The following is a 67,605-nucleotide window of genomic DNA, read 5'->3' on the forward strand; positions in this document are numbered from 1 at the left end:
AAATAAAAAAGCAACAGACACCTATAACAAGCATGCAGAAAACCATTGAGGCAGAAGGAAGACAGAAATTACCTGGATTAGTGGGGAAGTTTGGCAAGAAGCGAAACACGCGAGAATGCTAAAAAGAGCCCTTGGATGATGGGGAATGCCAGAAAAAAGAGGGGCGAAAATGGATAGGAGAAACAAGAATGGAAGAAGAATATACGAAACTGTTTAAAACTGCCTTAGAGAGAGCGCGAAAGGTCTGGGGGCAAAATGGTCTTTGCCTAGGGGGTTTTCAATCCATTATGAGCATTCAATGCCCCGCGCGAGAAACGAGGCGACGAATGAGCGCCCCAAATAATGAACGGGCACGCACGCGAGTGGCGCGTCCCCACACGAACGGCCGACCTAGCGACCAGGAATAAAGGGAACCCGCCATCAACAGCCCATGCGGCTGATTGCCGGCGCGTTGGGGGCACTGTTACGGCCTGGCCCAAAATATATACGGGCCGACCCGACCCCTTGAGACTCCGACCCGAGCAGTCGGGTACTCCGCACCCGCCATGATGTCCAGACACGCGTCCTCACCAACCCCCCAACACAGCTGTGAGGAAGCTTCGAGGAAAGTGGGCGCATCCCCTCAGGGCCCACTTCTGACACAGTATAAATAGGGAAGGACCTGCCCTTCCCCCAAGGTACGTCACACACTCCATCTAACCCACTTTCTCACCTGCACACTAACTGACTAGAGCGTCGGAGTGTCTTTGCAGGTGACACCCCCTCCTTCCACGACGAGAGCTCGGCTACCCGGTAGACCAGACCCAAGCACGACCGTGACCGAAGCGTTCCCAATTCCACCTATTCCACCCGAACCGTCCGGTACCCGAACCACCGACCACTTTTATAAAACATTTTCTTTTATATAATATGTTTAACCTATGCCTTTAGGACACAAGTTAGCAAAACCCATATTTTATTTATGAATTCGCAAATAATGCGAATTGAGATTGGTCCAATAATAATAGGAAAAGTATATGTAGACAATGAAAATACTAAACAATGTGAACAATGGATATATCGAATGTTCAATTCACTAGCTGCGTTTGTTTACAGAGACAGGACACTGACAGGGACAAGACACAAAATCGTATTTGACAGAGAAGACATTGACAGAGACAATGTGTGTTCAGAAACACTGAATTAGTGTATTTTGTGTCTATCCTGACAGAAAAAACACAGAGACATTAACAATGGACACAACTTATTTTTCATTTTTTTCTTTCATTATTCTTGTTAATTTTTTGTAATTATATTTTTCGTCTCAAATTTTTTGAATGAAAAAAAATGAAAATAAATTATATTTTCATAATTTGTTCTAGTTTACACCAAATAGAATACAAGAACACAAAATTTTGTGTCTCTGTTTTTTATGTCTTGTTCTCAGTGTCTTATCTTGTCCTGTTCTCAGAAATAAACACAACCTAGGTGTGCGGATAGTTATACTAATATTAAGATTTAGATGAGTAATTTGGAGATGTAGTGTATTTTTACTTTATTAGGCAAATTTTAGAATCCATTGTTTATATTGTTCATAAAAGTTATTGTTTACCTAGTAAAGTCCATAATAATATCATCTCTCTCACACAATAAGAAGAATTCAACTGCATCATATTTGTAGCATTGATCACTTGGAATAATAAACATTAATATAAGAGATAGAAAGTGCAAAGGATCATACACTTCTTACATTTCTTTTATGACACAAAATGAAATAATAAGAATTGAGGTAAGTTTTACAAATTGAACACATTGGAAGGTTGAGATGAGTTTTTATCTGAGTTCTTCAAAGGATTTATTATTATGATTACCACTTTTCTATTTTCCATTTCCATGGCCATGTTCTGATTTATTACTCCTTACCTTTCTCATGCTTTTCTTTGAAACCAATTCCAACTTACACCCTGATGTACATTCTTCTTTTGTTCCTCCTCCTATAACCATCTTCTTTTCAATCTCCAATGCCAATTTACCATCTGATATTTTACTTCTGTTTTGAACCTTTTCTCTGCTCTCGGCATGAGACATTCTTCTCATGAGTTCCTCTTTGTTTATGCCTAAAGATTGTGTGTCGTGCGCGACTCTAGCAGCCGGCCGCTTCGCTGCTGCTCCTTGAAGTAAATCATGATGTGATTTTTGCAGCTTGTGATGATTGATGGTTGTGGTTGTTGTTGCCTTATTGTTAGAGCCTTTCTCTTGTTCAAAGTAGACAAGCTGAACCACTGTTCTTAGTGGCAGAAGCTCGTTCTTAACTGCGTGCGCTCGCGCCTCTGGGGACAGTCTTTGGCATTGTAGAATCCGGCACAAGCGCCTCTTCTCTGCCTTGCCAAGATCAGGATGCACCTGTTTATGTATTCAATTTAAAACCATTATCATGAATGTACCATAAAACTAAATTGCATATAATGAAGTAGCTTAATGCCTAAGGAATTTAGTTTTGGAGTGAATGTGAAATTGTGAATAGTGTTCTCTTCTCTTCCATGAGGAATTCTTAGATATGCCGCATCTACATATTATAGTATTCTATCACAGATTCTATTTATGCTTCAACCATTAAAATATATAGTGTTCTATCACAAATTCATTAGCCTTGATTCCTTGAACATGTGTTTATATTGAATGAAGTGTCTACAACTACAATAGGCAATGCCAACCAAAACAAGAATTATGCCTTTTCATATGCATTTGTCCAACAATCCCAAGAAAGAAATCAGGAAAATTCAACAAGCTCACACAAATTCACAAGAATGTATATATAATTCACCTTAAGATAGATGTTGATTGCCTGGTAAAGATCATCATGCTCTGATCGGCCAATAGCCGGCACGGCTTCAGCAAGAGCTACAAACTTTGATACTGGCATGTTATTATCCCTTGCAACCACTTGAAGATAGGAATCAATGAGCTTCCCAACATTTCTGACCGATTTCAAGAATTGTCTGTTATCAACTACACTAGGGGGCTTGCTCTTCCAAAACTTGAAGAAACTCTCAAGAACCGCTAGGACTAATTCTGTGTCATAGAAATTCTGGTCCGAAGAAGAGGTCGAATGATAGAGCAAGTCGCTCACCGTTGCTTCCTCAAACTGTATGCTGGCTCTTTTTATCAGTTCTGTTTTTGTCGTTGGCGAGATGCCAAGATGACTCGAAATGCTGAGAAGTTTCAACAAGAAGCCAACTGAAACCGATCCTTTATCTGCAGGAATCATGCTTACAATTGTCTCAAGAATTTTTTGGTTTTTCGCTTTTGATTCTTCGGTCTGTGCTAGTGAACTTCCTGAACTTCTAATATTTGTGAGGCCAGGTAGCCACTTGCAAGCATAGACGTGCAATGCTTCACCAATAAGCTGGTGTGGCAACACATATGTTGATCTGATTGCCATTATTATGCACCGGAAAAGATCTATACCGAGATCTGACACGTCCTCTGTCCACCAATCCTTTGGGACAGAATGATGCTGTTTTCTAGCATAACCGGGCCTCGTGTAGGTGTAGGACCATTTAACCTGCAAAGACCAATCATTATTAAGCACATAATGTCCTAACAAAAGTTTCTTGCATATGTAAAATTGAATCTAAATATGAGGTGATGAATTTGGATTTATGCATGAATCTTTCCTAAGAAGAAATATTAGAAAAAGTGAGGAAAAGATGTTATTTAGGTTCTTAACCTGTGGTGAGGGTGTGAGAATTTTCTCAATAATTGAATCAATGCACTTTCTTATTATTCCAAGATTCTCTGACCAAAGTGGTAACTTATCAGTGGCCTGAATTGCTACAATGGAATCCTTCCAACCTTCAAGAATACAAGAATTGAAGAAAGCCTCAAGCTTCCCTACAAAGTTACCCTTCTCGATTGATTCGTTCATTTGGAGGAACTTAGCTGCACAGAATGCTGGCACAATGTTATGAGCACTAATATTGATTGACATGCCATAACAGAACTTGGCACAGAGTTCAAAAGCATTTTCGCCTCCGGGTATATCATGAAGCTCTAGAGAAACAGGCTCAGGATCACTGAAGTCACTGCAAAGTTGTTGCAGAAGACCACATTTCGGAAGAAGCGGAGCCTGCAGCTAACGGAAAGCAGAATTATAATTGAACAAAGATAAAAAATTTTGATGTTATTTATTGATTTATTAACACACATCAAACTCAACCTTAATTACAATACCTTGTGTAGCAAATAAGTAATATCATTGATTTTTATCACAAGGTCTACAGCTATATTTGAAACCAAAGTCCTGCATTTATGATAAACACAAGTCAATTTATAAATGTTATATATAGCAAGTAGATACATATATACATACATAAACATAATTAATATATGGGCCTTTTGAGGAAAGATTGTTATGAAAACCTGGTAGCTTGTTCAGTGTAGAAAGTATCTGGCCTTGTCCCAAGTTTCATGAACTTCATTTTTTCTATTTGTTTTTTATCTACACACACATGCCAATGGTCAAGAAAAACTTGTAGCACAAAGCCTGCACTGGTTCAATTCTGAAAAACAGAAACTTCAGTGACAGTATGATTGTTCAGAGATCAAGGACATGAATCCACATATCATGTCATGTCCTCACTATCATGAAAGAGAAAAAGAAGATGTAGCAAATGTAGAAGCAAAACAGTGATATGCAAGAAAGCCTTACCTCAACTTTCATTTGACAAGTGCTGTGATTCTGACTCCTTCATTCATCTGAATATAACTTCACACAATGACCTTATATGTATAAAAAGATGGGTCCTCAAACTACATATTAATAATACAGGAGAAATTAAAGCAATAAAATCAGGCTTTTGCTGTCATGCACTCATAAAGGCTATTATGCAGAATATTGTGCATATTTGGAAGTAAATTTAAACTACTCATGAAATATTGTAGATGATATGTGAGTCGACACAATATTTTACACATTATACGTATATATAATGCAACCTTAATTACATGAAACTAATTAAGATTAGGTAAATGTAGAATAACATTGAGTCACTGACATGTAACAAGAAATATAGAAGCAAATGGAAATGAGTGATGATATATAAGTTATAAGGGTTTAGCTAACATGTGCCCTTAGGGCACATGATAAGCTTACTATTAGTAGAAGGTTTTAAAATTTTTCATTTAATAAATGCAAATCAAATGCATTGGAAACTTGAATTTTTTTATATTTCCAATAAAAACTTTCTCAATTTGTAATCTTAACATGTGTCCTTAGGGTACAAGATAGTAAACCCAAGTTATAATAATATTAAATAGGAAAACAAAAGTCAACAACAAAAGAAAATGGACACTGATGATGCAAAATGCTATAGAATATCTTTTTACCATGTTTGTTAGATACACCACTAAATTTGTAGTAGTGCCGACAGTGCTAATTTCACTGGACATGGTAAAAAGTGAAGCATTGCTTGTTCTTCTCTTCATCAATTTAATAACTGTTTGAATTTAATTATTAAAGTTTATATTTCCATTTAGGGAAATATTCAAATGACCATATAACTATGCTCTCTGTATGTTTTTGCTTTCTTGGAAAATAAAATAAACCATCATAAACAGGACTTGCATTATTGCATACATATAGACAATTGTCCATGCATCCAAAACCAACATTGAGACCTGCTTTGGTGGACAAATTGAGAGATTAGGTGAATGGTGCATACCAGGTGGTCCAATTATTTGTAACTGAATTAAACATGGCTACATGATTTAGTTGAGGCAAATTTTGTACTCAAATATTATTCACTAAAAACTAAAAAATATCAATTGCAAAACTTTACCACTAAAATGTTTTATATAACGGTAAAAATGGTATCCATGTATCTAACATGGACAGTGTCACGTCAGCAGTTTCCGTCAGTTGACCGTGGGCCAAATTGAACAACACTATTTGAAACATAAAAGATAAAGTTGCTACAAACAAAACTTGAAAATTAAACATTAGGTTACAACAGTTAAATAATATTGAGGCTATTACAGTAGCTTACATAGTTGGATCAGAATGTACATAAATCCAAAGTAAAATATGTACCAATACGCATGGCAGTCTTTTAAGGTACATGATTATTTGACAAAATGATGTGGAAAATCAGAGAGGAAGTGATGCACCAAGCAAACAGCTAGTGTGTGACCAAAAAAACTTCCTCAGGCAAAGATCATTCAACCTATTTTGTTGTGAGGTTACTTGGTTTAGTCACTTTCTCTTTATCAATGAACTTTGATATATAATTATAAACTGAATGTAGACTTTCTTTTCCTCAAATTGAAACCTATAATTGGCCAGGTAGTGGTCCTCTACCAAAGGATGGTCTTCTTAATTAGATATCTTACCCTTCCATTATAGTATACAGTAACCGAGAAAAGGTTGAAGCCAAACTTTTTCCCACTTTCTTTCTTTGTCTCTCTCTTTTTCTTCCAATTCTTATAATTTATACAATTACTTAAAAGAGCTCAGAATAATTTGTGACATAAAAGCAACTCCTTAGACATGACTTGTGCTCCACCATGAGATTGGTCAAGATAGTACTAAGGTTCAGACGGGTCGAGTTGAGTCGAGTTAATTGGATTTCTAGTACTAGGACTCTCAATGGTGACAGTTCGATTGGGACAGAAAGACATGGTTTGTGTTAGATTTGCTTCAAATTTTGAAATTAGGAGAAACATTATAAGGGGAAGCAACAGAACTAAAGAAGATATGATCCTAGTGCTAGGCTTCTTCCCTCCTTTTAATTGTTGATAACTGACTTCTAGTTTTGGTCTATGCTTTCACAAACAGATGTTATTGGTAAAGCAAAAAAGCCACTTTGTTTTAAGGCAAAGCACCTATTGCTTTCAAACAGAAGAAAGAAACCCCTCACACACATAATTTTCTTCCAAATAAGATGGTACATGATCAGATTCAGAGTGCTTACAAGGCACCCTTTTCTTATAAGGAATCCTCACATACCTCAATTCCATTATCATAGCCGAAAATTCAGAAGAAACAGTGTATGGCTAAATGTCAACTAGCTTTTGCTCTATCTAGAATCAATTACTTCCCTATTTTTTAATAGCATGCATTCACCAAGGCATTTAGCCAATTGAGTGGTAAATTCCCTTCTCCAATATATAAAGTTCTCTCCCAGTTTCACCTCCCTCTCACCCTCCACAAGAAGGTTTATCATTTTCCTTTTGTCCTTTTTCTCTTGGAACTTTTTACAAACACAGAATCTACTTCACTCATGCTACTTTTTTCCATAATATTTTTTATACATATATACCTGACAAAAGTGGTTTCATCTTTATATAGTATAAAGCCTTTAACTGGCTCTGAAGTAATAAGTCAACTACAATATGCTCAAATCAAATACCTATGCTAACAGAATTACAAGGACTTTCATCAAACACCAAACAAGCATGCATTGGAAATTGTTAAGAAAGAAAGAAAGAAAACATACCAGTTCAAAGCATATATACTATTAATGACATAGGAAGCAGAAGCAGTAACTTTCTACCAATTGATGAAAGTGGAAGCAGCAGAAACACCTGGAACAAGCATGCATATATGAATTAACATGTGAGGCTTGACAGTGAATAATGCTTTAGAAGTTTCATGCAAGTAATCCTAAGAGACAAAGAATTATTATAGATAGAAAGATAGAGATAAAGAGAAAGAGAGAGGAATTAATAGGCTTTGGCCAAGGAAGGCACAACTATAATGAGTACCATAATGTCTCATAAATCAGAATGTTCATTGGAATTAGTCAACATAGTAATGTATGCATCAAAAGCATGCTATCATGATTCATGATACACTCCCTTCAAATAGTATGTTATATGTATCTTCCTTCTTTAGCCATATCTTTTGTAACTCCCTATTAAAATTTGTATTTTAATAAATAATATTTAAATATACAATTAATTAATAATAATTATATTTTCATATAAATATCAAGAGTATTTGATATATAAATAATATTTTTTAATATAAAAAAATCAATCTTGTCATATGAATTGAAAGGGATAAACAATATATGAAAAAGTAGTGTTCAACTTGAAAATTGAGGGTGTATGATTAAATGAGAAAAAGCATGGAATGCAATAAGTGGATTAAGGGATTTTGGAGTGCTTCGTCTACTAATTGAAAAGAAGGTTGTGTAGGGCCAACTCTATGCATAGGTGAAAGATCCACTGTGCATTTCATCATCATGCTTTCCCCACTATGTGTATATAACAAAAATTGATATTTAAACTTGACATTTAATTTATATCAATGTTGTTACCTTTTAAATTAAATATAGTTTAGTTATATGCTTACGTGACAATTATATACTGATGTGTCGCTTATGTGTGACAATTTTAAGTTGACGTGTTCATAATATATTGGTGGAAGCTCAGCTGTAGTCGACTTTATGTAAAATTGATAACTGAGAACCGTTAGATAATTTGACTAATTTGACTAAATTTTCATCTAACGACTCTCGGCTATCAACTTCACGTGAAGTCGACTGCACCTGAGTTCAGTGGCGGAACTTGAAACAAACTTTTAGGAGGGCCAGATAGAGAATAATTGTCAAGATGCTTTTGATATAGACCCCATTTAAGATAAGTTCGTCTAACCTCATCTCTCTGGTTTAGGTGATATTGTCAAATTTAAAGCCGTTTTCCAGGGTTTCGTTCTAAAAAATTAAGGTCAAATTCATCAGATGTAACTTTTTGAACTTTTGAAAGTTGTATCTCACTTTTTTCATGATTCATTAAAGTAGATAAACTTTTACAGGTATTGATATTGTAAAAGTTATATGTTCTTCTTCTTAAATATTAGTATTTCTCTTAAAAAATGCATCAATTCTTTAATTTTTCATTATTATTTTATATAAAAATTTAAATATATATCCTCTAAAATATGTAATAAAGAAGTTAGAAGAATAAATATTAAAATTTATAATATTTATTGAATTTTTTTATCAATTTATACAAATATAATAATATTAATACTTATTGAATATTTTATTATTTTTTATTATATAAAAAATTAAATTAAATAAACAGTAAAATATAAAATAATATTAAATTAAATAAATAAAAAATATTATTTTTTATATTTAAAATTAAAAATAAAAGGAGTGTTATTTATTGAATTTATTGGATATTTTAAGTCATAATAAAATATTTAAACCAATTAAATTATTTTTTATCTTTTAAAAAGATACTACTAATTTTTTTATAAAATGTTTGGAGCCATGACCAACTAAGCTCCAGCCTGAGTTTTCACCTAATATATTATCATGTTATATGCTGACGTGTCAGTCATACTCAGCCTTATAAGAATGTGGGGCATGTGTGTTGTGATCACATGAAGTAAGCAGGTTATGATGATGATGAATGTGAAGGATTTCATGCATGGGTGGAAGGAAGCTAAGAGCTTGTTGTGTTTGTCGTTGATATGCATCTGAATTCACTGCTCACTCGTGTGCTGATCGTTTAGTCCACCATCCATTTGCATTTCATTTTCCACCATCAAACTTGATTGTGCTCTTTCAACTAACGCCCTCTTTCTTTTTCATGGAATGGAAGCACCTACATGCTGCTTACTGGATAAACAAATCAAAACTTACTTAATATTAATTTAAGAGAAAAATATTGGTCCAATAAATGAACAAAAGTATATACGAAATATTTTTAGGTGAATAAATATATACTTGAATTATTCAAAATACTCAACATACATACTAAAGATTAGTAACGATAAATAAAAATAGCATGCTATTAGTAAAGTTCTATTTTCATTAAATTTATTGCTTACTTGTTATATAGCATGATAAGGTAGACTCTTTAGTAAAACTTAGATAAAAATTAGTTAATATAAGAAATTAAAAAAAGTAAAAATTTTAAAAAATATTGAGTGTCTTATAATCCCAACATTTTCACACCAATGTACAAATCAATTATCAATGTCTTAGGTTACTAATTTTTGAATTCATTCTAATAATCAATTTCGACATCACTTTTGTATTAGTCATTTCTATCTCTCTTTTCATTGATATTACATTATCTTCTCATAATTATAACCGGTGTAATAAGCTCCCATAAAAAATGGTTTTCTCTTGACATTTATCTCCAAATTCTTCAACCTAAATAAAATAGTCACATTTCATCTCTAATTTTATTCCACACAAGATTAGATCAGAGGAAGAAATAACAAATCAACATCAACCAAGATTTTTATTAACAGTAAAGGCACAAATATTAGTATATACATATACATACCTTATGATGCCAATACCATAAAAACCATCTATCTGAATTCTCCATCGTTCATAACTTTAATCTCACAACATTTATGTCATTAGGAGTGTATATTAAAAACTAAAATATGGTTAATCAATTAAAAAATTATAATCACATTTTAGTTAACCAATTTAACAAAACAATTTTAAAATTATATTCATATTTTTTTTTAAATTGGTTAACGAAAACTAAATTTAAAAAAATCAATTTTTAACTGATTAACCAAAACCAATTTTTAAAAAATTCAGTTTTTTGGTCCAAAAACCAGTTTTTTTTCAAATATCCATTTTATTTTTCTAAAAGCCAATTTTCCTATTAAAAAATAAGTTATTTTTTCAAAATCGATTTTTATTTTTATAACTGGTTAAAAACCGACTTTTAAATTTTATAACCAGTTTTATCACATAAAATCAAATTAGTTAATTAACCAGAATTAAATTTTTAGTTAACTAAAAAATAGATTTAATTTTTGGATTAACTAAATTATGTATAGCCCTACATGTCATGGTAGCATTTGCCACCATTAAAAGCATGTTTCTTGTTTTTTTCGTCACACCTCCAACGAAAAATTTACCGGTATCACTAAAGTTGTTCTCCTAGCATGGTAGTTTTGATTGAGTGATACTACGTGTATAAGTCTTCTTGTAACCAAATTCAATCAAGTTGGTGCAAAGTCCAGTAAAAAAAAATGTGTGCATGCCATTACTCCTTTTTTCGCGCTCTCTACAACACACAATTCTTTGTTAGAGAGTACAAAATTTATTATGCACACAAATTTTCAAAACATAACATAAAAAATTTTTTACATAACATAAATTTATCGATATAGCATACAAATTTTTACTCATAGCATATATATTTTGGCACATAGCACAAATTTTTGCTGGGAATGTATTTTGTTAGTTGGGTAAGTTAATATTTTAAATATGTAATCTTCCAAAAATTATATGTGGCGCATCAAAAATTCTGTGCTATGTAACAAGATTTTTGTGTTGTTCACAAAAGTTTCTGTGTTGTGCATATTTCATTGGTTGGGTGTCAATGTTTTGGTACGTAGTCTTTAAAAATTTTTTGTGCTATATATTAAAATTTGTGTGCTCAAAATTTGTGTTGTGCATTAAAATTCCTGTGCTCTAACTTTTTGAACATTTATAAGAGTAGAAAACAATGAAGACAATGAAGCCAATGATAATAATAATAAGAAAAGATGAGAAAAAAAAAGAAAAGAAAAAATTAAATAACAACAAAAAGACAACGATAGTGACAATAACAGTGACAATGACGATGATAGTAATGACGACAATGATGTTAAAAAAAGAAGAAGGAAGAAACAACGTAAAAAGAAATGGCATGTGAATAGGTTTTTATTTTTAAACAATTTAGTTAAACTTAGTTATTCAAAAGACTTGACCCTTAACATTTTTTGTTTTGATTTACCCTCAAACTTAAATTGAACTTCACCTCGCATCCCTCAATTTTGCAAGTCCCTGCAATTGGGGTAAAAAATAGTATTCCCTCACAGTCACGGCACCCAATATTCTTTGAAATTTTTATTTTTTTTATTTTTTAAATTAACTAATTTTCACCTAAACCTCAAGAGTTAACCTTTTCAGGCTACATAGCCACAAAGGCAATCAATTTAACGAAAGTAGAACTCCACTAATAGCATGTCACTTTTGTTCAAATCTTTTGGGTGTACATTGAGTATTTTGAATAATTAGAATGTACATTTGTCTACTCAAAAATTTTTCGTATGTATTTTTATCTATTTATTCTATTTTTTACATAATTATTTTATCTCAAATATTATTTTAATATTTTTATTTAAAAAATATTACCTTACATTATGTAAATAGTATACTATCAAACACTAGTCACAAAAAAAAATAAGGAAAAAGATAAATAAGTTCCTGATTTTTTAAATTTTTGACAAATACATCTTTGACAAAATTTAAATATAAAAAAGTCTCTGACTTTAATCAACGGAGGACAATTTAGTCATTCCGTCTATTTGCCTCTCACACATCAAACGGAACTGGCTGATATGGCTGAAACGGTGTCCAGGTGTCCGTTACGGTGCCACGCTGAAAGGGAAATAAAGTTCGAAAGACAAATAGGTCCTTACTGATAAAAACGACGTCGTTTTCATAAGGTAACCCTAATGAGATTTAAAGTGGGTTTTTTGAAGTAACATACGTAGCACTTGTTCAGATTTGTTCATGGTGGTGTTGCTTAGATTGATGGCCAGTGATGGAAACTCATCAATCAAGAGACAACGCGGAGGTGGTGGCAGACGACAGGAAGGCTCGATTGTAAATGCAGCTTCATGTTCAGTTCAAGCTGGGGATGAGAAAGATTGCATCGCTCCAAAATGCTTCTGCGAGATGTATGCGATATTTTACATGTCGAAGACAAATACCAACCCAAACAGACTATTTTTCAGATGCCCATTCTTCAAGGTAAGCTCACAATTTTTTATGTATATGGATGAAGTTGAGAGTTTTTTTTTACCAACATATTTTCATACTATCTGAATTGATTTAGGTGAAACAACCATATTGTAAATTCTTTGTGTGGGTTAATGACCATATTGGAAGAATTGGGTGCATGGAGCTAACAAAGGAATTGGGTGACAATCAGAGCTTAAATATTGAAGAACATTTTGAGAAGATAGAATTGGAGAACATAATGGCTGATCTAGAATAAAGGATAATTTACCTAGAGAATAAGAAAAACAGTAACTTCTGGGTCATAGTTCTAGGCTTGATTGTTGTAGTTGTTGGTCTTTGTTTATTTAGGGTATGAAAAATATGAAAAAAATGTGGATTGTAATGAATTATATCTGTTAACTATTTTAGTTAATATAAATGAAAGAAAGAAGATTTGAATTATCCATATCTTGTTGGCTTGAAATAGATATAGAATGCGTGTAAATTAATGTTTACTTTCAAGAGATGAACCTAAACCAGAAACAAGCCATATATAATTCATTCAATCAACAATAATTCATTCATTTAACCTAAACCATAACATAGGAATATTGTCATACCACAACATAATAACATCTAGGATAAGTAACTATAGCAGGTATATCAACCCTGGGATTCCAAAATACTAATTCATAAGCAACTAAATTGGCTAAAAGAAAGTTTGCCAATATGTATTACAACCAACTATTACAGCAAAAAACTAATTTTTGTTTCCAAATTAAGTCAAGAACAAGCACGTCACTTTTTCTAGTTCTTGAAGCCTGGATTTGGTATAAACTTGAATAGTCCTGTTGTGACACAACTTGTTGCTGCCAGTGTCTCCTCTGATACTCCTCCACTCGATGTTGTTGTCACACTTGTTGAAGTTGGTGGAGCAACTTGAGTTGTAGTTGGTGCAGGTGGCGTTTGATTGGTTGTTTTGGTCTAAATTTAGCTGGTATTTTGGAATGAGTATGTTTTGTTGTCTTGTTTGGTGCTTGGCTGAATGGTGCTGCATGTACTAGAGTGTCCTGTGCTTGTTCAGTTGGAGCTACCTGTTGTGTACTCTGGCCAGCCTACAACATTTATAATGAAGACAAATAAATCCTTTAACATTTATAATGAAGACACATAAATTCTTTAACTTTTATAATGAAGACACATAAATCCTTCATCATTCATAACGAGGATAACTAAATTCTCACATGCTTTGTTACCTCAAGCTCTGGAGCAGATTGGGATAATGGAAGTTCCACTAGTGCTTTGACTACTTGAAGAATAAACACAATTAAAAAGGGAAAATACACCAACATCAACGATAGTGTAAAAGGCATATCAGCAAGTGAAAAATCATCTGAATGGTATTCATAGTCATACTCTGAATTAGTGCAGCTTGAGTGTTGGTCAGGCCCATTACTAGGCCCACCAGTTTTTAAAGAAGGCCCAGCTCGTTGGTCTACACTAGGCCCAACACCTAGTTGTACATTGGGTCTTTTTCCACCAATATTCGATCTATTCTTCCTTGGTGCATCCTGCCTCTTTAGTGGATCCTTCTTCTTCTTCTCTTTTATTTTTCTCTTTGGTACAACCACTTTTTTTCCCTTGTAAATCATACTTCTCTTCTTTTTGGTACGTTTCTCTTCTCTACTGCTATTCTCATCATCACTGTCATCATTATATCCTGGAGGTGGAGGCTTGTAAGGTTCATCCTCCGTGCTCTCGTAGCCATCATCAGAGGAGGATGTCATCAGATTATCACATATGTCATCTAGTTCTATGCACTCAACATTTTCAGTTCCTGCATTCCTGCCTCCTACTTCTTCTACATACTCAGGTTCATTGACAACATGATCAAAGTAAACATGAAACTCATTTTTTTCTTTATTCCTAATCAAATTGTCACACAATTCACGAATCCCATTATCTCCTGTTAAAGGATGAAACCCAGATTCTATATCACTAGCTGTACTATCAAACCAGTATATTGCCTTGTAGCCAGGATATTCTAAACCCTCATACAACTTCACCAAATCACCAAAGTTGATAAAATTTATGTCCATCTCTGGAAATTTTTCTACTTTTTCATTCACATAAACAAGTCCCCCATCACCATTCCTCACAAACTTTCCTCCATGGTAAAAAATAAGAATTACATATCTATCAGTCATCTGTAATTTTCAAACAAAAATAAAATCAACCCACAATGCATAGAACCCTCAGAAACTTTCAAATGAAGACACTAATTTTTTCAAATAGATTGAAACAGAGAGCAACCATAGCAGAATGCATTTGCATGCATCACACCATACACTAAAGGGAACCCTAATACGAATGTGATCATGAACGTTGTGGACTTGCTTACCTTGATTGATGATTGAACTTCTTCAGCATACGAACTAAGTCTCTCCTACTCCACCTTCTTCGATGACGCTTCAGTTTTGTTTCAGAGGGAAGGAAGCTCTGGCTTGATGAAAGGGTTAGGGCAGTATATGGTAATTTCTGTGTTGCCAAAGGGTTTTTATTAAGAATGGGCTACCTTATGAAAACGACGTCGTTTTCATTAGTAAGGACCTATTTGTTCTTCGAACTTTATTTCCCTTCTAGCGTGGCACCGTAACGGATACCTGGAGACCGTTTCAGCCACGTCAGCCAGTTCCGTTTGATATATGAGAGATAAATAGACGGAAGGACTAAATTATCCTCTGTTGGTTAAAGTTAGGAACTTTTTTGTATTTAAATTTTATCAGAGATGTATTTATCAAAAACTTAAAAAGTCAAGGATTTATTTGTCTTTTTTTCAAAAAAATATTATCAAACACTGAAACACTAGAGCACTTAAAATAATTGCTATTTTAAGGATTTTCTTTTACTCCATAAAAACAAATATGCTCTTAAAACCATGCTAAAAGATAGTGTAATAGTGCAAATATAATTCCTCTATATTGCACCATTAATAATTTCCTTTCTTAGTCAACTCGAATTTAATATATCTCTTAAAATTAGCTAAATTATCGTTTTTTGTTTTATTTTTTTATTAAAAATAAAAAATTAATTTTGATGCAACAACAGTATAAAAGTATAAAATTAATATTTAAGTTTTGGAGATCTGCTACACATACAAGTCTTTTTGGTATACAAGTTTATACAAGTTGGCCCAAATCCAACAAAAACGACCTTCAGTTTAGATTATGTGTAAACACGCGCTTCTCTAACTCTTGAATAACGCAAACGGTTCTTTTCCCTCGATAAAAATCGCAACGCTCAAAATTCAAATAAGGATTAAAATCTCTCAAATATCTCTGAAAATCGACACGAAATGTGAAAGAAGTTGCGAAGTTAAATTCGAACTGAATTATGAAAAAATGAAATAAGAAGATGAAAAAGAAGTAGAAGATGAGAAGGAGGAAGAGGAAAAGTTTTGAATTATTGCGAACTTATCAGCACATATACACCGAAATTTCTTAAACAATACACTCAAATATCTTCGTGTTACACCCAAATTTACTACAAATACCAGAAAAATATTTCCTCTAATGCTGCATTTTTTTCTTCTTCTTTTTTTCCTGATTTCTTTCTTTTCTTTTTTTTTTTGTTGAATGGATGTAAGTTCATCCTCTTCTAAGAAATTTCGCAGCATTATGTGTTTTCTTCTTCTTCTTTATTTGATTTTTTTGTTTTTATTTTTGTTAAAAGAGTAAAATAAGAAAAAACTTGAGAAGGTAAAACAAAAAAAAATGAATAAAAAAAGAAGAAGAAGATGGTGATGATGATGAAAAAGAAGAAGAAGTGTAACAGCCCAAACCACCCGCTAATACGATATTGTCCGCTTTGGCACACAAGGCCTCACGGTTTTGCCTTTGATGATAGGGATGATAGCCGAAACCCCACACACTCATTCGTCAAAACGCGTCATACTAGGGAGAGGTATCCACACCTTTATAAGGCATGCTTCGTTCCCCTCTCCAACCAATATGGGACCTTACAATCCACCCCCCCTAAGGGAGCCCAGCGCCCTTGCTGGCACATCAATCCGGGCTCTGTCTCTGATACCATCTGTAACAGTCCAGACCACCCGCTAGCACGATATTGTCCTCTTTGGCACACAAGGCCTCACGGTTTTGCCTTTGATGATAGGGATGATAGCCGAAACCCCCTACACTCACTCGTCAAAATGCGTCATGCTAGGGAGAGGTATCCACACCCTTATAAGGCATGCTTCGTTTCCCTCCCCAACCGATATGGGACCTTACAAGAAGCAGCAGAAGATGAGGAGGAGGAAGAGGAATAGTTTCGAATTATGTAGAACTTATCAGCACACATACACCGAAAATTTTTAAATAATACACTCAAATATATTCGTATTACAACAAAATTTGCTGCAAATACAGAAAAATATTTCCTCTAATGCTGCTTTTTTTCTTCTATTTTTTCCTTATTTCTTTTTTTCTTTTAGTTGAATGAATGTAAGTTCACCCTCTTCCAAATAATTTTGTACCATTTTGTATTTCTTCTTCTTCTTTGTTTGATTTTTTTGTTTTTTTTCTTGTTAAGAGAGTAAAACAAGAAGAAACTTGAGAAGATAAAACAAGAAAAAAAAAGATGAATAAGAAAAAAAGATGATGATAATGATGATGAAAAAGAAGAAGAAGAAGCAGCAGAAGATGAGGATGATGGAGAAGAAGAGTTTTGAATTATGCAAAACTTATCAGCACACATACATCGAAAATTCTTAAACAATACAATCAAATATCTTCTTGTTACACCGAAAATTGCTGTAAATATAGAAAAATATTTTCTTTAATGCAGAACTTTTACATTACATTCAATTCGAACCATCAATGATGAACAACAATTTTCACAAACAAAAACAACATTATTCACCTACAAAATCATAAAATACTAACGAAAACATTAACTAGAATCGAACCACACTTCACCCACTTGATTGGATTCAAAACAATAATCAACTTCGTTCTAGTTCAATTGACAATCTGAAATTGAATTATTCATTATCTTCAAAAATGATATCTAAAACTAATTTTAAAGCTTTATTTTAAAAATGTAGAGAACGAACGAAGAGAAACGCAAAAAACGCAGAGATGGAAGAGAATGTAGATCGAAAAGTTGAGAAAATTCGAAAACGGAAACGAAATCCTTTTAAAAAAGGCAGTTATATAGTTGATTGAAAAGTTAATTAGATTAAGAAGTGTGTGAGGTAAATTAGAGTAAAATGACTTGTATGGACTTATATAAAAAAATGACTTGTACGTAGAGAATAACTATAAATGTTGTTAACATAATATTACATAATTAAATGCACGCATAAAATTATTTTATATGTATATCAAATTAAATTTTAAGTATAATGAATCAAATCTCAACCAACTTAACTCTCCATATTTAGAGCTAGCTAGCGGGATTATTATTATTATTATTATTATTATTATTATTATTATTATTTTGGCTTGGGTCCAAGTCCAATAATCAAATGATGTTATGAGCAAGTGTTGATGATGGGCATGATGATCTCAATAACATGATCATCAATTTCATTAAAGTTTCTTAATTAGATATCGTTGATAATAATCATGGCAGTGGCCATACTAATCTTTGAACCGACCAAGTGCCTCCATTTGATGAAGATGCCAATCATTATTATAACAAATAGTACCAACAATTCTTTATAGTGTATGCATAACTTTAATTCATGCGCTTAAAAAAAGATTATGCGAGGAAAATCTAGGATTATGTATTATTAATAAGTAATTAATACCTTTCAAAAAAAGAAATATTAATTAATTGTTTTCAGGAGTGGTAAGCAAGTCAAGCTTTTATGAAAATAGTTGAAGTTCAAACTTTACTTTTAGAATATTTTCTCCCTTTTTAATTAATTGTAAGCCTTTACAATTTAATTCTTTTTCATAAATAATTATCTACTTAGTAAACTAATGTAATCATTGGACACAAAAAAAAAACACTAATGTAATAATTCTTTTTTCTTTCAATATATCTCTTAAAAGTGAATTAAAGAGAATACATTGATAAATTAATTTTAAAAAGTAAACATTAATAGTAACAAGGGTAGTTTTGTAAATTAATTTTTATTTTTTTGCAACTTTTAACACATTTCAATCATTCTTAATTCAAATGAAGATTTAAAAGTGAAAAAAAGATTTTACAAAATTTCTTAAGTAATAATTGCCATCGTATTTAAAAAAGTTAGTTCTACAACAAAATTTATAAAGAAATATACGAAAAGATTTACCCACTTTAATTTAGATGGGAACTCTTCTTGTACTTTTGCCTTTTGATTTCTCCTTAAGCTTTTAATTCTGTTTACAGAACTATAATCTATTAATCCGAGCTTACTATCTATTATTAAAACACATATCTTTTGTCTTCATAAACACTTATGGTTTTTTACAATTCAAGGTTATGAAAACAAGCGACTGATTTTATGTATACACATAAATTAACTTATTTAGTAACTGATTTTTTGTGTATCACTAGAATAAGGCTTGCGTGATGCGCAAAGCGATAAATTAATAATAGTATATAATAAATATTAAAAATTATTATATTTTGTAGAATTAAATTAAATGTGTAAATTATAATTAAATTTAAAAGATATTTTATTTAAAATAATTTGTAATACAAAATATTTGGATATTAAAGTCATACAAAATGACATTTTTATTTAGTGGTTTGATTTTGGTATTTGTTTTACACTTTTAGATGTATTTTGAATTTGTATAATTTTCTTTCTTCTTAATCTCTTGATAGTTAATGAGATCTTCGTCTGATGATATTAGTGTTGGCGAAATTGGTTCCTATAATTAATGATTAATTTAAATTAGAAATAAAAATGATGTCTTAATAAGTAATTTTTTTAGAGTATTACCTGTTTTATATGTTGTAATGGATGTTGAGGTTCAGTATTTTTTGTTAGAACAAATGTCTTGACAACAGTGTATTGTTAAAAATTTCTTTGAATACCTTCAAATATAAATGTGAGATTGCACAAATTTTTTAATTGGGGTGGTGCTTCAATGACATTACTTTTTTGGAGTGTCATTAGATTTGAAGCAACAATTTTTTTTGCTTCGCCATCAAATAGTACAAAAATTATTGTAGCACTTTGATCGAAACCTTTAATTGATTTTTGAACCTAAAATAAGTATCGAGTTAGTAAAAAAATTGATTACATTTATTTTTTAAAATTATTAAAAAAGAAACAATGAATAGCATATTGAAAGAAGTATAATTTTAACAATATTAAAATACAATTATATATAAAGTATTATAAAGTATAAAAAATAAAAATAATTAAAGTATTTTTTCGTAAATTCAATTTAAAAATACAATAAATATGTTTGTTTTGTACCTTTTCATCTAATATAATTATTTCTAAGCAAAGAGGTTCCTCTTCATTTGGCAGTATTAATATTTTTCATAGACAAACCACACAAACTTTGATAAATCAATTATCTATTTGTTTGATGATATTGTCCAAAGAATAATGTTCCATTGAGTAAATTTGAGATGTGTAGTTTGGAAATAAGTTTTTTGTGCTAAATTTGATATTATTCGAAAGAATAGTGATAAGAAATATATAAATAGTTCAAATAGTATGGAATTTGAACATTTGTAACGTAAAACTTATTATGATTAATAATATTATTATAACATTTATAATATAGATGTTTATTATATTTAATGAGTTATTTATAAAAATTAATAAATTAATTATTGGAGTTATACATTTATTATATTGTTTATAATGGTAAGATATAATAAATATAGGGATATGAATTCAATGTCTTTTTTAGTATATTTTTTTTGTTGATTTGATAAAAATTTAGTGGTTGATTCTAAAATTTTGCCAAATAAGTGATGTTGCTAATATGACATTAGTAAAAAGAACAAAATATCTTAAAAGTAACGTGGATAAACTTATCCATTTACTTTTATATATTAATAATAGATTATATATGATAATATCACTAGTTTTGTGCATTGTTCACACTTTATTAGTAAAGTTTTTATTATAAAAATAATGTTGATGTTTACACAATTTATATTTATTTTTTAAGTTGCTTAGAAAAAAATTGTGAGAAAGTAAAATGACCGACTATATGTATGTATGTATATTTCAAGATATTCCCTCTTTTTACCGTAGAATTTTGTACTATTATTACTGTGCCAGTAGCTTTCTTAATTATAAGCATTTTAATTAAGAAATTAAGATCACCCAAAGTTATTTTCATCATTTTGGTCTTTTTCTTCCCTTGAAAAAGGTGGAAGAGTAAAGAAAAGAAAAGGGATATTTTTCCTGCTATTTCTCTTTTGATATTAGGGGAAAAAATTTCTAGTCCTCTCTACTTTTTATTTTCAATTTCATCAAATTTTAAAATGAATGAAAACAAAAAATTAAAAAAATATATTTTATAGTTAATTTTATGTACTTTTTACATATTTTTATTATAATTAATTACAATTAACGTTAAATTAATAAAAAAATAATCTAATTTGTTAGGATTAATAATTACATGTGTTTGCTAGGACTAATCACAAATTCTCACTTTATAAGAATTCTAATTGGTTACTTTTGTCATCAAGTCTAGGGCACATATTTAAGTATAGTCATCAAACCTAGAGAATAAAGCTGGTTAAGTGTAGTATACAGCCACTCTTAATACTTAGTGTACATGTTTCTTCTTCTACCTTTTATTTTAGTCTTGTGTCTTGTGTGTAATTGTCTGCTGAGAGTGGTACTTTTTGTTTTGAACCTAGTCACTTTGTGTGAGACTATCCCTCAAAGAAATAAATAAAATGCTTTACTTGTTGATTGATTATTTCTAGAAATTGGTTATATTTCAATGTTCTTAATTTGATTATTTTGTCTGGCATTTGATTTGACCACGAATTATCTTTGTGATTTTATTTCAGTGGTGCGAAATCAGAGGACAAATAGAAACATACAGGGAGTAAAAATTAAAATAAAATTTGATTAAGTTTAAAATAAAACCATGTAACTAATTATCTGTTTTTATTTTATGTGTTTTTCAGTTTCTTACATGCAACATGCACTAGTTTCTTTCATGCAACATGCGCTAGTTGAAGCATGTGAAACAAAGGTGAATTTGCGCATGTTGGAGAGATACAAAACTTACAACTTTTCAATGTACAGTTTGATCTACAACTGGACTATATTGCTATTCATAAAATTTGGAAGAACTCTTATGGAGGACTTGATTTCAAATATAGACTCAAGACTTGGCATGAATACAAAGTCTATACAATACTTAAGAAAGACGAAATAGAGGTATAATGATAATACTAGTAATAATTTTCTTTTACTAAAAATATATTAGTTTTTTAATTTAGTTGCTTCCGATTTTGTTATCTAAATTATTTTTGTATTAATTTAATGTTAATAATAATTAATTATAATAGAAGTACATGAGGAGTACATAAGATTAATCACAAAATAATTTTTTAATTTTCTGTTTTTATTCATTTTAAAAGTTTTAAAATACACATAAATCATATTTTGGACCACAATGTATTTGAGTTAACCTTTTTAATTTGAAATTACATAATCACATGCAATGATGAATTCATTATTTTGGTAGTTGGCAGTTTTCTAAACTATATTATATATAAATAAATGATTTCACTCAATCAAACATTCACACTTAATTAGTTTTTAATCCAATCTTTATACATTAAGAGCAGCATTGTGTGTGTGATTTTATTAATTTTTTATTATTCTGAGTTGTTGATTATTTAAAATAATGTTGTTGTTGATTTTCTAAAATAATATTGTTGTTATTTTCTGATTTTGTAAATTTGTGAGTTAATTTTATTAATAGTTAATTTTTTTGTTAGATATTTATGTATGTAAAAGTCAGACTCATGGCTATTCATGTAGTAAAACATTAGTATGCTCTATTATAACCTACTAACATCACGACATGATACTCTTGTATTTGGAAGCCTGTTTATGCAGAAAAGATAAATAATCCTCAAAATGCCGGATTGTAGCACAAGGGAGCCGTGATGATGCATGTACAACATAATTTGGTGTCTTTTTTACAATTCTCATCTCTCTTTCTGTATACCTTTCACAATGTCTAAGATGAATAAGAGAAATTTAAAATTAATCGCAAGATATAAATAATTAACTTTGTTATCTAAATTTTTTTTATTAATTTAATATTGATGTTAATTAATTATAGTATGAGTACACAAAGAGTACATAATGTTTGTTAAAATTTAAACCGATCTAAATTAAATCGTTCATCTAATCTAATCCAAACTAAAAATCGATTAAAATCGCACTCATTTGAATTTGATTGGAATTTTTTTGCAACCCATTTAATTGGATTTCAAATATATTTTTCATAACTAATTCCATCCAATTCAAATTGTACAATATGCTATAATATTATTATTTTATTATTATATTTACAATTATACTTATAATATATTCAATATATTATACATTCTTATATTATTTATGTATTATTATTATTTAATAAATATTTTATATTTAAAATGTGATTTATTTATTTTAACTAACCTATAATTTTATTTTTATTGTTATGTCATCGTTGTTTCTTTACGATATTATTGAAATTTGTTATATCATTATTGATTATTTAAAATTTGATGTTGAGACTTGTTATATATATATACAAGTGTAATTACCCTGTCATGCACGTGATAAGATTGAAATTATAATTTTAAGTTGTTTTGTTAAAATTAATTTGAATTATAATAATTTGATTAATAAAAAAGTAAGATGTTATACATTATTTATTTGTTTTTTAATCTAGTGCTAATTGGATTAGCTCTAAAATAGTTATTAATCAGTTTTAGTAATCTACTTTCTTCAATAAATCAGACATGCATACTGAATGTAACCATAAATAATTTAGTAATCTTAAATTTACCAACAAATTTTTATATGTTGGTTTACTCTGAACTAAGAACATATCAAACTCAGCTCAAAATTAACAACAAATTATTAGATAATTCTAATCCAGAAAGTTCTCCAATAAACAATAAATAATTTAAACCCACTGAATAACAACTCAACACTATCCTTTGAGCTCCTCCCAAGAAAACTAACTTTACCCATATTTTATTTGGTCGGTCATAATATGTGAGCAGATCCAACCATCATTCGGTAAAATAGAGTTTACTGCCGCTTCTTTGGACGCTTACATCCATGTAGTTAGAACCTGAATCAGTGAATATGTAACACCCTACTACACAATGTTTTACGCTTAAGTCATAGAACAGAGGTAGTGTGGTATTACAGACCTCTAAGAGTAAGGATATACATATAATACTGAAAAAAATTAATATACTAGGAGCCTTGAAACAAAGTGGGTAAACAAGAATCGCAAAATAAAAAGCGCAACGCTCAAGGAATAGGATTACTTGCGTGCTAAGAAACCTAATAGGAATATGATAGAACAATAAGCGAAGGGATAAAGAAAAGCCAAGGAACAGCATAACTAGCCTCTGACTCAGCCTGCGAAGCTAAGGCTGGCCGGAGGATATATATACAGATAAACATACATAAGTGTCCCCAAAATATACCAAAGTAAACTCCTATCTCTCCCTCAACCTCTAAGAGGAGCAGCATACATAAGTTACTTGGAGAGTAAGCTACATATATATATATACATATTTACAAATAGAACCCAAAATACACCCAAGAACTACTTCGCTTTCCAGAATCCAGACGCCTAGCGAGGAGCCTCTCGACCTGCATCTGAAAAACAACAATACAATATGGAATGAGAACCGGAGGTTCTCAGCATGGTAAAAGTGCCACGCGCATAAGAAATACGGTCCTGAGAATGCCATAGGCAATCCTAGAACTCCGTTATTCAATTATCCAACTTAAGCACTAAAATAGAAGCCATAAACAGGGGTAGGTATTCTAAATCTACCTAACTTACTCAAGTTCAAACTTAACCTAACAGCAACCCACTGAACCGAAAATCATACCTGCATAGAACCGAAATCACAATAGCCACCGAACCGAAATACGTTCATGTGGTTAATCCGAACCGAATTCACAATAGCCACCGAACCGAAATACGTTCTGCCTAACTTACTCAATTTCAATCCTAATCTAACACCAAGCCATTTCTCCTTTCCTCCACCCCTCCATCATCCACAATGCAACAAAAACAAGCAACCAAACAAGTTCACGCACAAGTAATGAGCAGATAGTACATATAGCAAGTATAGCAGGTAGCAGGTGATATAAATCAATTAGGCAAACCCAGGAAATGCATAGCAATCAAAGCAAACAAATGCATATGATGCATGTCTGTCCTATGGCTGATGGGGCCCATCTGTCGGTTACCCACCCAACCCGACAAGTCCGAAAACCTTAGACTGTCCCCCGTCGCGCATCCCCAAGAGTCTATGCATAGAGTTCACATTCATATTTCATAAAATCACTCAATGGGGGTTATCCATACCCGGGAATTTATACGTGCCCGGTCACCCTTACGACGTAGGGTTAACAGAGTATCGAGAATCAACCTGGAACACGTGGTGGCGAGCCACGGTTTTTACCCAGGGAAACTCGTATCTCAGATATCATCATTCATAAGCCATTTCATAGTCATAATCATTATTTAATCATTCATCAAGCCATGGCATGTTAACTCCTTTTGTTAACAACTTCCCTTTCACATTTTTCATCATCATTCCCTCATAATTCATCTTGATTACACTTTCCAGGTCCTGACCAAACTATTTATCAAATTCTTCTCAAACTTCTTAATATCGAATAATCTTTAAAATCAACCCAACTCCAACATTAAATCAATCACATCACACGAGGATTGCACTTTAACTTCTCGAACTCCTGACTATCATTAAGACATCCTCGACACTCTATTTTCTTTTCTGTTTCTAATATAGCAGATGAACTCAGAATTGCACAAACTTTATGTCCAGGCGTTCATATTGAAATAAGCTTTCTAATCAAACTAAATATCATAATTTTCTGATTTTTCTAGCCTCGGGAATAAAGGAAAAACCGTGACTGCTCTGCAGTGCATAAAACCAGAAAAACAGCAGCAGCATGTGATATTCAAAATTCAATATAAAATCCAAGTTAAATCCGATGACTTTGAAAAGTAATGTAGTTAAACTTTACTCATCCAGGTTTCTTCCTCAATTGGTTCTGAGTCAATACCATTTTTAATGAAAAGATACATTACCTGGAAGTTAAGTAAAAATGAGACAAAATCTGTTTCTTTTCAGTTTTGACCACCAATATTCAAAAATTCACAGCTCCCAATCCTCAACTCTTAAAATTCTAAAATTTTAGAGAAATAAGGCTAGTTAATCAAATTTTATAACAAAATTAGTTTCGCTCCAAAACTCAACTCGTAGAAGTCGCAGCAAGACAAACAAGTTGCTGCCCTGTTTGATCTTTTCTGCTGCAGGACAGATTTAACAACCTAACTTTAAAAATTTGCCATAAATTGTATATTTAACAAAAAGGTCCCAAATTTTTCAGTTTAGTTCCTTATATTCCCAAGTTTAGCCCAGACTTGGTCTCATGCAATTCCGATCATTACATAATTAATCACAGCAAATGCAATACTACCACAACACAACTCTACACCCTTATTAACAACACCAATCCTAATCCATCATAAATAAATATAAGAGCACACCATTAATAACTTTCACACATCATAATTCTAATATATAAATTCACTAGCAAATCTATTCTAACAACATTACAAGGCTAATCATTAAATACAACAAACAATCCAACTTATTCTATGGTTCCTCTAACCTAAGTTTTCACAACACCGTAAATATTAAACGTGCGAAACTTAAACCATACCTTGGCCGATCACTTAATTCACCCAAGGCAGCTTCTCAACACAAAATTACAGCCTCTTCAAGCTCAAGTAAAATAGCCACAAACTAAGCTTTGATCACCAACAAGCCTCTAAATATTCCCAATGCATATATACCCACTTAATCTACACCTAATACATATACATATTCCAATTTCAGTTCTCCATTACTAAAACAAGATTGAGCTAGGGTTAGGGTGTTCTTACCATACCCATATGCTCAATAGCTTGAGCCCACAAGTTCCGGAAGCTAACTTGAACCTAGAACACAAGAATTGAACAATTTTTAACTTAATTGTTCATAAATTTCCGAAATTAGGAGAAGCTGGCTGAGAAGGAAATAATGAGTTACCTACCAAATTGTTCCATGGGTTTCATAGAGCTCGTCACGGTGAACGCGTGGTCGCAAACGGTTCGTCAATCGGAGCTCCGGATCAAAGGTTACATGGATTTGAAATTAAAGTGAGGGTTAGGTTTTTGCTTGTGTTCTTCTTCCCCCTAAGAAATGTTTCCCAGCGTGAATAATGAAGAAGAAGGGAAATAAGAAGCTGTGCCTCTTTAATGGATTGGGTTTGGTTGGGCCTTGGGCCCATTTTGGGTCCGGTTCAACCAGTTCGGCCCATCCGGCCCAATCTTGGGCCAAACTTTTCGAAATTGGTATCAAAATTCTCGTTTCGACAAGCTCTATCCTATTTTGATATCAGTTTTGCGTATTTAATTTTCCTATTGAAAATTCAATTTATTGACTAATTATATACCGATTTTTGCGGGGTTTACAGAATACAATTCGATGAGATATTTCATAGATGTGGTCCATTGTAAACGATTGCGACAAAAGACAATTGCACTGGAACATCAGACGAAAAGAATAAATTGGAATAAGAACAATTATTAAATTATCAAAAGAATAATATAATAGAATGAGTATATAAAAAATTATAAATTATACCTTAAAAAGATCAACTTCGATGAAAAACAAAAAATACAGTCTTATTATATGAAGTAATAAAAGAAAAATAATAAATTAAAAAAAATGAATTGATTCTTAAATCTAGGCTTATGTACCACAAAAAAATACTATATATAGATTTTATTAGAACAAAAATAATGATGTAAATTAGTTAGTATGAAGGTAATTTTTTATTATTTACGTTAGTTATAAATTATATATTTTTTATTAAAATTATATGATTTTATCATATTAGGACTAAAATCATAATTTTTTATCATGATTAGAATAATTCGTATCAACTTCGTATCATTATCATATCTTATTATTATTATTATTATAAAAGGGTCACAATTAAGATAACAACTTGCCACTAATAAAATTATTGCATAATAAATAAAAATCAGAATTGTATAATTAAAATTAATATAATTAAAATTAATATAATTAAAATAATTAAAAATATTTTTAATTAATAATTAATTTAATAATACATTAAATATTGATTTTATATAATTATAATAAATATATTTTTTTAAATAATATAATAAAGGTAAACAAAATCAAAAAATAAAAATCACAAAAATTATAACTAAAACACAAAAGAAAGATAGAGAACAAAAGTATAAAGTACTTTATAATTTCACATATATAAAAAAATAATAGAAAAATTTTTTAATTAAATTTGTTTATTTCATTTCTTTATTCATTATTTACTAAATAATTTAATATTTATTTTGTTTAAATCAAATTATTAATATAATTAATTATTTATACTTAATGTTATTCATTTTAATGGTATAATTAAAATATATTAAAACGTCAAAGATAAAATTAAAATTAAATATTATCGATAAAATAAAAAAAATATAATTACTATCTTATAATTTTTTATAAATAAAAACTATATTTATGCTCCTTTAAAATGTATCACATTAGCACCATAATATTTTTTATTGAAAACAAAAATTATGATAAATATCACATATATTTGTTAATTATATTATATAAAAATATTTTTTAAAATATATTACTTTTATTATATAAAAATAACTTGAATAACTTTAAATGTGATTATGATAGTTAATTAAGTTTTATATATTTTTTAATAATTTATCTCTAATAATATATTTAATAATGGGATAATTTTTTAATTAGTGTCACAAAAAACACAAACAACAATGGTATATATTGCTAATGCATGTAATGCAAGTTCTTTTATTTCAGCATTTTGAATTTAGATTTAATTTCTCGTAATTCTCACTTCTTAGTCATTTCATTAAATGCAGTTGATCACTATTAAAATTTCTCGATTAATATAGGAGAAAAATATATTATTATTATATGATAGAATTAATGAGTATATTTTGTTATTAAATAAACAAAATTAACATAAAAATACACATAAAGAAAAAGTAAAGAAAATAAAGTTAAAATAGCAAAAGTTATAAAAAGATTATTTTTACAATTTTGTTTTGTCATTTTTATATATAGAAGATTAGAAAATAGTAAACTTCTAACTAAATTAGTTTGTATTTATTATATTTAATTTAAGTAAGTAATAAATTATCTTATTTTAATTTATTCTTTAAGTTTATATATCATAAAAATCAAATCAATTAATTGATATACATAATTTTAAATTGTGTGATACTTAAATATCTAATCAAATCAATTAATTAATTCATCATAATGAATTGTATTTAATGAGTTAAAAGAAATAAATTAAGAAACACTCTCAGAAATATGCTATATCAGCTCCATCATTAAATGTAAAAATTTGATTTTGTATAATAGAATAGATAATATAATAGATAGCGAGAAAGAAAAAGACAAGCATTTTAGATCCTAGGTTATTTCATTTGGATGTTGTAATATGGGTATCACACTATTTTATTTATTCTACTCTATGGATCATTTTGTAACTTTATTTCAGTATCAATAAAATTTCAGTACCCTTGAATAATAAATTAAAATCCAAAATGAAGGTGAAAAAAAAAGTAAAGAGTATAAAATTATTGATTAAATTTAATTCTATTTTTTGTTATTATAGTAGGTATTTTTATTCAATATACCAATATCATACACAATTAATCATAAAAAATAAAAAATATAAATAAATATATTGAATTAAGAGATAAAATTATATTTATTATCTGATTTTTACTTTTAGCAGCACAATAGATAGAATATCATGTACTCAACATAACTGAATATGCAAATTATTATTAATTATATTTTTTATTTTAAAATATTCAAAATTAATCTTAATATAAATAAAATAATGTAATATATTGAACAAATTAAGAATAATATAAGTTAACTGTTTTTTATTAATTTCGTTGTTTTTTTTACTACCTTTAAAATAATAACTTTCTTTTTAATTTAACCATGAAATAAAATTAGAGGTGTTAGTCTATACCATTAAAAAAAATTAACACTATGTAATTATATTTGTATATATAATATGTTTCTAAATTTTTATATGCAAAACTTAAGATTCTGTTTTATGCCATAAATAAGCATTGTTGTTACTTACAATAATCCGTATTGATTTAAAAGTTTGAAAATTTTTGTATGTATTAATTTTATATTTAATATTAAAACATGACAATTTATTATGTTATTTTATTTTTAATGTATTTAGTATTATATTATAAAATATAAAAACTGAAGCGATTATTATATAACTTAGATGGATTGGACTAAATATAAAAATACAAAATAGAATTGTATTATTAAATTTTAGTAATTTTAATTAGTTAATAATATAAAATAAGATAGAAGTGACTATTCATAATTGAATAGTTTTGGTGGATTAAACTAAAAAACAATCGAAAAACTATAAATAAAAAGCCAAACCAACTTTAATATTAAATACATTAATACGATTTTAATTTTATATAATAGTTAGATAATAAATTAGTAAAAGCAAATGAAAAGATGACTTTAATTAGTATTTGATAAAATATTCATTTAGAATTAAAAAAAAAAAGAAAAAGTATGACATTATTAAAAATAATAAATTTTTATGTTTAAAAAATTAAAATAATAAATTTTTATGTTTAAAAAAATACATTTAAATAAAATATTTGTAAAATATAAAATTTAGAGTAACATATCTTCATGAACATTAATCGTTAATCAATTATGAACTAACATAAAATTATAATACAATTTATTTACATAAAAAAATAAACAATTAATATTAATAAACAAAAAAATCATCCAAACACTTTGATTAAAAGTATGAGTGGTTAATTATTATTCATTATTAATAATGTTTTGATCATAACAAAAAGTAAAAATATAATTATATCTAGATTTACATTTTAGAAGAATTAACATTATAAGTAGCAAATTATCTATTTTATTATGCATATTATAAATTAATGAATTAAACTAATTGATATCATAAATTATAATTAAATGATATGAATTATAATAAATTATGTGATATTTAAAAAAAATAAAATGAATAAGAAGAAAATAAAAAAAGTAGAAGAGACAGAAGATTGCAATAAAATAAATTGAGCGTGAGAGTTTTTTTTTAATAAATTTCATATTACATCTGTTTCAATAATAATAAATAAAAATACATCAACTTGATATCTAAAAAAAAATAATGACATAAAATCATAACACAATTCTAAAGTAAAAGTTTAAATTAGACTATAATATCATTGTACAACACAAATTGAAAATAATTTTACACTACAATATACCACACGAATAGGTAAATGACTTGAGTAAATTTAAATACGGAACTTTTTTATTTATACATTAATGATAACACCGTGATCCATAAATGCTTTATGACTAACATATCATATAAAGTTCCAAATTATGAACACTCCATAACGGGAGTTGGAGGGTGTGGTGGTTTGTGTCCATAACAGGAGTTGGAGGGTGTGGTGGTTTATGTCCACAATGGTTACCTTCTTACGATGACACCTCATAAGAAGAAAAAGAATTATTATAAAAACTACCCGAAAGAGTAATTGGTAAACAAATGATATTTTCTTCTAATATATATGGTCTTTTATAGTGGTAAAATAAAAATAGAAGGAATAAAAATTCGTATTTTTATATTAGGAATAGAATTTGATATATTTATCTTAATAAAATTAAATAAAAATAATTTTAAGAATTAATCAAATCAATTAATTGATACAAATAATTAGTATAATTGATTTTATTTGATTTATTGAATTCAAAAAAATAAATTAAAAAATAGTTGATTGAATTAATTAGTTAATATAATTAATTTATTATAATTGATTGGATTGAATGAATTAAAAAAACAAATAAGAAACATAAGAGACAATAATTTACTTAATTAAATTAATATGTATTTATTATATTTAATCAAAACAAATCTTCTATGTTATTAAGTACCTTATAAATTAATGAATTAAAATAATCAATAAAATAAATTACAATTAATTGATTGATATAAATTATAATAAATTATGTGATATTTAAATATCTAATCAAATCAATTAGTTAATATAGTTAGTCTATCGTAATAACTTGTATTTAATGAGTTAAAAGAAATAAACTGAAAAATTCTCAAAGAAGCATGCCACGTCAACTCCATGATTAAGTGTAAAAATTCAATTTTTATATAATAGAATAGTATAATTATACTAATATAGGCATATAGCTACCAATTAAGCAATGAATATAATATCCATAAATTATTGCCGATCTTTGAAATGATTAAATATAGGCGTGATTTTATTGTAAAATTGAAATATCTCACCAGTCTCATAATGGTGTCTCATTTTTTTTCTTTTTGGGTGAAGTAAGAGTATCTAATACTCGACATTTAAGGAAGTAGGCCTTTCCTGACCCAAAAAAAAGGAAGTAGGCCTGCACGTATAGAATCATGTCAATTGTCATGTATTGATTTTGATAATTTCTCATGAGTATTTGGTACTATATGGTAAAGAAAACCTAAATTGCACTACACAACATCAACATTAGCATTATACTTCTTGATGTTAATTAGATAAAGTTGTTTGAGTAATGTTAATAATATTTTAAGAACCGAATTGATAATAATTAAACTGGTAAAAGAATTTATTATTTGCACAATGGTTCAAAATGGGAGGCTGCACACAAGGATAACATAACATTCAACCATGAACCTGTAATCTTTGTAGTTACTAGTTAGTGAAGCTTGCAGTGGAAAAACATTAATTATGGATACACTGGAACAGTAACAACACATGACAAAAGAACAATATTTGCAATTTTGCATGCTTATGTCAAAGTCAAACTCAAACAAACCTATGACAATTCTGTTCCATGTTCTGACTGCAGAGGTTCAATAGTCACCCAAACAAATCATCATCATCATCATCATCATCATCATCTCCATCAACACTGCTTGGATTACTTTCTGATTTTCCACTCAATGCATTGCCTTCCCCATCCTCTTTAGGAGGATTAGCTCGTTCACCGGAACTTGCAGGTGAATATGCCCATGAAGATCCAACCTTCACAGATAAGGATTCGCCATAAAGGTCATCATAAATACCAGTTTTTTGTGGGGTTTTCACCTTCTTTAACACTTCTTGTAATCTATCCGTCATGCCTTTCTGGGATGAATCAGCCTCCTTGGCAGAGGACTGCTCTTTTCCCTTTGGTATTACAGTAATCTGTACAAGAGATTCATATTTACCCACAAGACTTCCTTCTTTAACACCAACAGGGCCAGGTTCTGTTTCTACGTCTGCGCCATCCGAAATTCCAACAACCTCAACTAACTCTCCCCCAACTTGATCCCTGAAGGCAACTCTTGTCTTCCTAATTCTCTTTGCAGCTCTTTCTGACGGGTAATGCTTACTTTGGCTACTTGCTGAGCCACCAGACTCACCTGATTTGGACACTAGATCAGACTTGTTGATACCGTAACGATTTAGAAGTGTATTATAAGCAACAACAGCTTCTTCATCCGATGGGTCAGGAGGTGGGGGGAAATTGATCTCTGTTGGTGGTGGAGGACGGGGGAAAAGCGCTGCTTCGTTCTTTCTCAATATGTACGTTCTTGTCGATGCAGCAAACCGCAATGATTGCCCAACTTCAAGCTCGACCGGTGAATCCTTAGTCAATCGCTCATTTGCAACAAATGTACCATGTGCAGATCCTAAATCAATTACATATACACTGTAACAGAAAAAGAGGTTGTGTCAATGGCAATAACATCTCATTGGACAAAGGATCTTCAAGCTCAACAGAGTTTATTAAAACCCTAAATGGTGGTAACTAAACACATCCATTTCACCGTCTGTGCCCTCTTCAGGACACAGTTTTCTGCCCATTCAGTCATAAACAATGATGGGTCATTTTCCCTTCAGAAACCCCTTTTCACCGAATCATTAAATCCTAAATTACACGAGAAATATTTAGTTTCATGTCTAAAAAGCATCGAGTTAAGTGGCTCCTGAAATATATTTAATCCATGAAACGGATGATTAACAGAAACTCCATGTTCATGACGTGAATTACCCAGAAAACATACAAGAAAACAGCAGTGATAATTACACAGAGAAGCAGTAAATCCATTATAGAATATTAAAGATGAGAGTAATATGCGAACCTCCCATTTTTGTGAGGAATAACCGCAGCATGCTGACGAGAGACGGACTGATGATCGAGCACAAAATCGCAAGTCTGGATTTGCCTCCCGAAAATATGCCTCCGTCGATCCAGATTAATCCGGTCGAGCACCTGGCCATCCTTCAAAACTTCCAGGTAGAAAACCCCTGCTCGCGGCTCAATCGCCCAATCCGGCGGCTGCCACGTCGACTGCCCTCCTCCAACCTGAGTTGACTGCTGAGTCTGCCCTAACAAGGGGGCTGCCTCCACTCCCACACCTTTCTGAGAGGCATGTTGCTGCTGATGCTGTTGGGATTGGTGGACAGAATTTTGATTCTGTTGAGTCCAAGCAGAGGCATGATTGCCAACTACTTTACTTGAGGATTGGCTGCCACCGCCACCGCCACCATTTCTTGAAGTCGCAGAAACAGAGAATGGTTCCAAAGTCTGAGCTTTCTTAAACCTATCAAGACCTGATGATGCTCTTCCATACATCCTCTCTTCAACTAAACTTTGTTGATGAGCTCTCCCGCACTATGAGCTCACAACATAAGTTGCATCACAATGCCGCCATAACATTCATCAAAACTAGCAATGTAACAAAACCATTTAGCTCTACTGAACCACCATGCCACAAAAGCTCTCTATTTTCAGACACAAACCCTAAAAACTTAAAGAAAGAAAAAAAAATCACAGAACATGAGATTAAGTAAAGGGCAGAATAAATATGACAACATAGGAAATTGTTGAAAATAAATAGCATATGATAATCAGAAGGAAATTAGGTAATCAGACATACAAAAACATAATCATTTCACCCTAAGCTAAGGATATAGCAGCAGAATCATGCAGTTAAATTGGGGATGAATCTAGCGCGGGAATAAGGATTATGTAATCGTAACAATTGAGAAGCTAATGGGATTCTAATTTCAAAGTGATAATCACATTCCGGAGGGAAAATAAAAAGAGAGACGATTGTTTCATACATTGATTGATTGAGGAAATCGGAAGTTAGAGAATCGAACCGATTAGGGTTTTAGAACGCTGCGTCTTTGAGAAGGGAAAAGAGAGTGTATGTGTGTGTTGTGAGTGCGATGCGCTGGAAATTTTTAATTTTCTCTCAATTAAATATTAATGTAATTATTTATTTACAACTTTTCATGTTTTTATTCATGAATGGATTATTACTTATTTATCCCTATATATCTACACGCCTTGACCATCTTGCCCATGACAATCTTATCCTAATAGAATAATCAAAGCTTAGTGATTTCTCATCTCACAAAATGTTTATTGTATTTATTTATTTTTACTTAAACACTTGAATCTTGTTCATTTTAACTAGAAAATTGCATAAGTAGCTGAAAGATACTTTAAGGATATCTTCATATCGATTAATCAAGTTAATTTGACACATGTATTTAAATATTTTAAAACTCAAGTTTTAGCAATTATGAATAAAAAATTAATTAGACTGATTAGTTTTGATGAGGTAAAACGTGCGATCTTTAGTGTTCACTCCAGAGCGTCCCTAGTGATAAAGATTTACGGTTAAATTTTTTTAGACCGATCAGGTTATATTATTCATTATTTACGTGGTAAAATTCAACTTTAAATATAATGACTTCTACTAGTGGTAATATCAAAGTAGGCAAATATAAAATCAAGAAGTTTAATGGGAAAATGATTTTTCTTATTAGAGGATGCAGATGAAAAATCTGCTTATATCACAAAAATTACACAAGACACTGGCAAGAAAAGAGAAAAAGTCGGAGAAAATGAAAGATGAGGATTAGGAAGAATTAGATCTTGAGGCGTGGGCTGTAATAATCTTATGCCTTGAGAGGGATATTGCTTTTTTGGTAAATGAAAAAGCAACTGAAGCAGGCGTTTGGGCAAAATTAGAAAGTAACTTCATAACGAAGACTCTAACTAACATGATCTACTTAAAATCCAAATTATATACATACAAGATGGAAGAAGGTACCTCAATCCGATAATATATCAATAAGTTTGATAGGATTATATCAAATTTAAATGATATAGATGTGAAAGTTGATGATGAGGATCAGGCACTCATATTGTTACTTTCATTACCAAAGTCCTATGAAAATTTGGTGCAGACATTGATGCTAGTGGTTGACACTCTGACCATGGATGAGACGAGAGCATCACTTTTAGCAGATGATCTACATAAGGTTGCTACAAGTGTAATATCATCTCCAAATGGAAGAGAGTATAATGATTAAGTACAAGGATTGTTTGCGGCTATAGGAAGGACTAATGAAAGAAGAAAAGACAATAAGCGTGGAAAGTCTAGGCCAAAATCTAGATCTCACGCGGAGAGAACATGCTTTACATATGGGGAGCCTGGATATTTCAAAGCAAATTGTCCAAATAAGAAGATAACTTTTAAGAAACAGAACAATGACAACCCAAAAGAAAAGCAAAAAGCAAGCTACGTCTCAAATGATGAGGAGGGCTGTTACTCTGTGACAGAACAATCTTATGAAATCTTCGATAAGTGGATTCTTGATTCAGGAGCATCTCATCATATATGCTCAAATAGGAAATGGTTTACTACCTATCAAAGCATAAATGGTGGCACAGTTTTAATGGACAATGATCATGCTTGTAAAACTATGGGGTTGGGTACTATAAAAATCAAGATGCATGATGGAATAGTAAGAACCTTAAAGGATGTGAGACATATTCCAGACTTGCGAAAAAATCTTATCTCCATAGGTTTGTTGGAGAAAAATGGTTGCAAAATAGTTACGAAAAATGGGGTACTAAAAATTGTTCGTGGTTCTTTGCTAGTGATGAAGGGAGTTCATCACGGTAATCTTTTTTCTCTTTTTGGGGACAACAGTCACATGTGAGTTAGCAGTTAGAATTGATGGAAGTAGAGATCAAACAAATTGCACAAGAATATGGCACATGCGGCTTGGACATATGTCAGAGAAAGGTCTATCATTGCTTTGTGGACAAGGTTTGCTGAAGAATATGAAGAAACCACAAATAAAATTTTGTGAGCATTACGTGTATGGAAAGGCACACAGAGTGAAATTTTCTACAAACAAACATAAAAGCAGAGGGTTGTTAGACTACATGCATACTGATGTTTGGGACCCGTCTACAATTACTTTCAAGAGTGGTTCCATATATTTTGTTACTTTATTGATGATTATTCCAAGTATATTTGGGTTTACTTCTTCAAGCATAAAAATGAGGTATTCAACACGTTTAAGCGATGGAGAGCAATGGTTGAAAATCAAACAAGTAGGAAGTTGAAAACTTTATGATCAGATAATGGCACAAAGGATGGGGCTTTCAAGGAGTTTTGTGATCGAGAAGGCATTGTGAGATACTGGACAGTTAGGAAAACATCACAACAGAACGAAGTCGTTGAACGACTGAATCGTACGCTACTTGAGAAGGCACGGTGTATGCGCTCTAATTCTGGGTTAGGCAGAGAGTGGTGGGCGGAGTTGATTGCTACAACTTGCTACATAGTGAACCGATCCCCACATTCTTCTCTAGATAGAGACACACCTTATAAGGTGTGGTCAGGTAAACATGCAGATTACGATAAACTCAGAGTTTTTAGATGCACAGTCTATCATCATGTCAAAGATAATAAGCTTGATGATAGAGCTAAAAAGGCAATCTTTTTGGAGTATCCAAGAGGGGTTCAAGGATATCGTCTTTGGAGCGTAAATGATTCTAAGTTTGTAATTAGTAAGGATGTTTCCTTTGATGAACGATCTATGGTAGCTTTGTCTAAAGATACGATGTCAGATGATGGTGATGTTGAAAAAACTTCAAATACTCAAGTGATGGAGATAGAGTCTAAATATCAACAAATAGATTTTAATAATGTTCAGGAAGAGCATCTTAATGCTACTCGAGATGATGCATAGTATGAACTTGATCATGAGGAGATTCAGCGAGAAAATTTACATGCATTACAACAGCAACAGCAAGATTCTTTAGCATCCACTAGGCAAAGAGGAATTATAAATTCGTTCAAAAGTTCAGGTCAAGCCTCTGAGACAGTATGGGCAGGTAAATTTGGTAGATTATGCACTCTCGGTAAAAGATGATGAGCCGGTCACCTTCAAACTTGCTATCAAAGACAAAGATAGAGAAAGTTGGTTGGTCGCCATGAAAGAAGAGATGCAATCTCTCCATAAGAACAAGACATGGGAGGTGGTTCCGTTGCCCGTGGGAAAGACTGTAATTGGTTGTAAATGGGTGTATAAAAAAAAAGATCCTACTAAGTCAGATGGTACAAGATTCAAAGCTAGGTTAGTAGTAAAGGGATTTGCACAAAAAGGTGTTGATTACAACGAGATATTTTTTTCTGTGGTGAAGCACACTTCCATAAAGGTGCTTTTGAGTCTTGTTGCTCAGGGTGATCTTGAGTTGGAACAGCTAGATGTAAAGACAGCTTTCTTGTATGGTGACTTAGAGGAAGAAATTTACATGTATCAATTTGAGGGTTTCAAGGTTGAAGGTAAAGAAAATCAGGTATGTCACTTAAAGAAATCACTATATGGATTGAAACAATCTCCTCGACATTGGTATAAGCGATTTGACTCCTTTATGTTAAAACAAGATTTTTCCAGAAGCAATTATGATTATTGTGTATACATTCATAAGCTTTCTGGAAGTGATTATATCTATCTTCTATTGTATGAAGATGACATGCTTATTGCTTCTAAGAGCAAGGTGGAGATAGATAGGTTAAAGGTTTAACTTGGTAAAGAATTTGAAACAAAAGATTTAGGTGTTGTAAGAAAAATATTAGGCATGAAAATTAAAAAAAAGATATCAAGCCAAAAATTGTTCTTGAGCCAGAGAGGGTACATTGAGCACGTTATTGAAAGGTTCGAAATGAAAAATGCTAAGCCAGTAGTAACACCGTTGGCTCCACATTTCAAGCTCTCTGGTAAACAATCTCCCACAATAGCAGAAGATAAAGCTTACATGGAAAATGTACCTTAAGCTAGTGCAGTCGATAGCCTAATGTATGCTATGGTGTGTACACGCCCAGATATTTCACAGGCAGTTAGTATTGTTAGCAGGTTCATGGCGAATCCGGGTAAGGCACACTGGAACCAGTCAAGTGGATATTAAAGTACTTGAAGGGTACCATTGATATAGGTTTATGCTTTAGTGAAAAATCATGTCAAATCAGCCGCTTTGTTGATTCTGATTATGTTGGTGATCTAGATAGAAGACGTTCTATGACCGGTTATGTATATAAAATACAAGGTGCTCCAATTAGTTGACGATCGATGTTATAAGCTACAGTGACACTATCTACTACAGAGGCTGAGTACATGGCAATAGCAGAAGGGGTGAAAGAAGCATTGTGGCTAAGGGGTCTTCTAGATGATTTGGGGTTTCAGCAAGATTGCGTGAATATGAGTTGTGATAGTCAAAGTGCAATTCATTTGGCTAAAAATCAGGTTCATCATACTCGTACCAAGCATATTGATGTAAGATATCATTTTGTGCGTGATGTTATACAGAAAGACAACATTTCTCTTGTAAAAGTACACACAGATGAAAATCCTGCAGACATGCTGACTAAAGTAGTGTCAGGAAACAAGTTCCAACACGGTTTAGAACTGTTCAATGTTGTTCCATGTTAGGCATGGAGATACGAATACCATACTTTGATCGTCCAAAATTTAAGTAGATTTCAAATTGTGACCGAGGTGAAGAATTGTGAGAATAAAGGAAGGATAAGAGTAATTTTAGGAAGTAAAATAAATGAGTTTTAATGGGAGAGAACTCAAAATGTTTAGTAAGGAGTTTTTGTCGGAGAATTTCATTCTTATTCGTTGAAATTATAGCACAGAGATACTATATATACGTCTCTAGAATTGTAATTGAAGTAAAATAACAATAACAATATCTTTATTCACATCATCTTATAGAGTTCGTTGGAAGAAATCTTTCATATTGTTTTTTCTCTTTACAAAATATATAGCGAGTGCATTTGAGTAGTGTTCAATTTTATATTATTTTGTATCTATTATAAGTCAAAATTCTGCTGTAAACTCAACAACTTTGAAACTGCAGAAAGAGCTTTAATAAATTCTCACTTCCTAATTGATGAGCATTTTATTTTTTATTTTTTTTTATTAGATTATTATATGATGTTATCTCTGTAGTAGAGCGTTGGAAGTCCCTTATTTCTTCTATTTGTCCCATTTATGGATACCTATATATTTCTTTCATTTCATGAATGAAATTATCTGACTTTAAAAATAAAAAATATCCTAATTATACGAACAAAAATTAAGTACTAAATTAGATATTCGTATATATTATATATTAGAATATAAATATACTTTAAAAATTAAATTATATATCTTTATACATAAATATATAATAACTAATTTAATAATTAAATTTTAATGTACAGTATACACATACATTTTAAACATATCATTTAATTTTATTTTTATGTTTAAACTTTTTGGATTGTTATACATTAAAGTATAAAAGAATTTAGATGATCATCCAACTAAATTTATATATTTAAATAATTTTTTAATAACATTTAAAAATTAATTAATTTTGTTGATGTAATATACAAGATTGATTGTATGAAAATTAAATTAGTTCTATCCCTTTTTAATCCAAACTTTGAGTAGTTAGTTTTTTAGATTGAAACCCAAAATTAAAGAAGAATGTTATACCAGATTATAAAAAATCAATGTCTAAAAAGTAATCTCATTATGAATGTGTTTAACAAATCAATATATGAGAGAAACTGACTATAGCTGCTATAGGATATGTGCCTTCATATCATGGTGTTCTGAGAGGCCTAAAACAATGGTTACAACAATTGCTATATATGTAAACTGTAACCTATGTATTCTGCTATCAATTAAATCATCTAAATTCTAAATAGTCAAAACTAGTCATTTACAAATGGGAGGAACCAATCAGAAAATCTGGTTGGAAGAGCATCTCAAATCTCAGCATCATCATATCTCTGATTCAAAACTTCCTAAAGACAAGTAACATCAATCTCCACAGATTCCTCCACTATCAAGGTTAGTTTCACTGATATTCAATGCAGTTAAGAACCCAGAATGCACAAATCACATGAACCCTTTATGATATGATCCATCATATAAATTCTGCTCCAAGTTCATGAATTGATGAATTGTGAAAATTTATTTTTCGACGCGGGAATAACAGCTACCTCCCATGCTTGCTTGTTCAGAGACTCGTTTGTTATTTCGCTACAAGCTCCCTCTCGGCTACGGTGGACATCAAATTTAAACGTTCCTGCAGATTTTGTACAATGTTCTTTGTGATTCTTTTCTGATGCTTAGTGCTTTTCAGCCATTCAACTCCATAGGCTACAACAACTTTACATCCCTTTGCTTTTGCCGGTAAATCCTCGACTTGGTATCGAAGGTGCACCTGCAGAATATTAGTATACATTGCAATTCAGTGTTTTCCGGAGACGAAAACAGGTAAGTCACAGAAAACAAAGATATAGCAACTAGGCAGCGAAAGCCGAGAAACAAATACTCACACTAAAATAGTCACCAAGTGGAATTCCATGGAAGTTCATAACCTCTTCCACAAGCCAACCCTTTCCATCTGGAAGGGGAGATCTCTGCTGAGTGCTTGTCACTTCACCTTTATAACGCGAAACACGCTTCTCAAATTTGTAATATATTGCCCTTTCAAAGACTTCCTTGTCCTCGGATACCCAAGGGGTATAGGAATAGTTTAGGCAACCAGATTTTTCCATGACCCGACGGTCCAACTCACGGCCACTAAATATCTCCATGAAAAAACTGGCCTGAATCGATTGAAGGGGGGAAAGAAATGAAACAAAATAATCAAACACAAAAATCTGAATTCAGAATCAATGACAAATCAATAGAAATGCATATCTTAGACAGAGAGAGAGGGGTTACAGGAATTGGAAAAGTGCAAGAATGAATCTCAGACATGCTAACATCATGCATGCCAAGGAATGTTCCGCTTTCTTCACTAGCAAGGGTTTTGGTTTCGGATTCTTCTTCAACTAGCTGAACTTTCTGTTCAGGACTGAGGGATCTGGCTTTACACAGAGCCATGATAGTCCTATATCAGAGGCGAAATAATTTATTAGTTACACAGGATATCATATGGATACACATTTTTGAGATGTTACATGACCAATAATTTATTGAATTAATAATTTATTGAATGCAGTTATCATATCATCCCATACCATATGGATACACATTTTTGAGATGTTACATGACCAAGAAAATCAGTATTGAGAATAGTGGCAGTTGAGAAGAAACTACGTTTGATTCTAAATGAGGATCAAATTAAACGAAAGGACATTGCCTGATATTTCCATTGTCTACCTGTGTGCAACATTGAAAGACACAAAGGACTGGAAATGGAACTTCAGCCTGCCTTGTTCATCTTGTGTCCTGGCACCATGCCTTGCATCCATACCTCTACCCGGTCGAAGAGTTATGACAACTACCGGACTCCCCATTGATGAAAATGTCGCGGGGATGACCTGAATGTCTTCAATATCCTCCCAAAGAAAAAAGAACTTTGTCTTGTTTCCAAACAAATTGGCATGGAATCCAATTATTCTTGCTGAAAGGAATAGGCGACCCTACAAATAAACATCGACGACGTGATGAGGTAATATTAAACAATCCTGTGCCATCTACTACCACGATAAAAAAATTAACATGAAATTGAACAGAAAAATCACACCTGAAGTGGCATTTTTCTTTTTAAATGACAGGTAAAGTCATTGATGAGAAATTCCTCTGGTGGAAGCCCAAAGAGTTTCTGAAAGGCTGAATTTGTCTGAGGAGACCGCAAATTAATCTGCACATTTTGAATTTAGAACAAATAAGCCAGAAAGAAGTGTGACAAAACACGAGTACGATACAAAAACGACAAAATGAAACAGTCTTAACTTACCTTCTTGCCCACTTCTTTCTCCATTTTACTTAAGTAGTCTTTTGCAACATTGGCTCCTCTAGTGTTGTCCAAGTAAATTCTTAAGTGCAACTTCGATTGACATGCCAGAGCCAACTTTCCTTCAAGTGGAATCCATATGTCAGCAAGATCTGAGATGTTTGCTTTAAGAAAATTGATTTCAGCATGTCCTAGCGATACAGCTTCATCGAAGGGTCCATCGAAATCATAAACTTCCACATCCAGCACAGAAGGAGGATCATCCATAGCATCAAATTCAAATATTTCTGCATAGATTAGATAGACAATGTTCTAAACATTAAAAAACTGACTAGTCATACAATAATTTCTGCCGAGATTTCAATTTCATTCATTAGCACAGAAAATGATAAACGATGCCATGATGATATTCACCATTCCATAAAGGATTGGATTTCTGGAACTTGATTGAGCTCGTTCTTGTTTTCCCATTGCAAGTGAACACAACATATGGATCGGAGAAGGCACTGGAATCAACAGAAGCTAAATTGCTTCCTTCAATCAAGGCAACAGTTAGCAGCCATCCATCTCCTTGTGCTTTTATCCCATGATCACTACCTAATATTTTAAAGCCAAAAGATAAGTCTATATAAGCACAGACGTATCAACACCAAATATGCAAAAAATATCCAAAAACATTAGGAAAACAACCGAATGGTCTCATCATTAAGTAACTCTATGTAGATAGCGAAATTGACTACATGAGAACTGAGAAGCATATCAATCTTTTCTTTATGAGATTACCCTTTTGTGCTCTGGCCTGAATAAAGCGTGAGATTAAACCCAGCATGCGTTCACATTGAAGAACAAGGACTGCACAAACAACCAATTCACCAACCGAATCTGGCAAGTCAAGACCAACAAACTCAAGCCCTTGAATTGTACTCGGTGCAGACAGCCAAATGTGGACAAGGACATATAACCCCATGAGCACTGTCGACAGCACTATGAAGTTAGCAAAATACTGCACTGCCAGCTTCCAATCTGACTGCGGCTCCGCTTGTAATGATGCTAGAGCTTGTTCCTTACTCGAACTAAGGTCCTTCATATCAACAGGTTTAACCATCTGAGATAACAAAGTCGCATATTGATCAAAGCTTTCCTTCATACCCTGCCTAGCCCCATTTTCTATCATTCCTTTCATCATGGTACTTTGCAAGAAATTCATTCGCCACGATATGACGAGATGGGAACACTGCTCTCCCGACGGCAACTCTGGTCCAGGAGTGATCAAATAGAGTAGCTCTACCTTAAAGGTGCTCCCATACATGACTTCGGGAGTACTGACACTGGCCAAAACAGCAAAGTTCTTCCCATCGGCTTTTAAGTACGTGTGTTCCTCAAAGGCTTTGACAGCCTTAATTAATTTGCTGGGAGCCTTGGTGTAACTAACTAATCTTTTCAAGCAATCCCCACCATTCTCAAACTTCCAAGGTCCTACTTGAAGTTCTGTAGAACCCTGTACCTCTGCCAATGACTTGAGAAAATTTGAATCAGTCGAAAACAGCAATGTGTTCAAGTCTTTGGGTGCAGTCATATAATGTTGATCAACAAGCAACCCTCCTGAAAAATTGCTAGGAATTTCACTTTCTTGATCTGCAGATTGAATTTTACTCATAGCTTCTTCAAATGTTTCATTAGAAGACGCATCTTCAGTCTTGATCTCACTGACGTCTTCTTTAATGATTTCAAATTGCTCTGAGTCAATGCTTCTGCGGGATGGGGTTGAAGGCATATCCGAAGAACCTTTATTAAAAATTTGAGCAATTCTTCCTGTGAGTGTTTTCTGTGCACTAGACTTCTCTTCCTTAGAAGATGTAGTTTCTTCCCTTGAAGGAGAAGACGAGCTTGAGGCAGCAGAAGACCTTGAAGGTGAATCAGTGGCTCCATCAGCCGACTTTCTTGGATGTGATAATTGATCACCATTACCATATGAATCCACAGCTGCATTCTTCTGTTGAAAATATATACTCAAACGAATCTCACCTGGCAAGAAAAATGATATAAATGGCACAAAATCATAGGTAGTTAGTACATTGTTTCCCTAAAAAACTTGAACAAATGGCCCATTGAGAGGCAAGATCGTATGGCCAAGTTCGGTAACTGTTTCGAGACAGAAATATATAGACAATAGAAAACACAAACCTCTAAGGAAAATAAGAACAACACAAAAGCATCTTATCCTGGGACAAAAATTTTTGCAATTTTATGTCCACCTAAAAACTAGGACAATGGAGACAACCACATAAACACAACTCTTTTACAGTTTCTAAGTGTCGAATTAGTCATGATGCAATTTCCACCAACTCACTCACATACTATAAAATTAACTTCAAAGTCAATGTCACAACAATGAGGAAGGGGACTTAGCCACATAATCACTAGGGAAACTAAGTTACTAAACTATTACACAAACTACAATAAAAATAGAGTTTAGCAAGCATTACACACCAGCTTCTTTGTTCTTGACCTTCTTGGTCTTTGGTTGCAAAGAGTACCAAGCAGTGCCAAGGGACTTGATCTCCTCTTCAAAGACAAGTGACATTGGAACCTTGAGCTGACCAACAAAGTCATCATTGAAGAACTTGTCTTCATCCATGACAGAGATCACAAGCTCTTCATTGAGGTCATCAACCCTAAAGCTAAATTCTTCATCCCACCTTGGATTCAAGCATTTCTTGATCACCTTGGTCTTGTGCCTCTGCTTCCCCAACTGCAACCTCACGTATGGGTCACTCAACCCATTAGGATCCGTCGGTGGCAAGTTCTTTGCCTCAATCACACGAACCACAAGCTTCATTGAGCAGCCAAAAAACTCAAAAGGGTACTTGAATCTTGAGAACTAAAAATGTGAACTTTTTTCAATTACAGAGCACCCCAGAAAGATCTTCCAAAAGGGTAATGCAGCGTAAGCACAAGGAGAAGAAAAATGTACTGAAGATTTGAGTGGAATGAACTAATGGAAGTGAAAAGAAAAAAAATTATTAGAACATACAAAATCCCAAATTGAAATTGATCAACACAAGTCAAATTCAATGAACAGAAAAAGAAAAACTAACCTATGAATCAGAGAAAAAAAAAAAACTATTACAATTTCATTCTGAATTGCAAACTCAGCATGATGAATGGTTGAAACTTGAAGAAAGAAAAAAACGTGAAAGAAGAAGAAAAAGATTGTCAACAAGTTTGGGAAGCAGAAATTGAAGGGAAAAAGAAATGAAAAAGAAGATTTTTTTTTTAAGAGTGGATAATTAGAGAGACAATGATTGAACCTGTAGCAGACCGCAATTAACTGAATGATTGAATGATAGTAGAAAAGAGAAGAAAGAAAAATGGGTTTTTCAAGGATAAAATTAAAAAGAAGGAAATTGAATGGAAAGTGAAGAGGGATTTGCAAAATCAAAACTTGTAACTTAGAAAAGTAAATGCACTTTGTCATAAAATTTTGTACCTTTTTTTCGCTTTCGTTTCTTGAATTTTTATAAATTTGTCCCGTTTTAATTAATTATTAATTAATTAAACTTGTTAATTGTTATTGACACTGCGCGTAAAGGGTTGGACTACTTGACCTTCCAAACTGAAAGAAATCACAACCACCATTTCTTTTATTAATTTAAGGTTATGATATATTTTTAGATATATTCTTTTAAGAAATATAAAAATATGATGCATATACAAACAATTAATTATTAAATCAGTTATAAATTTTATATTAGTAACTGATTTAATAACTAACACCATATAATTATGTATATATATATATATATATGTTTTAATATAAATTTTATATTATATTAATAATTAATATAATATTTTTTATATACAAGTGTAATATGACTGAATTTTCTTTATGATATATGACCAATATTTGTTTCTTGCGCCCATTTTCTTGGGAATTTTTTTGGCAACCGTCACAATTCACAACCACCATTAATCTTTTTTTTTTCTTTTTCATGTACTACATTTTTAATGATGACTATGCTTAATTTATGTTGAAACCATGACCATTCCCTATATAAAATGCATATGTTCTTGATATATAATAATCAAACATTTAATATGAAAATAATACATTACATAGTTGTCATTTTATTAAGGAGAAGACCATTTCTTTAAAAAAGACATGCATACCAATATCAACAACACCTTCTGGGGTCTCTTTAATAATTAAGAGACTAAGTTGCTAAAGCCTATAAAAAAAATATAAAATTAAGTGCCAATGAATGAAGGCTTTCCCTTTTCTGTTACCTGCTGAAAAAAGGAGATGGCATTTGAGTTATGCGTATCCAATGTCAAATGCAGTTAATGGGTCCAAAATGGGGGGCACCTACCCCACTTGGACGACCATGCCCTTGAATGTTTGGGTTAAATGTGCTCTGTTAATTAAAAGAAGTAAAATAATACCAAAAAAAAAATTAAAAGAAGTAAAAGAAAAAAAATTATTGAAAAAATATTTTTTTTTATATTTTTAATAAACTTTTAAAGAACTAAATACATAAAAAATATTTTTAAGTTATTAATTTTAGTCTTTTTAATATGTATTTTAAAAATATATTTTAACTCATTTTTATTTATAATTTATAACATAATACTAAAACTTTCATGATAAAATAAATTAGATTTTAATTTTTATTTACTAAAACATATTTCACGTAAGACAAATAAAAATATAATCAAGTTGGGTTAATTTAGTGGTTAGCTCACTAGTTTACTTAAATAAGTAGAGATTCGAATTCTATTTTGTGTATGCAGCAACCCATTAGCCAGCAATAAACCTTTAAATGGAGATTAATACCATGGCAAATTAATTATTAACCTGTCGAATTAGGAGAGTGAAAAAAAAAAACACGGTGATTGATGTTTGAATAATTGTCTGGAAGATATTTCTGTGTTTTTTTAAATCCACATGGATGGTATAGAATGGAATACTTTAAATATATATTATATTATTATTACACCCAAATACGTTTTATATGGCATATTACGTAAGAGAAGTCCTATATATCTAATCTAAATGTGAATTATAATATATATACAAACAGCACAATTCTTACTATTCTTATAACACTTTTCATTTCATGAATGGAATTGCGTTGCATGTGACACTTTTATGGAGTCAGCGTTGATTGAAAACGAGTGGCCGCAAGCTTCAATCTTGCTTGACGCGTTCTTCAGACTTCAATGTTTATTTATAATTTTATTTAGGACGCATTTGATTTACTAAATATGATAAAATTTTATTTTCTGTTTTTACTTTGTATTTTTCTTAGAGCTACCGATCCTTTAGAATTCACTTGATTTCTAGAACTGATCTTATCTAGATTGAACCAAGTTATTCCACTCTGAGTGAACAACAAAGAAGATAGTAGAAAATTAGAAATGAATAATGATGATGTGATAAATTAATAACTACCAAATAAAATTAAGGGATTGTTTATTTCTAAACAAACGAGAATATCAAAAGGCTTACAAGATAAAATACAACACTTAGCAACCAAATGGGGTAGAAATAAAAATTTAAAAAAAAAAGAAAAAAAAAGAAGGAAAAAATACAAGTTTGATATTTGAAAAGCTCTACGTCATGAGAGACAAGAAATCAAAGACTAGAATGTAGACACTATTGATTCTATTGCATTTTAAAACAATGTTGGGCCTTGCATGTTAGGGGGGTCCCTACTTCTGCCTCTTGTAAATTTTAGCCAAAAAAGACTTGAGCACAGCTTGCACTGCTTTGCTAGGATGAGCTTCAATGGAATTTACAATCTTCTGATAGCTCTGGCTCTCATACTCCTCAAATACACCCTATTGTTGATTGTTCATGTCCAATTATATGTAAATAAATAATGAGTTTGATTTCGATGCATGGTCAATGATAAAAAGTTTTACACTGTTATCCAATCAGTTTCTACCACGTCGAATAAAGCAGTTAATTTCCACACTCATTGACTTCAAAGAAATTACTTTTATCTACGAGGTAGCACCTAATTGGATGTTACTCTTACATTGAAATTGAACCCCATTTTTTGTTGACTATGAATTGATAATGAAAGCTAGCTGTAAATGAGGTTCAAACCTGAAGATTTAGCTCGTTATACAGGGCCTTCACTTTAGCCACATTTGCTGGATCAGGCTTCCCATAATGTTCCTATAAACCATGAAAACAAATGAGTAATTTTCCCAGTTTAATCACGGGAAAGAGAAAGGAAGGCAGAGAGAGAAAACAAAAAGGTTGCAGACTAACATATAAAATTCTCTTTTGTTGTTCATTGCTAAGTTCCAACGCTTTCACAACCAACCAAGAGCACTTGAAGTCTTCAATATCAGTACCAATCTGGTTCCATAGATAACTAGAATGAGGTTCAGAAGATTATATTTCCAGCATCAATTATTTAGTATGCTTACCTTCCCAATTGTTTCGGGATCACCAAAGCAATCCAAATAATCATCCTGAAAAAAGAAGGGAAAGAAAGAAGATAGGTACAATGCAGCTTTTAAAAGAAACTTCAAGACTCAACAGTGCAGAGTCATGCTAAAAAGTATTACCTGTACTTGAAAGTATGTTCCCATCTCAACAAGAATGTTCTTTACATCAACATGGTTATCCAAATTTTCACCCGCCATGAGCAATGCGCATGCAACCTGTGTAAGAAAGACAAATATGAAAAGCTATATAACAGACCTATATTTAAGTATAACAAATGCTTTAAGTGAAAGATTGCCATACATTGCATGAAAGGAAAAGAAAAGATAAAAGAAGTGATTTCAAAGTTCAAACTGAAGAGAAATTACGGATGTTATGTCTGCTTTTTCATGAACAATCAGAAAATATAAGTTCTAGCAGTGAAATATATGGCGTGAACAATCAATTGTCCTTGGTATCTTACAGAAAAAGGGCAAGTAAGAAATCTAAATTGTGGAGGAAAGATAAAAATATATCAAGATATAATACTTACCGGAAGGTAAAACGAATAATAGGCAGTCTTGTACTGAACAATACGACGATGACTGCAAAAGATGTTAATCTATTAGTTATTAGTATTGATTTTGAAACTGCCAAAACATGTAAGCATAAATAGAACATATGGAAGGGATATGCCCGGCAAAAGAATTTGGCTAAGGTCTTTCGAAGATCTCAAGCAGCACTCACACAAATATTTTCTGTGAAGCAAAATCACAATTCACAAGGTATCCATCATTTTATTCTATAAAAAGAGAATATGATGTTTGTAATACAGAAGAAAGAATTTCTACTGCTTCACAGTTATTATAGTCACATATAACCCTGTATCATATGTTTGTTGGAAAAGAGGTTCATGAATAATAATTTTTACCACACCATTTTCTTAGTTTCTGGGGACTCACAGCGTTAATGTGTATTTGGATAGGTCTTTTTCTCCTTCAAGTGTAGTGATCAGATCAATCATCTGTCCTGAAGCAGTTTGAAACTCTACCTAACATAAAGTCAAGATAAGCAAGTTTTAGCACATATCAAGAGGGTACTCACATCATCCAAACTTTGGTATCTGTACAACCTCATTAAACAGATCAAGAAGATCAACGTAATATGGCTTTCCCTTGAAGTGATTCTTAAGAATACGTGGAATATGATTTCGTAGTAGAACTCCATCATTTGCTGCAATCAGTCCAACCTTCACCACAAAGTAACAAGAGGTCATTTGCTTTATCACAACAGGATAAAAAAGATATCATGATAACACATGTTTACTTGGTTTCAAACCTTGGGTACTCTGAACCAGCATGGCTGACCACGCCGTGTGTGAGAGTTGTCCATAATGTCATCAAGAACTAGAAAATATGCCTGAAGCTGCCACATTCATTGGCAGAAAATAGTAAGTTTCCTCAAATACATCACAGAAAAATTCGGCTGTAATGGTTAAACTACAAAAGTAAAAGTTCCAGATTGCCATACCCATTCAATACACCAACCAAGGGCACTAGCAAGGAAAATTTCATCATCAGTTAGCGCCTCCCCTTCTTTTAACAATTTGTAGCTGTCAATAACGGACAATCCACGGTTCAGCTTCCCTGCAATGTAAAGTTATAATCCATCTTTAATTCAATGACACTTATCTCTTTCGAAATGTTTCCTGTACACCCCTTTCCTTTCCTAGAGGGGAACAGTTACAATAAACTGAAAATTTGCTCAGAACAAACTTAAATGAAATTCTCAAGTCCCACCTCCAGGCACATTGTAGTCTAGCATCTGCAATAAGTTAAGAGCACAAAACACTAAGTAACTGATCAGAACATGCATCCATACTTCAAAGAAACAATAACGAAAAGTAGAAAAGATCATCTATGCAAACATGCACACTTAGAACCGTGGCATACACGATGCAAATATGGTTGGACTAAGGGAGAACTACAATTAGAAACTCATGAAAAATCATAAAAGTGCCATCAGAGTAATAGAACCCATTCAAAGATTCCACAAGAAATAAATCCATTCTCTGACCATGTCACAATTTGTAAAAGACCGCACCGCATTGTTGGAATAAGTTTTTGCCATGCAGATTTGAATCATACAGGATTCCCTCCTCTAAGGCTTTAACAGAATGTTCAAGTGATGCTTAAATTTTGAAGACTATATATAAATCCTTGAACAATTAAATATCAATTTTAAGTATAATTCTTCAAATTAAACACGATCTTAGCAAATAAAATATAAATGTTCAGGCAACCAAAAAAAGAGAGCCCCATATCTCATTTAGGTAAATTCAACCAACAATCTCATTTAGCTATATTGCTAGTGGGGTCACTACAACTACGACAGCAATCATATTAATGGAACTCATCAATAATCTCAACCATAGTACGGTATAGTACAATCGTGTTAACATTGAGTTAATCTAATGCGCGCCGTACATTCTAATTATGCAATTAAACTCCACATTCATTTAACTCCCACAAAAAGAACGAATTTTTGCCCCCAATTTGAATCACGCAAAGATCCCGCGTCAACAAAACAAATGCAATAAAGAGATGAATGAAAGGCACAAGTTTATTGAGAAGAAGGGGAATGATTACCCGGTCGATCCATTGGCGAGCATCATCGGAGAACTCGAAAGCGGGGTCATTGAGGAGCTCGGATTTGAGAACGGAGTAGACATTGAGGAATGTTGACTTGAGATCCGCCATTGGAGAAAAAAGAATGGATAAAAATAAAAAAAGGTAGCACTTTTGAGTTTATAAATAAGAAGAAGTGAAATTTGCGATTGCAATTGATTTATAAATATAGGAAGAGAGAGAGAGAGAGAGGGAAGGGGGGAGGGAAGAGAAGAAGAAGAGGAACGAAAAGCGTGGTGGAAGTACAGAGAGCTTCGTGAGAGTGATGAAGGGACCTCAACACACGCTTTGTTACCGCATTTATCATCTTCTTAGTTCTTACCTTCTTTTTTTGAAATCCTCCGCACTTTCCATATAATTTACCATTTTTGCCATCTCTCTCTTATTTTTTTTTCCTTTTTCTCTCAATTTAGGGTACAACACAACCAAAACCACACTCCAATTAGGTAAATGAAAACATCCTACATTATCAGTCAATATTATTATTTTTTATTAATATTTAATTAATAAAAATTTACATATATATTTATATATTTTTTACACACAAAAAATATACAATTTACAAATATATTTATTAAGAGTTTATACATATAAAGTAATATAATTTATCTTTAAATTTTTTAAAATTTACACACATAATTTAATAAAATTTATTTATTAAAAATAATTTAATATTTATATTAATTAAATAATAACAAAAAATACTAAAAATTATTAATTTTTAAAAAAATTTAATTTTATTATCAGTAAAATATTTTTAAATTATTTAAAAACTTAAAAAGATGCCAAAATGTGAAAAAAAAACGGAATAAACTTCTCATTATGATAGAATATTTTTATCATATATTTAAATTATTTAAATATATTTTTGTTAAGAATAAAATGCAAAATCATTTTTAATTTTTTATTAACAACAAAATACTTCAAATTTATTTTCGAGGTTTACCCTTCATTTTAATTACCAATCATAATTTTTGGTTTTTTTTTAACGAAAACTGGCCCTAATTTACCGGCCAATGATTATCAACTAATTTCTAACTCTATTATGACTTATGACTTATGAGGAATCTTATTTATCTAACCGAATTCAAGTAGGTATGTACACAACATTTTTGTTTTCCATTTTTAAGATTTAATTATTAGACCTTTCTTAATTTCTTTTAAAGGATCCATGTATTATCTAGCATCTTAAGTCTACAAAATGATTTGGATTTAGAAAAGTATAAGATACTAATATATTATCTGTCAACTTATTATCAATAATAATTAATTATTATATTTTAAATATATGTATAAAAAAATATTTAAAAATATATTTATAAAGACATTTCTATCAGATACAGTCATAAAAAAAAATTTTATTAGACAGATTCATAAAGATTTTTTTATTAAATATAATTATAAACAAGAGTTAGCAAAAATATTATTGGTAACATAGTGGGATTATTTTGATTTTTGCTCTTCTCATTAATAGAAGGCATCGGTGATAATATTCACTACAAATTACAAGGTTAGTAAGGTAATGATAAAAAAAATTGTTTAGACAAAAAGGCTTTTGAAAAACTAATTCATAATTGATAGAAACTTGAAAGTGTGTTTGCAATGCTGAAAAATTAAACTTATGTTAATAATTTTTTTTTATATAATCGTTTTTTAAAAGTAATTATTTATGTGACTAATATTTGGATAGTTTAACTTAAAAATAATTTTGAGATATTAGGGTTTGAATGCAATTTTTAAGTAGTATAATTATAAAACTAGGTATAAATTAATTTAGAGTGAAAATTCATATGCAATCAATTCAACTATTAACTTTAAATAAAATTGAATACATTTGAGATTTTACCTTAATTTATTTATTATATGAAACTAGGTGTAAACTAAAATCTAGAAGTTGGAGCATGAAGTGAAGTGAGGTGACACGTGTTAATCTGCTATTGGAAGGTTAGTTCCTCGTGTTAGTAGTATCTGATTGGATGATGTGAAGAGGACGAAGATTCTCCCACGATGCCCTCGTTTCGTTTGTTCGCAGCTTGCATTCCACGAGGAATGAGAATCAGACTGTTTTTTATTAGATACTTGCTAACATTTTGGCTGTTGGATCTCATATTTTTATTTCCAAATAAATGAGTGGTTCAGATTAATCCCAAGTCACTATTTTGTTGACAGATGATGAATCGTGTGGTCATGGTGTATTGTTTACAAGTGACTATTGCTTAACCTATCTATCATCAAATCAAAGCAAGGATTAATTTATGTTCCGTATGGTTCACGTGGCACGCTTTTTTAAATATTGCTTTTATGTAGAGCTATTCTACTTTGTTTTGCATCCATTGCATCTTGGTCGTGCCAAACTACTCAAGTGTAAAATACCAAATACTGCAAGGGAAGGTGGAGAATTACACTTTTGACACAAAAGTATGAAAATGCATTTGATAAAAAAACTTATTAAAAATCAATTTTTAATTCTTTTGGTGAACTTTTTAATTTTAACATGGAGAGAGGATTGGTGTATAGCACGATTATGGAGGTATATGATATTTCATTAGGGTATGAAGACTGCGTAAGACAAATCGAACTGTCTAATTAGAGGTACTGTAATCAGACGGATCGAGTACAGATAGTACAAAAAATTTTGGATCCAATTTGTGTACTGGTTTCACGTGGCAGACGGTACAAAAAATCCTGAGTCCGATTTGTGTACTGATTCCACGTGGCATACATGCAGCTGGATTCCGGTTGGCTTCGATGCTTCCAGTAACTTTTGGAATGTTACCCCCTCCTAACAGCATCATTTTCACCATCACACACAAATCTCTCTCTGTTTGTTCCCTAACCCCACAATCATCTCCATTTTCAGTTTTAAAAAATTTTTTTCGTCCAAAAAATTTTGGATCCAATTTCAATACCCATAAAATTTTGCTCTACATAAATCGAATCGTCCAATTTGTGTCCCTCTCTCTCCAATAAAATCAGACAATCTTTTCAATAAAACTAAAAATTAAACGCCATCACAACAGTGTATATCCCCTTAATACTCCATAATTCAACATAACTCACATGTCAACCTCGTATAAAAAAAAATTAGCCTCTTTTAATATGTTTGACAAATTTTCTTTTGTAAAAACAAAGCATTTGATAAATAATAAAAGAAAACATTCTTAAAGGTGCTTTTTCATTTTTTTTTTCAATTCATATATATGGAATTTGAGAGCCTGGCAGTAGTAAGTGGAAAGGAATTTTTTCGGGTTTTTTTTTTAATTATTTTGTCAAGTATATTTTTTATTTTTTAATATTTTTTTTACCTATTTTTTTCGTTCAAATTTAAAAATATATGATAAAAAATTATATTCAAGAAAATAATTTGAGAAAAAAATAAAAAAATATTCATTCTCGTAATAAAAAATAAAAAAATATTTCTTGCTTTCGACAATAAAATATATGCACACTTTATTGACAATCTTTTTCAAACTGAATATACTTCACATCATATTTCAATTGGTTACTCTCTATTATTTTATACTCCACGGCCATCTTAATGCTATACATTTTGACCTACATAATAACTTTTTCCTTGTTTTTATATTGTTGCCCAATTTCAAATTTTTTGGTGAGATTATCCACAGGGCCTCCTTGACTAAATGAGTAATCTCGAGTTATTGCCTCAAGATTCAGCGTGAAAAAATGATTCGACCAATTCTATAGTCGAAAAATCGCAGGTTGTGTCAGGTCAAACCTCTATCAATGAAGTAGTTCATCTACTCCTCCTCCTCATCCGGAATTTTCATCGTTTCAACATCTGCATCTTTACCGTCATTAGGTTAACTTGATACCAATCTATCATTGGATCTCTAATCTCAGAACCTTCGTAGCTTTAAAAATCTGCTTGCATCATACCATTATCAAAATCATCGACATTTGACCCCTTCTTGACTCAGGTGGCATGTTAAGGTAGTCAACCATCGTCTTCCTAAGATTTTTTTTATTGCCCCAGTTGATTGGGTTTTATCGCCAACATCCACACAAATCGATTAGAAACACAAATAACTCCAACAAATAGACATTTAGTCAACGTTGTATCAGATCTTTATAAGATGTAAATTTTCGTTATCACGTAATCGATACTTAATTCGCACAAAATATAAAATATTATGATCAATAATAAAAAATTACATCTACAAAGTATAAAAACAACTACAAAAATTTAGTAAATGCTAAAAATAATACTATTAGACCTCTTATAAAATAAAGTGTCATTCACTTTCGTTAGATCTCTATAATAAATTTTTTTTTGTATTTTTTGTATGTACTTGGTGAATGATATACACTATAAAATTCTTTAAATTTGTTAGACTATCCACTTTAAGTGATATGTATACAAATTGTTCATACCCTGGCCCAATGTTAAGGGCCCAGGTCCAATCGAAAGGCCTGATCCAATAGATTAAGCCTAGCAAAGCACCCACCTCCACTCAAGAAGTCGGTGTCAACCACGACTCAGTACGAAGAAGTCGGTTGTGAGATTAGCTGGCAGATAAATACTCATTCAAATGAGTAACCGCCTCTGAAATCTCTCTAACCACTTCATAAAGCCATATCTTAACCTCCCTAAGATAATGGGACGGTTACTATCCTAAAGATACGGCACTACTCCAACGGTGGTTATTGGCTCACCACTATAAGTACACTGACACGCCTCAGGTATCTCTAAGTCCAATACTCTCTAAGACCTGCTTACACCCTTGCTAACTTAGGCATCGGAGTGTCCTTGCAGGTACCACCCCCCATTCACACGCGAGCACAAGTCGGACGGAGCCTCCCGAGTTGCGGACCTACCCGGAGTTCTCCTCCATTATACACTTGGGCCGCCGAACGCCATCCATTGGGCTAATCTCCGGTTACCTACCGTAACATTGGCGCCGTTGCCGGGGACCCGCGAGATCATCCCTCGATGGCAGATAGATCCCACGAAGAAGGCCATGTCGAAACAGATTCTGAGCAAGAGAATCTAGACATGGGCAATGACAATGAAGACACAGCCCAACATCAAGACAATGATCAACACAGAGAGGGTACCTCCGGAGTAAAGAATCCGAAGGTAAATTCCTCAGATGGGCGTGAATCAGAAAAAGGCGGACCAACTCACGTAGCTGAACTAATGGGATTGGTCCATAGCCGCCTGGAGCAATTGGAACAAGAGCGGGAGAGGCAAAAGGAAACCGAAAGGTACCTTAAAGAAGAGATGGAACGGCAAAAAGAGTTAGAAAGAAAACTCTTGCAGCTAGAATCCTCCCTCAAGAACTCCCGCGATGAAGGAGAAGATCAACTCCCAGGCGGAGAAGATCCTTTCAGAGGACTAATGAGGGCAAAAGTTCCAAGAACTTCAAAAGCCCTGATATGGACCTCTATGATGGAACTACGGATCCAAAGCATCATCTTAGCAACTTCAAAAGTCGGATGTATCTAGCTGACGCCTCCGACGCCACGAGATGCAAGACTTTCCCGACCACTTTATCGAAAGCAGCGATGAAGTGGTTCGATAGCCTTCCCCCAAGATCCATCACTAGTTTTGAAGACCTCTCAAGGAAATTCTTGACGAGGTTCTCAATTCAAAAAGATAAGGTAAAAACATGCACCGAGCCTCCTGGGAATAAAACAGAGGTCGGAGAGTCTTTACGAGCTATATGGAAAGGTTCAACAAGGCATGTTTAGAGATCCAAGACCTGCCCACAGAGGCATTAATGGGGTTAGTCATGGACTAAGAGAAGGTCCCTTCTCACAGTCTATATCTAAAAGACACCCCGTTTCTCTAAGTGATGTACAAGAAAGGGCTGAAAAGTACATCAACATGGAAGAAAATGCAAAATTAAGAGACCTGAGCTGGCGACCTGGACCCCCCTCCTCATCTAAGGAGAGGAAAAGGAAGTCAAAAAGAAGGAAGAGCTCGGTCTCGAGAGGCCCAGGAAGTACCACTCTTATACTCCTCTAAAGACTTCTATAGTGGACGTATACAGAGAGATTTGCAACACTGAAAGGCTGCCACCCCCAAGACCTATTAAAATAAAAAAGGGGGAATCGCAGCGAGTATTGCGAGTACCATAAAATATGGTCACTCCACCAACGACTGTACGACCTCAAAAATGTGATAGAAAGCTGGCTAGAGAAGGTCGGCTTGACAGATACTCATGGAGAGGTCGGACACCCATGGAAGAAGATGGGCAAGGGATAATCCCCGGGCATGGGATAATCCCCGGGCATGATGATCCCGTGGTGATAACTATGATCCTAGCCAACGCCCATCTCCACAGAACCCTAGTAGACCAAGGAAGCTCGGCGGACATCCTTTTCAAGCCCGCCTTCGACAAGCTAGGGTTAGATGAAAAAGAGTTGAGAGCTTACCCCGACACCCTATATGGGTTAGGGGATACGCCAATAAAACCACTGGGATTTTTACCCCTTCACACCACCTTTGGAAAAGGGGAAAAATTAAGGACTCTGAGCATAGACTTTATAGTCATCGATGAAGGGTCAGCCTACAATGCCTTAATTGGCAGAACTACCCTTAATCGCCTTGGAGCAGTGGTATCAACTCCTCACATCTGCATGAAATTCCCGACTCCAGGGGGAATAGCCACGGTGAGGGGAGATCAGAAATTGGCTAGGAAGTGCTATAACGAAAGCCTAAATCTGAGAGGAAAGGGCAAAGAAGTCCACACCATAGAGCTAGGCGGTGCAAGGACCAGAGAAGAGCTGCGACCTCAACCGGGAGGAAAAACCGAGGAAATACAAGTCGGAGAGGAGGAAGGAAAAAACACTTATATAGGAGCCAACCTAGGGGAAGCCCTAAAACAAAGGTTGGAAGAACTCCTAAGAGCTAATTCCGACCTCTTCGCATGGAAGGCTTCCGACATGCCCGGGATTGATCCCGAGCTCATGTCCCACAAGCTCTCGGTTTTCCCAGGATCCCGACCTGTGCAACAAAGGAGACGCAAGCTCGGTCCGGAGCGAGCCTCAATAGTAGAAGAGCAAGTACAGGCGCTCTTGGAGGCCGGCTTTATCAGAGGTCAATACCCAACGTGGCTAGCCAATGTAGTGCTAGTCAAAAAACAAAATGGTAAATGGAGAATGTGCGTCGATACCGACTTGAATAAGGCATGTCTAAGGACCCTTATCCTCTACCAAGTTGATACCCTGGTGGACTCCAGCTCGGGGTACCAATACCTATCATTCATGGATGCCTACTCGGGATAACCAAATCCCGATGCATGAACCCGATCAGGAGAAAAACATCGTTCATCACACCAAAAGCCAACTATTGCTACGTGGTCATGCCATTCGGACTAAAGAATGCAGGAGCCACGTATCAAAGGCTGATGAACAAAGTGTTTTCCCCCCATATTGGGAGCCTAATGGAGGTATACGTCGACGACATGTTAGTAAAAACCAAGCAAGAAAACGACCTCTTAACCGACCTCTCACAAGTCTTCAACACTATAAGGTTGCATGGGATGAGGCTAAATTCCGCAAAATGCGCCTTCGCAGTAGAAGCGGGGAAGTTTCTAGGCTTCATGCTAACACAAAGAGGGATTGAGGCCAATCCCGACAAATGCAGGGCCATCCTAGAAATGAAAAGCCCGACTTGTTTGAGAGAGGTTCAACAGCTCAATGGCCGACTTGCAGCCCTCTCCAGATTTTTGGCAGGATCGGCACTGAAATCCCTTCCACTATTTTCTTTATTGAGGAAGGGATGCCAATTTGAATGGACTCCGGAATGCGAGGAGGCGTTCCAAGAGTTCAAAAGATTTTTAAGTCAACCTCCTATCTTAACACGACCAGTACCGGGAAAAGACCTTGTCCTATACCTATCCGTGGCAAGCAGGGCTGTCTCATCAGCTCTGATCAGAGAAGACAAGGTCGGGCAACACCCGGTTTACTTCACCAGTAAGGTCCTACAAGGCCCTGAACTAAGGTACCACAAACTAGAGAAGTTTGCCTCCTTAGTAATAGCCTCGCGAAGACTACGACCTTACTTTCAGGCTCACAATAAGAGTCCGTACGAACCAACCCATGAAGCAAATCCTCCAAAAGACGGATGTTGCAGGGAGAATGGTTCAATGGGCGATAGAGCTCTCCGAGTTTGACTTGAGATATGAAACTCGGACAGCAATTAAGGCCCAATGCCTCGCCGACTTCTTGCGGAATATGCAGGTGAAAAGAGGAAAAACCGACTACATGGGAACTCTATGTGAGGGATCCTCCAACAAGACAGGGAGCGGCGCAGGCATAATATTGGTAGATGAAAAAGGAACCCAGATAGAGGTTTCCTTAAAATTTGAATTTCCGGCTTCAAACAATCAGGCAGAATATGAAGCCTTGATAGCCGGATTAAAGTTAGCAGAAGAAGTTGGCGCTACAAAGGTGATGATCTACAGCGACTCGCAAGTGGTGACCTCCCAAATAAGCGGAGAATACCAGGCAAAGGACCCCAGTATGAAAAGGTACTTGGAAAAAACTTTGGAGCACCTTGGGCGCTTTGCAGAAACCGAGGTAAAACACATAACTCGGGATCTAAATAGCAGAGCGGACGCCCTATCCAAGTTAGCAAGTACCAAACCAGGTGGAAACAACAGAAGCCTGATTCAGGAAACCCTCCAAGAACCCTCAGTTGCAAAAACAGAAGATAAGCAGGAGGCACTTGAGGTAGTCGGTTTAAACCTCAGATGGATGAATCCCTTAGTCGAATACTTGAAATTCGACATCCTCCCTAAGGAGGAAAAGGAAGTCAAAAGAATCCGAAGGGAAGCACAGCATTACACCTTGGTAAGAAATGTCCTCTACCGAAGAGGAATATCAACACCATTGTTAAAATGCGTACCGACCTCGAGAACCGCCGAGGTGTTGGAGGAAGTACATAGCGGGATCTGCGGGAACTATCTCGGAGCAAGGTCACTAGCCAGAAAAATAATACGAGCTGGATTCTACTGGCCGACCTTGCAGAAAGATGCCACAGAATTTGTGAAAAAATGTCAACCATGTCAGATGCATGCAAATTTCCACGTGGCTCCACCAGAAGAGCTCAGTATTACTTCTCCCTGGCCCTTTGCAAAATGGGGGAAATGGATTTGCTAGGTCCTTTTCCCAAGCACCAGGACAAGTCAAATACCTGATTGTGGGAATAGATTACTTCACAAAGTGATAGAAGCAGAACCATTAGCTACTATCACCGCTCAAAGAAGTCGCAGGTTCCTCTACAAAAACATCACAAGGTATGGAATACCTTATTCCATCACCACAGACAATGGAACCCAATTCACCGACGCCACCTTCAGAAATCTAGTAGCCAGTCTGAAAATCAAGCACCAGTTCACCTCGGTAGAACACCCACAAGCCAATGGGCAAGCGAGGCAGCTACAAAGTCATACTGGCAGGATTAAAGAAAAGACTACAGGAAGCAAAGGGAGCTTGGGCTGAAGAGCTCCCTCAAGTATTATGGGCTTATAGGACAACTCCCCAATCTGCCACAGGAGAAACGCCCTTCAGATTAGTCTACGGCGTAGAAGCTATGATTCCAATAGAAATCAGTGAGCAAAGCCCAAGGGTAATTCCACGACGAGGTCGGAAATATACAGGGGCACAAAGAGGAGCTCGACTTACTCCCCGAAGTCCGAGAGGGGGCCCAGATAAGAGAAGCTGCACTGAAGCAAAGAATGACTACGAGGTACAACAAAAAAGTCATTCGAAGAACATTCGCCACAGATGACTTGGTCCTAATCAGAAATGACATCGGAGTCAACAAATCGGGAGAAGGAAAACTCGCCGCAAATTGGAAGGGACCATACAAAGTCAAAGAAGTCTTAGGAAAAGGTTATTATAAAGTAACCGACCTAAATGGCACTGAGCTACCAAGGTCGTGGCATGCTTGTTATGAAAAGGTACTACAGTTAAAAGCGAACTCTACTCCCTGATGTACTTTTCCCAAACTTCACGATTTTTTCCCAAAGAAAAGGGTTTTTTTCTGGAGAAGGGTTTTTAACGAGGCATCATAGTAGAGGCTAAGGGAAAATAGGCTATCAAGACCCTTAGTAGCAAAAAGGTACCTTCCCAATTAATAAAGATCTTTTTCATTGCTATGTCTCTATTAAATATCCTCCTTTATTTTTTATAAGTCTTTCTACGAAACGCGCCGACTTAAGCTCGACAAAACGTGAAAATCCCATGAACCGACCTAACATGGTCGTCAGGATGAAACGACGAGGTACAAGTCGGTGTAAAGAGGTTATATGAGTTGATCGTATTAAACTCGGGAACAGTCCGACTCATAAGTCAAAGACAAGAACCCGAGTAGAAAAACTCGGATATATTCCGAATAAATGAAAAACGCATCGCAAAAATAACCTAAGTCATAAAAACTCACTAAAGCAAAAGTTGAGTAAAGGATAACAAAAGAGATATCAAAACCTGGAAAAAGTTCAAAGGTTGCATACAAACCTTTGAACGAAAAGGGCTTGAGAAAACAATACAAGCTAACAAAAGGTTTTTCAGAAAAGATCAAAATATCCAAAACAAAAAACATGTGCAGCACAAGGTAACTCAAACCCTTATCCAAAAAAAGGGCATTTATTTTAAAACCCTTATCCAAAAAAGGGTACGGATTGGAATATTTGTTACGGCCTTAAAAGGCCAGAAAGAGAAATTGTTCAAGCACCAACAGATAAATAAAGTTTAAAAAAGGGGGGACCCACAGGCCGGGCCCCCATATAGCCATAAAAAAAAAGAAGTCATTTTTTAAGCGGAGTAGAGGAATCACCACCACCAGGAGGGACGCCACCAGGACCAGCGGAGGAACGGAGGAAGAACCGAGGCATCCTTAGGACGAGGAGGAGACTCTATAATCTCTGCCCCGAGTCTTCAGGTCCGACTCGGAAACAACCTCGGGAAGCAGAGGATACATGGCACCATCAATAACTACCTTGTCGGGATGTAAAGGAGAAAGGTCCAAGTCGGGAGCGATAACTCTGACTTGTTCCAAGAAAATTCTCCAAGACTCCTCGGCACCCGGCGATAGAGTCCTCCAACTCGGTGTATGCGTTCCGAGAATTCAGCAAGTCCTTCCTCACGGCACAATATCTTGAAATAAGCTGTGGTAGCTGTCTTGCGCCGTTTTCCTCAGATTCGCCTCCAAAGTGCATGGCCCGCAGCTTACCTCCTCCTCCTAAGGTGATCCCTCCTTCCTCAATTATCTCTCTCCTCCTTCAACTCCTTCTCATGCTTTTCATAAATAAGAAGCCTCCCTTCAACTCCTCAACCCTCGAGGATGCCCCAAAGAGCTGAGAGGAGCCTTCTCAAAAATGTCCAAAAGTTTGCCAAACACCCGCCTTTAAAACTCTCCTCAGCCATGATGGTGAGGTGGTTTCGAACAGAAACATCATCCATATGATAAAAGGATAGATGTTCTTTCGGACGAATGCCATAGCATCCGCCTTAACCCCACATCGAAGGAAGAAGAGCCAGACTCTGAAGTCTTGCGCTTCTTCTCGGCTCGGAGAGAATTTGGGCAGAAGGGGGTGGTCGAGGCAAACTCGAGGAAGAAGAAATACAATGGGTTGAGAAGGAGTGCCAGTTTTTAGGAGGAGGAGGGGAGGAGGAGGAGAAGTGATCGCCCCGGCACCCCGGACCTAGCCCGGGACTTCGCCTTGGCCTCCCGGTTTGGTAGGCCTCTGAGCGTTCTTTTTTGCCATATCTACAAAGAAACAACCAAGTTACAAGCGGTAAAACAAGTCGGCAGAAGAAACAACTCGGAAATAAAGATGCATGCACTACCAAGTTGAGATTGAACGAAAGCGGTGTTCCCTGAAGAATTTTTCTGGTATCCAAATATGGGGACCTCCCCCACGCTTCGGAAAAAACCTACAATGGCCGCCTCCACCTCATCCAGGTCATCGGACCATATTTTTCACAAGAGGAAGGCGGCGACCAATAAAGGGGGAAGGCGGCGACCAATAAAGGGGAAGCGGGGGAGGATGCTCATCCAGAAAAAAGGGATGGTGACCCTCTACGGCTTGAAGTTTGAAAAAGAAGTTTTTGAAGTCATGGAAAGATTCGTCAAAAAGGGTGAAAATCCTCCGACCTTGTATGGCTCGGAAGGATACCCATTGCTGTTTGTTGTTTAGCCCACTAAAGGGCTTCATATGGAAGAGAAGAAGAAATCTTTAGGGAAGTCGGAAAGTCCAGAGCATGGCTTATAAACTGATAGATCTTCAAAAAACCCCAAGAATTAGGGTGAAGTTGAGTAGGGGCAACATTACAATGATGCAAAACAGATGTCTCGAAATCTGAGAAAGGAAGAAAAACACCCAAACGGGTGATCATGTACTCATACATAAAGAAAAAATGAGGGGCCTCCTCATTTTCTCTCCCAAAACAGACCCGGTCTTCAGGACCCGGGGTTATTAGTTCATATTTTGGCTCGTCCTCCTCTGAAGTACAGAGCCTGTGATGAGTACGAAGATGAGTGATGAACTCAGCATCGACCAACGGTTCCTCCCCAAGGACCGTAACGTCAACCCACTGAGAAAGAACCTCTACGGAAGCCATTTTTTATATAAAGAAAAGTGGCAGAAACCTACAAAAGGAAAAAAGAAAAAGAAAAATAAAAAACACGGCCCCTAAAGAGGAAAGACACGAGGCTAGAATCTACAGGCCAGCCTATCCACTTACAAAACAAAAACATGCAAACATAAGGCATGACATGGAAAAAGCAAAACTAACCTTTATCCGAAAATGAAGGTTGGAGAAGAACAGAAATCTTTTGAACGCAAGGATGCAGCACGAACAGGATAAGGAGAAATTTGAAAGATCGCAGAAACGGAAAATGGAAAGAGAGGGAAAGCATTTATAAATAGGCTAAGGGGCATAATGGTAAAAACGAGGCAGTCATTAATGAGACTGCACCGTTACCAAAGTCCTCAATCCCTAAATGATCCCTCAACGGACACGACGCTTGAATTGACGTAACTGTCAGAAACAAAAGGTCGCGAAAATCACGTCGGTTTCAAAACCCGTGAAGGTCGGCTACGAACCCGAGTTAAATACTTGAACCCAAGCCTTAAAAGGATCTTGGGCTCAAGTAGGGCACTGTTCATACCCTGGCCCAATGTTAAGGGCCCAGGTCCAATCGAAAGGCCTGATCCAATAGATTAAGCCTAGCACCCCCTCCACTCAAGAAGTCGGTGTCAACCACGACTCAGTACGAAGAAGTCGGTTGTGAGATTAGCTGGCAGATAAATACTCATTCAAATGAGTAACCGCCCCTGAAATCTCTCTAACCACTTCATAAAGCCATATCTTAACCTCCCTAAGATAATGGGACGGTTACTATCCTAAGATACGGCACTACTCCAACGGTGGTTATTGGCTCACCACTATACACTGACACGCCTCAGGTATCTCTAAGTCCAATACTCTCTAAGACCTGCTTACCCTTGCTAACTTAGGCATCGGAGTGTCCTTGCAGGTACCACCCCCCCATTCACACGCGAGCACAAGTCGGACGGAGCCTCCCGAGTTGCGGACCTACCCGGAGTTCTCCTCCATTATACACTTGGGCCGCCGAACGCCATCCATTGGGCTAATCTCCGGTTACCTACCGTAACACAAATATTGGTTGAATAGAACTAAATACAATAGATCTATTATGATTATATAGTAATTCACTATCATAATAAATAAATAACAATAAAATTCTAGACATTTTATAGAGTAATTAGATGAAGAAAATAGTAGATTAGTGAATAAAAAATGAGTGTTGAGGGTGATTGACGGCAAAAAAATTTTGATATGGAAGTAAAATAAGTGATATACTTTAACATGGTAATTTTTTGTGTTTTTTAAAATTGTGGGAGTACACAAATCGGACCCTCCGATTTGTGTTGAAAAAGTTGAAAAAAATTCAGAGTACACAAATCGGAGGGTCCGATTTGTGTTAAAAAATTGAAAAAACTCAGAGTACACAACTCGGACCATACGAGTACTTTGGTCATGAAATTTTGCTTCACAAATCGCATGGTTCGATTTGCAACTGATGGAATTTGAAATTTGAAACATGGAATTCGAATCCTCAGTTTTGTTTGTTCTGGGTAATTTTTTTTTTTACATCCGAAGGGACACAACTCGCATGGTCCGAGTTCTGCTTCCTCTGATCCCACAATGAGGTGAAGCACCCCTCCTCCCCATACTCGAGTCTAACACTCCCTTTGGTTCCATATTCAATTAAAAACTCGGTGATTGACCCCTCAAACACCAAAATCGTCCTTGTCCACTTTGACAATTTTGCCATTGACCCCGTGTCAATTCCCGCCCCCTCTCCCATCGCGGCGCTTACTCTGACCTCCTAGCCTTCGCCCCTCCGACAATGAAGTGGTCCTTGTCTACTTTGACATTTTCGCCAATGACCCCTGTGTCATTTTTCCTGTCGAGTTATTCTCCGTCGATCCAAATTCCTACGACATCACTTGGCTTTGTCTGGAGAAGAAGGTTCTCGACGGAAAACGTTAGAGGACAATCATCGCTGGCTGCATCAGTGAGGTCGAACGCTCTCTCCTCTTTCTCTTCCTCGCTCAGATCCAAGTTGTTGTCCCACTCCATTCCCCCAATCTCTCCCTTAGGTGACGGTTGCAGTACCCATACAGCATCAATGACTGAATCACCGTAGTGATAACTATATCAATCAGAGTAACAAGAAGCAAAATAAAAAAGTTGATTACTGAACCAACATAGCAATAACTAATTTTTTAATCTATTTTGCCTTTGCTTGCTGTTGTGTTGATTACTAAAGAGGGGGGATGGTGGCAGCTGAAGAAGATGGGGGCAACAACTGTCGGTGGGAGATGGTGGGATTGAAATTTAAAAAATTGAACGAGAATATTTTTTTATAAAAAATTTATTAAAATTTTAGTTTGCGTCTCTAAAATTTCAATCCTGGATGACAACCACCATAAAATCATTATCAATGCCATTTTCATTGGTGGGAGCTGAATTTATAATAGCTTTACAAACTTGGATTTTATACATGATAATGGAATCTAAATCGATTATTCTGCCATAGTAAATACTAAATAATTATATAACTTTTTTAAGAATTTTAGAAGCAGATATTTTAGTCTGTAATAAAAATTAATACACAAAAATATCTTAAGATTTTATTTCAGTTGACAAATTAGTTTTCAATTTATTTTTTGGCAGAATAATTATTTAAATA

General features: G+C 33.6%; 4 protein-coding genes and 1 long non-coding RNA gene across 16 annotated transcripts; all 5 read right to left on the reverse strand.

Annotated features, from left to right (window-relative positions):
- Window positions 1-1,647: 1,647 nt before the first annotated feature.
- On the reverse strand, window positions 1,648-7,833 carry LOC130976831 (BTB/POZ domain-containing protein At5g47800-like). 7 transcript variants are annotated; one of them, XM_057901764.1, is made up of 8 exons: window positions 7,744-7,833; window positions 7,476-7,563; window positions 4,691-4,737; window positions 4,402-4,541; window positions 4,213-4,282; window positions 3,710-4,114; window positions 2,804-3,544; window positions 1,648-2,382 (listed from the first exon to the last, which is right to left on the reverse strand). In XM_057901764.1, the coding sequence occupies exons 4-8, from the start codon at window positions 4,458-4,460 to the stop codon at window positions 1,858-1,860; spliced, it is 1,800 nt and encodes a 599-aa protein (XP_057757747.1). In that variant the 5' UTR covers window positions 4,461-4,541; window positions 4,691-4,737; window positions 7,476-7,563; window positions 7,744-7,833; the 3' UTR covers window positions 1,648-1,857. The 7 variants fall into 7 exon arrangements, with proteins under 7 accessions (XP_057757747.1, XP_057757746.1, XP_057757751.1 ...); XM_057901763.1 differs by having other exon boundaries at window positions 4,691-4,791; XM_057901768.1 differs by lacking the exon at window positions 7,744-7,833 and having other exon boundaries at window positions 3,710-4,108; window positions 4,402-4,480; window positions 7,476-7,710.
- A 16,245-nt stretch (window positions 7,834-24,078) lies between these two features.
- Window positions 24,079-27,226, reverse strand: LOC130973791 (uncharacterized). Its single transcript, XR_009084298.1, has 4 exons — window positions 27,046-27,226; window positions 26,897-26,950; window positions 26,674-26,821; window positions 24,079-24,564 (listed from the first exon to the last, which is right to left on the reverse strand). It is a non-coding gene; the product is annotated as an uncharacterized LOC130973791 (long non-coding RNA).
- A 5,469-nt stretch (window positions 27,227-32,695) lies between these two features.
- LOC130976438 (protein phosphatase 1 regulatory inhibitor subunit PPP1R8 homolog) lies at window positions 32,696-35,369 on the reverse strand. Of its 3 annotated transcripts, none has more exons than XM_057901307.1 (3): window positions 35,231-35,369; window positions 34,246-34,914; window positions 32,696-33,812 (listed from the first exon to the last, which is right to left on the reverse strand). In XM_057901307.1, exons 2-3 carry the CDS (start codon window positions 34,737-34,739, stop codon window positions 32,978-32,980), a joined length of 1,329 nt encoding a protein of 442 aa, XP_057757290.1. In that variant the 5' UTR covers window positions 34,740-34,914; window positions 35,231-35,369; the 3' UTR covers window positions 32,696-32,977. The 3 variants fall into 3 exon arrangements, with proteins under 3 accessions (XP_057757290.1, XP_057757292.1, XP_057757291.1); XM_057901309.1 differs by having other exon boundaries at window positions 34,246-34,832; window positions 35,231-35,349; XM_057901308.1 differs by having other exon boundaries at window positions 34,246-34,907; window positions 35,231-35,349.
- A 5,592-nt stretch (window positions 35,370-40,961) lies between these two features.
- Window positions 40,962-46,562, reverse strand: LOC130974405 (C2 and GRAM domain-containing protein At1g03370). Of its 3 annotated transcripts, none has more exons than XM_057899294.1 (10): window positions 46,535-46,562; window positions 45,714-46,218; window positions 44,007-45,248; window positions 43,638-43,820; window positions 43,227-43,510; window positions 43,014-43,130; window positions 42,647-42,909; window positions 42,206-42,374; window positions 41,815-42,087; window positions 40,962-41,699 (listed from the first exon to the last, which is right to left on the reverse strand). In XM_057899294.1, exons 2-10 carry the CDS (start codon window positions 46,060-46,062, stop codon window positions 41,508-41,510), a joined length of 3,072 nt encoding a protein of 1,023 aa, XP_057755277.1. In that variant the 5' UTR covers window positions 46,063-46,218; window positions 46,535-46,562; the 3' UTR covers window positions 40,962-41,507. The 3 variants fall into 3 exon arrangements, with proteins under 3 accessions (XP_057755277.1, XP_057755275.1, XP_057755276.1); XM_057899292.1 differs by lacking the exon at window positions 46,535-46,562 and adding an exon at window positions 46,354-46,478; XM_057899293.1 differs by lacking the exon at window positions 46,535-46,562 and adding an exon at window positions 46,322-46,384.
- Window positions 46,563-48,635: 2,073 nt separating this feature from the next.
- Window positions 48,636-52,630, reverse strand: LOC130976478 (farnesyl pyrophosphate synthase 1). 2 transcript variants are annotated; one of them, XM_057901350.1, is made up of 12 exons: window positions 52,311-52,630; window positions 51,462-51,486; window positions 51,193-51,308; window positions 51,001-51,087; window positions 50,795-50,911; window positions 50,625-50,713; window positions 50,216-50,267; window positions 49,806-49,901; window positions 49,665-49,709; window positions 49,504-49,593; window positions 49,336-49,407; window positions 48,636-49,064 (listed from the first exon to the last, which is right to left on the reverse strand). In XM_057901350.1, exons 1-12 carry the CDS (start codon window positions 52,419-52,421, stop codon window positions 48,936-48,938), a joined length of 1,029 nt encoding a protein of 342 aa, XP_057757333.1. In that variant the 5' UTR covers window positions 52,422-52,630; the 3' UTR covers window positions 48,636-48,935. The 2 variants fall into 2 exon arrangements, with proteins under 2 accessions (XP_057757333.1, XP_057757334.1); XM_057901351.1 differs by lacking the exon at window positions 51,462-51,486 and having other exon boundaries at window positions 52,311-52,571.
- Between the last annotated feature and the right edge of the window lie 14,975 nt (window positions 52,631-67,605).

Source organism: Arachis stenosperma, chromosome 4 (genome assembly GCF_014773155.1).
Source record: "Arachis stenosperma cultivar V10309 chromosome 4, arast.V10309.gnm1.PFL2, whole genome shotgun sequence".
In the NCBI taxonomy this organism is placed as follows: domain Eukaryota; kingdom Viridiplantae; phylum Streptophyta; class Magnoliopsida; order Fabales; family Fabaceae; genus Arachis; species Arachis stenosperma.

Excerpts from the sequence above, each read along its gene's own strand:
- LOC130976438 (XM_057901307.1), bottom strand. The coding sequence starts at position 34,739 with ATGTATGGAAGAGCATCATCAGGTCTTGATAGGTTTAAGAAAGCTCAG. Across the intron at positions 33,813-34,245 it reads ATTCCTCACAAAAATGGGAG|TGTATATGTAATTGATTTAG; the intron begins GTTCGCATATTA and ends TTTCTGTTACAG.
- LOC130976478 (XM_057901350.1), bottom strand. The coding sequence starts at position 52,421 with ATGGCGGATCTCAAGTCAACATTCCTCAATGTCTACTCCGTTCTCAAA. Across the intron at positions 50,268-50,624 it reads TCCAAATACACATTAACGCT|TCATCGTCGTATTGTTCAGT; the intron begins GTGAGTCCCCAG and ends CATCTTTTGCAG. Across the intron at positions 49,902-50,215 it reads ATTATTCGTTTTACCTTCCG|GTTGCATGCGCATTGCTCAT; the intron begins GTAAGTATTATA and ends TTTCTTACACAG.
- LOC130976831 (XM_057901764.1), bottom strand. The coding sequence starts at position 4,460 with ATGAAGTTCATGAAACTTGGGACAAGGCCAGATACTTTCTACACTGAA. Across the intron at positions 4,283-4,401 it reads TACACTGAACAAGCTACCAG|GACTTTGGTTTCAAATATAG; the intron begins GTTTTCATAACA and ends TCATAAATGCAG. Across the intron at positions 2,383-2,803 it reads CAATCAACATCTATCTTAAG|GTGCATCCTGATCTTGGCAA; the intron begins GTGAATTATATA and ends ATACATAAACAG.
- LOC130974405 (XM_057899294.1), bottom strand. The coding sequence starts at position 46,062 with ATGAAGCTTGTGGTTCGTGTGATTGAGGCAAAGAACTTGCCACCGACG. Across the intron at positions 45,249-45,713 it reads GGTCAAGAACAAAGAAGCTG|GTGAGATTCGTTTGAGTATA; the intron begins GTGTGTAATGCT and ends TTTTCTTGCCAG. Across the intron at positions 43,511-43,637 it reads ATCCAATCCTTTATGGAATG|AAATATTTGAATTTGATGCT; the intron begins GTGAATATCATC and ends TAATCTATGCAG.